Below are 72,089 nucleotides of genomic sequence, written 5' to 3'. Positions count from 1 at the left end.
CAGGATTCCTTATGTCGGCGGAGAATCCGCGGCAAAAACAGGAAATCAAGGAATCGACGTGTGCCTCGAAAAACAGTGGAGGAAGGAAAAACTGTCTCAAAGAAAAAATAATTTCTGTTCAGTGAAAATTCGTAGGAATAAATTTAAAAGTTAGGAATTTCAACAGATTCCCACTACATAGCAAAAATTCACCGTCAGGATAATATTTTGTGCATGAAATCCTACATAAGTGTGCCTGGACATCGCATTCCTTGAAAATTGACTCCTCTGCTGAGGTCAATAGCGATATTAGATCCTAATGAAAGGCGAGAAGTCACTCATTTTCCGAAATTCTAGAAATTCTAAAAATTTTATTCTAGAAATTTCCACAGCTGAAGGAACATAATGGAAGAGGTATCCTGCCAAAAGCTGAGCATTTTCCAGCAATACAAAATCTAGATCAGAAAAAAAGGAAAAAATTCTGTAATCTTCAAGCCAAAACTTTTTTTTTTAGTTCTACAAAAATCCCGTGGTTACATTTGCTTAGATTAGCTTTGTGGTGCCCTGCGGTCCTTCCGAACCAACCCAAAACGACCCCATCACTTTTATAGCATAGTCCCATGAAAAATACGGGGAATGAAATTGGTCCTCAAGAAGAAAACATGAAGGATTTCATCGAATTTCCACTTAAAATTAAAATTTCGAGAGGATTCAAGCACCATTCCGCTATTGAATGCTCCATTTTCCCGAAAATTTATAGAAATTTCTGTTTCAATGAAATATCCATGAAATTTCACTTAGTTTAATTGGTCCCTATAAAATTTGCGGCTGACCTTTCAGAAATCGAGAATAGAATTTCGCGTTCAAGTAAACAACAAACGTTGTTTATCTAGCAGCAAAAGTGCATTTGCGTGGGGAGGTGGGATCTATTAATTTCGGATAAATCCGAGTCCTAAATTCCAGAAATTTCCATGGATGGGTTTCTTTATTTGTTGTTCGAGGGCTCGTCCTCTTCCCTAAACACATTCCGCTTCGTTGACATCTCAAAAATTGTCTTCTCCGATTCAAGCGAGTCCCGGCAGTAGATCCCGGCTCGTCCCTAAATGTTTTCGAGGATTTGTTGCTACTCGCCGCTTCGTCGCGTTCCTTCACCACCACCACCACGGCTGATTAGCGTTTTTCGAATGAAACCTCCACGTCGTAGCGTGAAAACACTTCCGTTACATGAATGGGAGTCCCCGTAACAGAGTTTTTAACGAAGCGAGTTCAGAGCGAGTTGAATGGCGCTGTCTGTCCGTCTGTCCGTCTGTCTGCACGGTTCACTGCAAGGCGGGAATGAGTGTCGAGCGGGCGGGCAGGCGGAAAACAATCGCTGTCATCAGCGCCAGCAGCAGCAGTGCCCCAGCGTGTGTGTGTGTGTTTCTGTGGACGAACAAACTGCTGCTGCTGCTGCTGCTAACCTACAACAACCGGGCAAACCGTTCGAGCACATGCAAATAATCAACAATTCCATCATTACGCGTGTTGTTACGTGACGCGTGCGTAAACTATGACGTATAGGTCGTAGAGCGTTCGAAACAGCGTCGAAGGACATCGCGTAGCTATCGTCGAAGGATTGCGTAGTGCACCAAAATACTTCGAGTACATCCATATAATCAACAATTCCATCACTACCCGTGTTATTGCGTGACGCGTGCGTAAACTATGACGCACACGTTGTGAAGAGCACCCCAGAGCTTTGAAGGACACAACGCAACCGCCAAAGGATTGCGTAATGAACCAAAACACGACGACGTAGAGTAGTTCCAGTTCGAATCCCGGAAGGAGAGAATCCAGGCCGAGCTGGTCTCCGACCGGTCTAATACGCACCCCGCCGTCGTACTTTACGTTCGATATGCGGTACTACGCGGCCGCTATTCGCGACATCCATTGACTATGGAATACATTATGAACACCACGGGACGGCCTCCGGATGAGGATGTGTGAAAATCGAATCTTCGCCACGCTAATAATGTGCTCGATGAACCTTGCAAGAAACATTCCGCTGCACCGCATCAGAAATCTTTTGCAAAGCGACGCGGCGGGGAAAAAAACCCAGCAAGAGATGCATATTTCTCGCGTGTGGGAAAATGTCTGCTGTCAGCAAAACCATGTGCTTCTCGAGAATGTGGAAAAATTCTGTTAATTTTTTCTTGCAAGACAAAAATGAGCGGAAAATCATCAGAATCTTGCAATTCCTATTCACAACGAATTCATTCATTGAAAGAAGGACTGGAAGAATTTTTCGAAAAAGAAATGTGCAGAAAAACAGCGTAGAAATGGAAATCTTCTTTGGTTTATTCTTCAGTGCCCTAGTTTAGCTTCTGGATAAAAACAAATTTAAAAAAGTCTTAAATGAGAAAAAAATTGTTATGTAAATTTGCCTTATTTCTTTCTTAATCGATCGACACTTTATCCTTAAGTTTTTTTTTTAAATTGTATATTATATTTTTTCTTGGACATCCTTTCTTAGACATCTTTCTTAGACATCCAGACGATCCTTTTCTTGGACATATTCCTAGAACCCAGGAAATCACGACCAAATCCATAAGCTGCTCCAGAAGAAATCCAGAATGATTCCGCTCTCGTAGCAATTTCCCGTAGCCATGGGACTAAATCTCATTTGGTTAACCTCCCAGTTCACTTCTTTTATGGGCTTCAAGCAGACATAGATGAATAGATGCACTTTCATTTTAGAAAAAAAGAGATATATACAAGAAATGGGATTCATGGAAATTTTCGGGAAATAAACAACATTTCCAGGATCTCTACTATACACGGGAAAACCTCCGCTCATCTTTAGTTTTGGGGGAAATTTGCATTTAGAATCAAAGCACTTTTGCAGTGAAAATCCTATTTTCCACCGAAAAATTTCATGTAAATGATCCCTTCGGAAACGGAAAAATTGACCACTTTAAAGAGTTTTTTTTTATTTACATCCAAGTTCTATGTATACAATATTTTGAGAAGGAAAAAAAATTGGAGATTTTTTTCCTCACAAGCACAGAAGTCTATCCAAGTACTCTTTTAGGAATACGTCGTCCTTATGTTTGATGCCCCTGTCTTGAACTTGTGGCGCGAAATTTCTGGAAAATTCCACATTTACTCTTTTATGAATACGTTTTCGTACTGGATACGGTCTCTTTACTGTTATTGTGGTGTTTTTCGAAGTAAACAAAATCTCCAGTGCACATCCCTCTAATCGTCCTCGCGGCAAATACGAGTAAATACGGCTTTGACGATTAGAGAGCACGTGAACTGGGGTTTTTGTTTGCTCGGCTGAACAACACCACTACAACAGTACGAGAGCACCTGCCAAGCACATACGTAAGCGTATTCCCGAAAAAAAGCGTCAATTTCCCAGAAATTTCCCTCAGGACACAGACGAGTTCAGGACAATGGCCACAAACATAAAAACACGAGCGCACGAATAGCAGTAGAACGCTCTTCGTTCAAAATTTTTACGTTTTTTTTCTCAAAATACCCAAGCGAAAAAAAATCGAAACGATCGAAGCAAAAAAAAAATCAACCGAAAAAATTTTAGGTTAACAGAATTTTCCCCGTGCATGAGTATAATTATCGCTTGTTTGAGTCTCATAAATGAAAGTAGCTAGATTTATAAGTCATAAAATGCTATTCGACTATAAACGCACTACTAGCGTACGTAATTACGTACCACATCCTATAACGAGCAATTAAAATATCGTATCTAATAGAATATGCAAGTACATACGAGGAATTCTTAACTACAAGAACCGAGATTATAATTATTTTCCCCCGTGTAACAAATTTCTCCCAGTAGCTCCAAGAAAATCCAGGAAATTTTCACATATTCCCCGTTTTTGACACACATTAATTAAGTGCTATGGATAAAATAAGAAATAAGTAAATAAATAAGTAATATAATACTATAATAATAGTAATAACAATAAATAAATAATATAATAATGCAATAGTAATAATAATAATAACAGTAATAATAATAATAATAAAATAAATAAGGAAAACAGTGTTAGATTTATTTCGTTCCATGAGGATACGCTGTCTGGAACATTCTGCTTTTAACTCGAATTCGATTTTAGCGAATGACAATCTTCGTGCGATTTTTCTTCATTTATTTTCATTTTGCTTTTCATTCTCAATCATTTTCATTTTCATTTCCCCGTCTTTTTGTTTTTTCAATCTCATTTTCGTACAGTTCAGTCCAGGATCTATGCTGAAGAACAGAATTTGAGGGAGGAAAAATGCAAATTCTTGGACCAAATGTTTTTTTCCTAGGAAAAAGAGCATTTGTTCCACAAATTTGCGTTCTGTGCTGTTAATATTCCCCTTATACGCATAACAACGCTACGATTTACGCGAAGTGTTCTTCGCGTCGCGTTAACGATGTCGACAACTTATTTTTATATAGTGCACAATCCTAGGAATCCCTAATCCTTATAGTAGCTGGCTGACTCATCCCATTGTAAATCGATAAAATACGCTGACCGGTGAAAAGTGCAAACTTTATGAGGTTTCACGAAGCCGCTGAGGATCCTATGCATAGAAACGACAAAAGATAAAGTATCTCGCGTTAATTAATCCGCTTGGGACCCACCTACGCTTCAATTTCGGAATCGTTTGAGGTTTATGGACGCGTGTGCAACGCATACACACACAATGATTTGCTGGGTCTAGACGATGAGTCAGATGAGTCAGGTGAATGTTTTTATCCTCGCAGACGAGTATAATAGCATCAATTTATTAGTCCCAGATGCATGAATGGCCTGGTTGGCACCGGTGCGGTTCCGAACTATCGGCTGTTAGGTCGCAACCGAACCTCTCACCGACTGCGCCATTCTAGCACCTCTTGGAAATCATGGGAATTTCACTATCTCTAGTGATCGAAATATGAAAAAGAAGCATTTTTGAGTTGATTAGTAATTTTTATGATTAAATTCCCCAATAAGTCCCTGCACAAACGTTGATTGCTGAGGTGACTTCTGAAATCTGGTGCGATTCTCCCATCAATTCACGGATAACAGAACAAAAACCAATAAGGCAAGCGTCGAGTCGCCTTTGTGCCCGATGAGCGACATCCCCCGTCATTGTTCGTGGCATGGCTTGGAGAAAATTCAATGAGATTAAGGCTGGTCTCAAGCGTTGAGCGCTGCTGCATATTGGAGTATCATTGCGAATTCCACGCTTCTCCACACACACACAGAGCACACTCCGCTCACGGAGAAAAAAATGCTGGTGTCAAGGGTCCCATAGAGATTTTATCTTTGTTGATGTGTAGTAGATTCGACTGGAAAAGAGTGCAAGAGGAAAAGAAGGAGAAAATGAAGAGAAAAAGAGAGGAACAAGAAAACAAGGATCTTCACTGGCTCCATAGTAATCGAAAAAGAAAAGCCTCAAAAAAATTCTCCCTTGTGGAGAACCAACACCTCAGAGCAACGGAAGATCACGTTTGAAAGAAAATTTTGCATGAATAATTTTTCGAGAAAAAAAAACTTCTTATAAATTCTGTTGGAATTTTCCATCAATATCTCTGCGGATTTCAAAGGAAAAGATAAATAAAGTAGAAATTTCCCGAACTACATGCATAATGTCAGAGTCAAAACAAATCGAAGGGAAAAAAGAAAAAGAGGACCAAATCTGGTAAAAGAAGTGTTCTTTCCAGAATATAGTGTACTTTAAAAAAAAACCACATTTCCTAATTTCTTCCTCATTTCCTCCTTAGGTTCAAGACTGACCCGAAGACTTTTTTGCCCCGAAAATTCACTCTAACTTTATTTTAGATGGAAGGTCTCTCCTCTCGAAATATCATTGCCTTTCTAGCTATCCAGTGTTTTGAAGCGAGATAGAAATCCTTGGATTCCTTGAAAGGATCATCGATCTCAGTTGTTCCTGGCCACAACAAACAATTCAGGAATACATTTACTGAAAGGGCATACTACTAGGAATATCTAATCCTGCTCTACGTCTCCGGATATACATTAATAGAGCGCTACTTATACATAAGTGCACTGAAATTATGCGCATCAGCAATGTCCACGGATTATCCACAAGCGATTCCTCAGCGATCAACCACAAACATCTACGTATATATTTGCTTATCCTCAAGCCCCTTTCTCAATGTGACGTCATTTGTGAAGAGAAATGTGTAATTACACACACACACACATACACACATTCCAAGCACATAAACATACGTTCAACCGGCCGGGTCCAACCAAGAAATTCATTGAAAAGCAACCACATGATAAACAAACCCGCTATTTTCTCGGTCGACACCCACATATGTGTATGTACACACATGTTTCCCAAAACGAAACCCCAATGATCTCTATTAATTCACGGCGGGACCCAATTATCTCACCATAAAACCACTAGAAATAGCACTTTTTCTGGCCGAAACGTGGGAAAATGTTCCACGAATCTCCCTGCATTTCTCCGATCCGTAACCCAAACCCGACGAAGCTTAACTTACTCGCTCCTTTCTGAGCTGTCTATATCGGGTACGTCAAAAAAATATTGATGATACCCATTGGGATTGTTTATCGCCGACAAGTTCGAAGCATCAAAGTTCAGCCACTTCCCGCAAGCAGAAGTAGGTCAAGAGGCTCTCAGAAAGAAAAAAAAATAAAAATCACAATAAAAGCGTTTTTTTAATATAATCAATTTAAATAAAACATACAATGGTACAAATACACATTATAAATATATAAAAATTTAACAAAATTAGGAGACATATTAGTTCTTTTTTTTCCTCTGCGGGGAGGAAGGAACAGTCGATGACTCAAAACCCGCCTAGGGCAACCAAACCTTTCATAATTCCTGGATCGTTAGATTCGTACGAAACTTTTTTGGAAGGATAAAAACACAACGGCATGAGGTCCTTTATCCACATCGATTAGGTGTTATTTTAGTTCTTGTAAGACTACATAATATTACTAATAAAATAATGTTTATTATATTATGTTACATGTTTATGTTTATTATTTTATATTTATTTGTTTATTATTTTATGTTACATGTTTATAATATTACTAGAATAATGTTAAAATAATGTTTATAAGCCTCAAGCAATTCTGAAAATATTTATCGAATTTTATTATTTATTTATTTTTATCCTTATGAAGATATTTATCCAACTTCATTATTAATTACTACTATTACTTCGGTGTTTATTTAATATTTTACTATTATTTTACATTTATTGATTTATTTACTACATGTTTATATATCTCATAGAAAAAGTGAAATGATACAGAAACAAAAAGTAAATGTTCCCCTGCTTTCATAAATACTAATAATTTTATTACTAACAATTTTGATTGATTTGATGGTTGATTTTTAATTTTCCCCCAATTCTTTGATTTGATTTGATTTTTCTCATTTCTTTTTCCTTCAAAAAATATGTCAGAATGAGACGATGTTTTTTTTTTCTCGGAATTCAAACAACATTCATGGAACTGGTTCGAATATCAATAGGACGTAGGCATGGGCGAAGAATAAATCGGATTATTTTGCATCATAACAAACAGTTCCTTATTTCTTTCTTTCTTCCTTCTTTCCTATGAAGCAAACATATATATGTACATAACCGCAAGGTAAATATTCATGTTTTGAATCTGGCGCTAACGAACGAAGATGAAACGCACACATCAACCCAAAACACACACACACACAACTAACTCTACACCACTTGTCAACAACGATCATCAGCTGGCGGAAATTCGAGGATCGCGTGGATTGCGGAAAAAAAGAATCGCGCGAATTTCCGCTCAATTTGAAATTTGCGCCCCTCCAGGTAGCATACTACAGTAACTACAAGCTTACAAGTAATGCAATAATTTCATTTGGAAGGACGCTACAGTAATCTCGTATAGAAGCAGTGGCACGAACATTAACGTAATGACTGAGTCAGTCAGCCAACTATGTAATTCTATCAAATATAGATTTACTTTGAATAATAAGAATAATAGCGATTGATCTTAGGAGAAGGAAAAGAAGCAGAGAAAAACCTGGCCTACGCTTCTACCGTACCCAGTTCTCACGTACTCAGAAAAAAAAGAATAAAGAAAAACGAATAGAATAAACAGAAATAGGTTTATACGCACTACATACTTTTCCTAACCTATTCATATATTATTGATGTTGATATTGATGGTATTGATGCGTATCGATCGATTTTTTTAGGTATTCAAAACGGTCCATAATTCAGTTCTACTTCGACTTATTCAGCCACAAAGAGAAATCGATAGAGAGGAAAAAATTAGTCGTTTGATGTGGAAAATTCTGGAAGTTCTCTGCTAAGAATTCCGAAAAATTATCAACTGTTCTCTTTTTTTTGCTAATTTTGCAAAAGACAGCTAGCTATAGGGCCGTGTTATCAGATCCCTTATCAGACCTTTGTTCATCCCATTCCGCCGCGCCATCAGAAGAACGGAGACGGAGTTATTTTCGCCTCTCGAATCGCGTCAGTCAACCAATCACGCCGGGAAATTCAAATCAGAATTTTTTTTAAAAATCACATTATCATGCAGAGAAAATAAATCATGCAGAAATGGAAATCTAATGCAATCTTGTTTTTAATTCTGCACATTTAATCCAGCACACGATCGGGATCGCGGGACTCGTTAAAAATTCTCATTTTCCAAAATTTCAAATGCAAATTTATCCGCTAGTTTTGTTTTGGGGGAAAATTTGCATTTAAAATCAAAGCACTTTTGCAATCAAAATCCCCGTTTCTCAACTGGGAATTTTCTGTAAATGATCCCTTTCGAAGCGAAGAAATTGGCAACTTCGAAGAGTTTTGTATTTACATCCAAGTTCTATGTATACTTTTATTTGGAGAGTAAACACAGAAGCAAAAGAGTCATACAACGAAGAACGAAACTGTTTCTGTATTCAAAGAGCACCGTGTTGCAAGAAAACCAGTAGTTCTCCAAAAAAAGAAAAAAGAGGCGAAGTTTGCACGTTTCTCAGTACATATGTACATAAATCGCCGAGGATGAGTCAAATTCTGTGCGAATCGAGGAAGAAACTTGTTGTGGCGGAACTAAGAACACAACACAAGAGAAAACCGCGAGAAATGTGACCAAATCGTTTGAGAAATAAAGTTTTATCACCGGAAGAAAAGAAAAGTAACGATATCCGTGTGGGTCCCATACGAAAATGGCACCAAATTCTACCTTAACATTTCTTTTTTAACTTTCAAAGGTTATTTTTTCATAATTTCCTGATTTCTCTAAAAGTTTCCTGTACTTAACGGGCGATTACACCATTATTATTATTATTAATATTATTAATATTATTGTTACTATCATTATTGTTATTATTATTTGTATTATTTTACTTCCTTATTCACCGGATACGGTGTCAACCGACTTTTACGAGATACATTTGAATAAACAAAAACTTTTTTACGAGATACATTTGAATAAATGAAATTGCAAAAAAAAAGCGCTCTGTTGCTAAGAAATGAAAAGTTAAAAAAAAAGTAAAATAAATAAAATTTCTTGAGAAATAAAATATCTTGAATAATTCTTAAAATATGCGCAAGGAGGTTCAAAGATGGAGTTTTCGCAAAATATTTGAAAAAAATTTTTTTAAGAGACGAAATTAAGGCGAAACATAGAAGAAAATATATGGGAGAAACACATTTTTTTCAAACGCAACAACAGCTGAATAACGCATAGAAAAAAATTGTTGTTATTTTTGCGAAACCCGCCCGGGAAAACAGGAAACACATACAGATGTGATAGAAACAATTCACATCACCATTATATTCGGATCAATCCAACAAAACAACTTGGGGAGTTGTTTGATCGCTGTAAATGTTTTCCGCGGTCGCTCGGGCTCGTTCTTTTTCTGGCACAATTTCTCCGACGGGAGGAAATTTTCCTCGTTATTGAAACCACTGATTGCTTCATTTCTGTGTGTGTTTACCACGTTTTTCTGCAGCATCACGGGAACCTTCACAGAATGTTCGTCATCCGGAAAGGTCGTCCCATGTTTCCGGAAAAATAAGCTCGTCACACGTGCTCAGCACGTTCCCTCAGAGAATTCAATGGGTCGTTTTTTTCCCCGGTTAGTTCAGACCAAAAACGTATACCTACCCGATTCTTCTCGATGAATTTCTGAGTGAGATGGTGAGCGGCGGTAAACACGACATAGGCAAGGATTTATGAGACGATTTTGCCTTGAGGCACGTCGCGCCGTCGATGGCCTGCCACTCAAAACAACCGCATATAGGTGGGATAAATCCAGGCGAATGGGAATCGTTCAGTTAATTAATTGCAATTGGTGAAATGTGAATTGCGAAAAATGGTCCCCCATATCTACCCCTGGAAGCAGTTTTCCTCTATGTATTGATCTACGAAAGAGGAATGATCTATGAACTAGGAGGCGCCCTAGGGCACAGATCACACACTTCTCCACTCCCGCGCTAACGCTCCACTGATCCAGAAAGGGTAACGTAACTAATTGATGTCCGTGCAGGTGAAACGAACGAACTACATTTCCGGATAAGAAACTAATTTTCATGGATAAGAAATGGAAAAAAAAACAGGAAAAAAGAGTACAGAAAAAGAAAATGATCCGCTCAAAAGTCAAAAGAAGATTGTGGGACACTACGAAAAAGTACGTTAACATCAGAGACGCAGACAACGTGAAATCTGATATGACAGCGACACAACCGTGCTAAGTTACGCGGCAAATCATTCGACACATCCATTATAACCGGGTGGAAAAAAATCGATTGCACCCGGATACGTCATCGAATTGCAGGAGGAAAACTATTAAATCCAGAAATCTTTGAACGTAGCCATTATCTATGGAGGAAAACACTGTGGATACGGCAACTACAGCATGAGAAAACATGGACACGTGGGAACAAATTGCGTGTATTTGAAGCTACTCAAAAAAAAAAATTCAAATTGGTGAAAAATTAGACGAATTCTGGAATGTCTTAGAAATAATGCTAGGAATGATTCATTTCAAAAAAAATTTTTTTAATCGGAAATAAAACGCGGGGACGCGGGAAAAGTAGAAATGAAGAAAAATCGCAGGATTTTTGCTCAATGCTGGGATTAAAGTACAAAAAAAGGGAGAGAAAAAAGACAAAAATAATGCAAACTGCAAAGGAACGTAGGAACTTCACCGTATATTCCTACGAGGATAAATCTTACCACTCAGAAAACTACTAAAATCACAATTCAACTAATATTTTCCTTTATATCATATTATATATAATTCTTTACAGTTTAATTATATTTATAACTAATGAGAACTTCCTCCTGGAAGAAAAAAGATTTCCTGTGCACGTTCTCTGTATGCACCCATCCCATAATCTTTTTAGTCATACTGTAGAATTTGCATTTAAACGTTGTTTTTCATTTTTTTCTTTCTTTTGTTTCACATTCACATTAAATGATGGAATAGAAATTGGAGAGATTCTCTTTAGGATTTTTTCTTATGTGCTCTGTCCGCCCACATAAATTTTTTAGGATTTTCCTCCCGCCACGGTCGTATTACTTCCTAGAACAATCACATTAATTTCCTACCTTTCCATAATTGATCCGTTTCGTTCTTTTTTTTTCGGTGCTTTGCACGATAATTAACTGTAAAGCAGAATAAAATATTAAAGTGTTATGTAATACGCAAGAATATCTGTAGATTCATTAAATTTTCCAATAAACTACTTCATCATTCTATTTTTTTTATTACAGATATATTCTAGAATACGGTATTCGTTACGAAAAAAAAAGAAATCCATCAGGCGTAAAAATTTCATTATGTGACACTAAGAATAAAGCTGCGAACAATGTGATTATTACCACTAATGCAAGCGTTTTTTTTTTATTTTCCTCGACTTGCAAAGGAAGCGAGGAAGGAAGCTTGGATCGTAGAAAAAAAAAGAATTCACATGCATAATAAAATCGAAAACAAACATTAGATTCGAAATAACCTTTTAAGAATAAACTCAGCTTTTGATCGACTTTTTTCCTCTTAATTACCCCCTTTTAGTACAGATTATTATCCTCTAGAATACGGTATTTGTAAAAAGTAACCCATTAGCTGGAAAAATTTTATAGATTAATTTTTAGAGTGAGAGAAAAAAAGACGGGACAGGAGGAATATGATCACTACAACTGATAGAAGTTTTTTCTTTTCTTTTTTTCCTTTTTTTTGCATTTTTTGAAGAAAAAGTCGATTTGCTGGCCTTAGTAGAAGCTAGCAGGTGGCAAAATAGAACTAGTAAATAATTATGAATTAATAATAGAAATAGAATCAATCATTCAATAAATAAATATGAATACAAAGCTACGATAAAAGTTCCTTTCTTTTCTTTTTTTTCTTAGAAAAAAGTCGATTTCTAAGCTGTGGTAGAAACTAGTGGGTGGCAAAAAAAAGCGTGCATGCATAATTAAGAGACATCAACAGATTTAAAATAAGCTTTTAATAAGTTCGTGTGGATTTTTATCGATTTTTTTTTCTGGCCAAGAGCGCTACTAACTCAGGAAACAGTTTCTCAATTAATTCGCCGTAGTATCCACGGGGACTTGGCCGCCATCGTCATCATTACTTAATATGCTCGACGCCTGGAATAAGATCTGTGGACAAGTAGCCGCCATAGCCTTCGCCAGTCGTACCCGCACACCCGCACACACCACAAACCCATTGGCAACGCCAATTAACTGGCCTCATTTGCATTTGGTTATGTCTCCTCATCACATCCTGCTTTTCCCCTGGATCCGTCCATCCATCCACACATACACAAACATACATACATACACACATCTTACGGTGTCAACATTAATAATATCGGGATAACAGTCTCCAAGTCCTCTCTTCTTAAAAGGCTTCTTTTTTTCCTTTCCTTCCTTCTTTTTACTCAGGCCTTTGAAAAAGACGAGTTTGTCGAAACGTCAGGCCAATAAAAAAGTTTCACCTAAACCTCGTTGGCATAACAAGAAAACGTGGATATCGAGGCAGTTTTTCCTCGCTGAATCTCTCTCTCAAATTTCCCTAATAGGTAATAGCGATTTTTTTCTTCTTCTTCATTCTCGAACACATAGGCATTCGCTCGTTTGGTTTGCACTAAAGTCAGAATACATGACATAGCACGCCGTTTCGTTCGTTATTACAACAGTTTCAGTCAATCGGCGGCGATCGGAGTGCAAAAATGAGAAAAAACGACGACAACGACAACGACGCAGCAGAAAAATGCCGTTAACGATATCGTTAGATGACATTTAACAAATCTATTCGAAAAATCGATATAACGATGGTGTCCTTTGAACTGAATGTGTTCCGTAAAACGTTCGTCTCGTCTACATATATGACGACGTCCACGCTACGATGTCCGTCAAAAAGGAAGAAAGATATTTCCCCCGAGAAAAAAAAGGAAAACAGATATTTCCACAGAGAAAAGAAAAGGAAGAAGAAAGAAGAAAAGGAAATAGTTATCGTATTTTCACAGAAAAATACTGGGAACTGGGGATTAATTGAAAATTCAATTACGTGACTTTAGCGGAAAACGATGAAGTGGATATCGGGCGGGGAGGAGGGAAAATAATCAGGAAATGAATCATGGTCAATGCTGAACAGCAGCAGAAAAACATTCTCTATACGTTCGTGGTGCTGAACACCACACCACCATTTGTAAACACGTAAACATAAGAAACCAATATAAAACAACAACACGGAATGTGAATGTGAATTGGAAAGAATTCAGAAGAAATGTACTCGGAAATAATTAGTTTTGTAGTAAGAGCTAGAGGAAAAAAAATCGATAAACACAAAGATCTCTCACTCACCATTCGTTTCCATAGACACTTTATGCAACCATTGTTTCGTTGTAGCACGACTACGCGGCAATTCCTCATCGAACGGAAATGATGGCGTTGTTAGCGCCCATTCACGTTTGAATATTTTACTCTTCTTAGTGAAATAATTTTTAATAGCATAGAGTGAGAAATAACAATGTGATGAGCCAACATCCGATTCTTGGCTATCCTGTTCCTTATGCGGCTTATTCACCGCTCTTTTCTTATCATGATAGAAGAACATCATTTTCAAATAGTTCAGGCTATGCGAAGACGAATTTTTCGAGTCACCGATCTCTGTCGGATCTTGATATGCGATCAGTTGATACATGGATACGGCCATTTGTAGATAGGAACCTTGCATTCGAGTCAAGAACGGATAGGATTTCTTCAGATTCAATGCGGACGGCATGCCGGCGGTTGTTAGCACGGGAATTCCACCGTTCAGTCCGGCTGACACTTTTGTGACCGTCGCCAAGCCGTAACTGTCAGCAAATCCAAGAATGGCGTCCAGACGATGCTCACAATACGCCTGCACCATTCCAACCGTCGCATATCGTTCGGCTAACGTCGAATCTTCCCAGTATCGATCATCCCAATAGGTTAAATTCACCCATCCGGCCGGCATTCGACCCGATTGCACCACATCCTGCACGGCGATGTCGATCACCGGTCGAGCACGTTCTATCGTCAGTCCAAATTCGTCATTACTTGACTCTTTAGCGGGTAAGATCACCAGGATGTTATACGGTAGCTTATGTCCTCTACTATCGACGACTGCCGGGTTGCTGGTACTGGTAGGGTTCTTCTGAGCCGATACCGTCAACGGTACCAATAGAAGGATTACATTTAGCAGACGTAGAAATACAGTAATCCATTTGGAATGAAATATAGGTGATGCCACGCTAGGCATAGCCTCATATAGACATTAGGGATGGACGATGACGGAGAGATTCGATCAGCACAGTCACGTCGACGCAGCGAATGAGCAGCAGCAAGAAGAGGTCGTCGGTGGTCGCAATAAAGCACCAAACACACGCACACACACACAGCAACAGCAGCCGGCGACACACACACACACACGTGTGCCTGCGTCGCTCGCCAGGGGCGGTCGCTCGGATCCGACGCGCAGTTCGCGTCGTGTCGCCGCCACCACCGCCGCTCGCTCTGACATCTCTGCGCTCCGGCACGATTCATTAGTGTCCACACAGGTGTGTACATACGCGCCTATCAGACTGATATCAGTGCGTGATACATTTCTGACACGGCGGTCACATTTGTTCGAAAAGAGATTCCGATTCCAATTCGTCCGGGAGGACAACTGCGACCACACCACCACGTCCGACTCTTTTCCGACGAATACGGTAGATCGAAGAAGATCGTTTGTAGTCGATTTGATTCGAGCGAATGAAGAAAAAAACAAAGAGCAGGAAAAAAACGATTACAATGCTTCAATAAACATTGAGCAGCGCGGGAATGTAAACAAAATCATTGCCAAGAAATCCGGGGAACATTCCTTCCGACCGATTCACGTCATCTCGTTCACTCGAAAGATCTCGGGTAAAATGAAGACGTTGGTTGTTTGCGGGAAAAATTCCAAATCCTACTTTTTTTATCGTTCACCATTCTCCTTACGAATTTATTACTTATTTATTTCCCTCATCAAAAAAACGTCTTTTTTTTAAATTTCTAAACCAACCGAAACGTCAACAAAATTAAGGATTTCGAACAGAAAAGCGCTGATTTGAGCGAAATTCAATTTCTGAAGAGAAAAAAATCTTAGCCGCATGGAGAAATTTCAATTTTTTCCCGAGATTCACACCACGCTTTCTCAATTATTTATTCATTGATTCGTAAGAGGAGGGTGAAAAAGGGTGAAAAAATGATTTGAAAATTTCCCGCAAATGATCGACGATCGAATCTCTGGATAGAAAAAAAACTCTTAACACTCGAAAAAAATTCACTTTTTTTCCCGAGATTCACGTAACGCTTTCTCACTTATTTATTCAGGAATGATTGAATGGAGGAGTTGAATCTTTCCGTTATTGTGTAAATATACATAGCAATAGGACTGAATCTGAATAAACTAAGCAAACATCGCGCCAAACGTCGAATCCCAGTGATATCACCTCATCCGTAGTTGATCCTTACGATCCTGGTCCTGGTCAGCGTCGCGTCAGAAGGAAAATCACCAAAAAAAGAGCCCAACTCTGCCGATATTTTATAAATTCTATTCTTTTTTATAGAATATTTCTTCGAAATGATTTTTTTATAAAAAAAACAAACAATAATTTTTAATAAGTGATAATTTCCGTTTGAATGATTTGAATTGAATTCGAATGAATGATTTATAAAGGAAAGTGTAGCAAACACTGTCTCAAAGTTTCTCAAAGTTCTCCAAAATTTTGTCGATTTTTCAGGGAAAGTTAGCATTAGTTTTCCCGGGGTTTTTCTTTGTTTCTCAATTGAAACTCTTCAATAATTTTGCAGACGATCCACGAATATTCACTAACTTTCTTCATTAAGTAGCTACGTTTCCATGGAATTGAAAATTGACCACAAATAGTTGATTGAAAAAAAAAATTTGACCACCCAATCTTTTTCTGCCTTTCTTTCTGGGTTAATCAAATTTTTTTTTCTGGACTAATCCATATTTTAAAAATTACCGTGTCAGTTCCATGGAAACAGAAAGGAAGTGCTCAGCATAGGTACAAGTCATGCGATTTAAGAAGAAAAAACTGGGAAACTATAGAAATTCATGAAATTCCGGTTTCTTTGCTCGGAAACAAACAATTCTGGAAGCACCTTTTTTTCTCTTTCCCAGCAATCCATAGCACGTCAATGAATAGATGATGAAAATTCGGTTAAAAATAGAAATTGGGACCTCCCAATTAACATCTGTACTCCATTGGAGTAAATTCAGAAAAAAAAATCACCAAAATAGCTCTAAATGGTTTTAGAAAAATCCTAGTTTTCCCCATAAAGACCACCAGAATAGCTCAAAATATTCGAGAATTCTTACTTTTTCAACCCTGTCCTCACCATGCATCCATAATTGTGCATTCCTAGCTTCGACTCCCAAATAAGGATAGTTTTCTGATTCCTATGTCCTATCCGGAATGCGTAACTTCCAATAACAACATAATTACAGCATGTTTTCATGCTAACAAGATGTTTTTTATGTATGCTTAGTTCCTTCCACTGAAAACATTTCGATGCCAATGTTTTCAGTTAATTGCATGGTCATTAGTCTCGTCATTTTATGTATTTTTTGATCTATTTTCTTTTTGTAGTGAATTTTTTGTTCCGCGCTACAATTTCCCCCCGCTGCTTCAACAATTCGAACAAAAACATTTCTGCAACGTTCTTCGTTTTTTTTTTCTGTTGAATGGTGCTACATTCGTCGTTTCATAACTGATTGTTTTCGGGGCGGCGGCCAACAACTCGCTCCCGAGAACACCGCATAAACATTTTTTGTGGTTGGGGAACAATAGCCGACTTAAGACTTTTTGATCTCTGATGTTAAGTATGCATGGCGTCGACGATGCTGAGAATTCCCGAAAAATTTCCCCCCAAGAACAAAAAAAAAAAACAGAGAAACGCCTCTTCCACGGCGCTTATCACTGTGTGCTGAATTGATGACACATAAAATTGTTTGCGAACGTTTTGCAGACTCGATCAGAGACTAATAAATTGCGCTCGGGAATCATAATTGGATGTGGGGCGAGCGGCTGAGAAGAGCCTCTTCGCGACGAGGTTAAAGACTAATGGCAGAGACGACGACGACGAGCCGAGCAGGCTCCGACGACGACGACGACGGCGGCGACGACGACGACGATGAGATCGCGGAAGTCTTCTCGTATGGCAAGAAATGAGATTGCTGCACTGCATCGAGCAATCAGGGCGGGAGCAACCTCAAGTAGATCAAAGTTGATCGAATCAACAGCAACAACTGTGATGGTTAACATTTTGCTTTTTGTCGTTGGAGTTTCAGTGATCTTCCTTCTTTCTCTGCAGAAAATTTGCAATTGGAACAAAAAAGAGCCAGCACCACCATCGACGGAGAACGAATCCTCGCTATTTCCCGAATACTTCCGTTCCCGCTAATCGATAATCGATCATCCAACTTCTGAATGGTGAAGAGCGCGGAAATAACGAAGGAACTCTCCTTTCAAAGTGATTTCTCGGGAAGATTCTAAAATTTTGCCACTGCATCCAGTCGATTCCTGACCTAGTTCGACCGCAAATGTCTCATGAGGGTCAAAAGCTTGCGAAATTGACGATTGATGTCGATTTTTATTGATTTTCGATCCACCACTGGGCATCGGAAATAAATAAAGTAGAACGGGCAAACTTCTGAAAGGGGAGAAAAAATCATCACTACCATTTTTTCTGACATTTCCATCAAGGTCTACAGTCTACACCTTACGTCTTTTCCATTTTTTTTTACATTTTTTCCCATTTCAAAAATTTTTGGAATTTCCCATTTCTCAGACCTCATCGCTAATCATCAACATCGTCGATAATGCTATTTACTCGTCATTTTATGGATATTTATTTTATTATTATTTAATGTTAATGTGTCGTATTTAATTTTATGGATATCGTTAGGATCGTTATTGATTTCATTTAAACGTCATTCCTACGCTTGCTACCTCCACAAAAACAAGTTTTCAAGTCCGAAACCGGAGAAAAATCGTAGAGATCCTTTGTCGATGAAAAATTTTCCGTCCAGCAATAAATTTAAAGTTCAATATCGTCTAGTTTAGCTATGGTGACAGCCAATTTATATGATGCGATTCGTTTTCGAAGTGGGAGCGCATTTTTCTCCCCCGTTTCAAACAACTATGAAATTTAAACTACACGCCATCCCGGGAACTACACGTCATCCAGGAGTTGAGATTCGATTTCTCGACGTTATTCGACGAGAAGAATTCGAATAGAATATTCCAGAAGTTAGCCGTTATCCAGGGAACGTGTGTGACAGGATCTCATAAAAATCTATGTGCCAAAATTCAGAAATAAACCCTTCCACCAGTTTTTGCCGTTCAGAAAAAAATCCAGAAAATTTTTGCCATCCAGAAAACCGATCAGAAACCGATCCTATCACAATTTTCAACACACAAATAAACACACACACACAGACATGGGCATTTCAGCTGCGCCCATCAAACCAAAGGAAAACTGCACCGTCTGCTATTTCAACGCAACTACATATTACCGTAATCCAAGACTATTTTTTTGCACTTCTTCCGCAATGAAACAAAACAAACAATAAAATCTCAATATATGTTTGTGCGCTTTCAGCGAACAGCTCTCTATTATACGAAGCGATGAAAAACATGTTTATCTTTAAGATTTATTATATTACCGTACCAAAATTATGATTATGGATTCAATTTGTTACCTAGAGCGAAAAAAAAAAAGATTTTTTTCCTAACACATCTTCTAAACTTCCGAAAAATGACTGAAGAGTGTTTTTTTTTCTTGGGAGCACTAATGTCATTAATTCCCGACGGCACCTGGTTCCAGATTAAATATTCTTTTAAAAATTTCGGGAAAAAATGTCGTTACACTTAAACACGTAAATTGTTCTAGGAATAACGTGGGATCCACCCACGACAATGGAGGTGAAAAGAAAAACGCGATATAAACGTTGGAGAGCGGAATTGAATGGGAAAATCCCCATTGCGGCTGAAAGGGAATTTGCATAGATATAGGGAGATCCAGAACAGCAAAAAATCTGGAGCTAAAAGCGCTTCAACGCGTTATGGGTCAGAATCAATGGATGAATCGGAATCGGTCCAGTAATGGATATGGATCTATATCCATGAGCTACATATGTAGCATACATACGTCTTAACCGTTGAAGCGCTAATTTTCAAAAATTTTCAACAGATCCAAGAATGAAAGTCTGGAAATTAGACCGTTTAGAAACTTCCAGAATAAGAAAGATGGATTTAGCCATTCCCTCGGGTGGAATACTAAATCTACAGTACAGTACACTACAGTTCCCCTTAGAAAACCTTAACGTCACTTTCAGCAAATTTCAAAAAAAAAAAAGAATGATGCCTGGAATAGGAAAAAATTCAAACAAGAGTGTTTCAGCTGGAAAAATTGCAAAGAGATGTCATAATTTATTTATGTTATTGTTTTGTTATGTTATTTATTTATTCATTTATTACGTTTAATGGGAAGCCGGAAGCGATGTGCTATGAATAAACGCAGAACAAGTACAGTAACTACATACATTTTGAAGAGAAAAGAAAAAAAGAAGAGAAGAAGAAGAGAAAAAAGAATACAAAAATGAGCAGCATGGATCAGTTCCGTGTTCCGATTCCGGTCTACACGATTTAACAGCACTTAAACACATCCATACCTAGGGAAGCGAGTTCGATATTCTAAGAGCTGAGAAGTTATCGAAATTTTTAAGAAAAAAAATTTAGATGAAAAGTTTTCGATAAAAATCCCAAAAAAGAAGTAGCAGTGGAATTCCATTTCTTTTTTTTTAAATTTTTTTTTGCAAAAAAAAATTTCAAGCGTAAGGCTTTACGCGCGGCTTTAGCGTACATTTCTACTATCCCTGATAATAAAGTAGAAAGTAAATAGTTTGATTCAAATGTATTACTCTATTTGTGCTACAACTTCCTCAAACATTTCCAGAGGACAACATTTTTTATTTATTTGTTTATTTATTCATTTATTTATTGGAAAAAAGCACCCACAGGTGTGCCACAAAACAGGAAACAGAAACAAAAAATAGCAGAGCTGACTAGAATTTTGCAAAAGTTTAAGTTTTCTACAGAAACTTAATTTACATTTTTAGGATGTAATGTTGTTATTTTCAAAAAATTTTTTTCAAAAAAATTGAGAATGTTGTTTTTTTTTTACCAGCTCACTTCCAAAAGTGAGTCTTTTTTTCCGCTTCACAGCTCAGGATTCTTTTCAAGATTTTTGCTAATGTGTGATCTTCTAAGGAATAGATTTTCAGAATTTTCTCCGTCCTTTATCCAAACAAAGCAATACACAGCAAAGTCAATTTCTCGTCTGTCCCTACTTCCTTGAGGACGCGGAGACGTCCGAATGAGAGAATATATCATTCATTTGATTACATGTACTCGAAATGTCCTCATTCCTTCCCGGAATGCACGGGATGTGATAGGATGCATGGCAGCAGTATGGGAGAGAGGCGAATAAACAGCTACGATATGGATGCGGGACATTTCTCAAAAGCGGTAGCGGTTTTGGGGATTTTCGGATTGCACCACCATACCAGCGCCCCAAAGGGGAATTAGCTTTCGCTGAGTAGGCGCATTTTTTCGAGCAGGGAACCATCGGGTAAAATCCGCAAAAATACCGACCACATTTACTTCACCGTGTATATTAATCGATATTCAATAACTTAATATTAATCGATATTTTGATCAGAACCGAAATGAGTCCTCATCCATACTTTCCGTCATTTCACGGCAGTAATAAATCACTGAACGAACACGATGCAAAAAAAACCAATAGATCTTCTTTATCTTTTTGCCTACGTGTAGTGATGAATAGAAAATGGGGAATTTTCAGCTACGATGGGGATTTTTTCGAGAGGCTACCATAGGGATTTTTGGTAGATCTATGGAAACAATTCTTCTTTTCTTTTCCACCACATCCACGATACAGTATCGATCCCAAAAATATCGTCTCAGCCACAAATCGCTGATTTTTACTGCGTAAAAAAACCATACATTGGTGGTTTTGGCGTGCTAAACTAGTAGTTTCTCAGACTCCATCGTTTTTTTTTGGTTTGGTTGGAATAAATCAAAAAAAATCTACATGGCCCTATGTTTGATCATCTAGTCGCATGCACCTCAATACAAGAAACGTTACGAAAAAAAAAGTGAAATTACAAAAAAATAATAAATAAATAAATAAATAAATAAATAAATAAATAATAAATAAATAAATAAGTTGTACATATGTATATCTTATGATAGCATTTGATGCCTCCATCCATAATTTTACCTCAGCTGAGCCGCAAACATACATCAATCACTAATGTAAAATCATTTATTTCACACGCACACACACACACACACACACACACACATCAGCTGACCTCCGCTACAACTGTTGCTTTTTTTTTGTCTGCAGCAAAATGAAAATAAAGAAAAATCCAAACAAACAACACTATTTCGTGTACTTTTGCTAGAACTCTTCTGAACTATTCTTGGAAGGAAGTTCTGACACGGGAATTGACTTTTTTTCCCGCAAGTCGACTTCCATAACTTGCACTTGTACGTTATAAAAAGGCAATTCAGTCTCGGTTCCCAGCGTCCCAACCGGAATGAAATCGGAGGGCAAACAGTTTCGATGCGTTTACCTCTTTATATAGTCGTCAGGTCGACAGAAAAAAGCGGCTGCGACGGCGGAGGAAGTGGATCAGAAGGAGAATGAGGAAGAGGGGAAGCCTTTCCAAGCGGGACCCCAGCTAACTTCACTCTAACGGGAGAAATGAGTGAATTTGGTTAGGGTCCCACCTCGACCGTAACCGCTGCATCGCCGTTGTCTCACGCGCAACGGCCTATTTCACCGACTATAGCTTACTGCTTGAGTGGAACTAATAACCCGACTAAAATTTGACGAGCAAACCGGTCCCTTTCTGGATTTTTTCTTCACTTTCCTTTGTTCCCGTTCAAGACAGCATGCCACAAAATTCACGATGTTGAGGTCTTTCCACAAAAAAAAATAAGGTTAGCAGCAGCACCTTTCGGCTGTTCTAAGGAACGGTGTGACTCTATCGATCAAATTTTCATACGAAGCACCTACTTACGTGCGAGGACAGACGTACGCGTTATGTTTCCCAGCTAGCGCGCAAGAGACAGCGTCAGCAAGCAAGCCATTTACTGTCCAAAGAAGCGGCGCGTACGCTCGGGCTCACGCATACGTGGCACGTTCTCAGGTGCTTCGTAGGAAAAATAGACCTAGGTTCCTACGCCGTTTCTTGGGGGGAGAATTAGGGGAAATTTAGCGTGATAGCATTCTTATTCGTGACCCACAATTACGTCGCTGTCTTTTTGTGTGGAGATCCTAACATCGCCAATTTCATGGTATGCTTTCTTTAGTAGTTTTAACATTTTGAAAAAAAAAACGTAATAATATCAGAATTTTCCTTCATCAGGTAGCTATTCACTTCTTTCGAAGATGTTAAGTGAAGCGTTTATCGATAACGAACGTTTTTCCCCGCTCACTTATCTGCCGTGTCGATAACCTCAAAAAAAGTGAAGTTATTGTTGTCAGATGTCGAAGGGGGAAAAAAAGGAAGGAGGAAAATATCACCTTTTATCTAAAGATAATAATATTTCCCCTTGAGATATTTCGTAGAAAAGTGTAACATACACTCAATCACATGCTTCGCTAAGTAAAACACTGGGAAGAGTGAGCCTCTCACGTTTACACCCTTGCTCCTCATCCAGTAAAGAGGGCTCGACAATCTTGTGAAGATCCCTGGTGGAATTATCAGAGAATTTTTTCTTGGAAAAATTTCCTCAATCAAAAAATCAAATCGTAGAATTTAAGTGATGAAAATCGATGGAAAATGTTCTTTCTAGCAAAAAAAAACGTTATAAATGTACAGAAAATCAGTACATCACAGTGTTCGAATAATTTGTTTCAATTGAATTTCCATAGTGTTCGTTACTTACTTACTTCACTTCGGGATTTTACTTTTCAATTTTTTTCATTGTCCAGGTTTTTTCACTTTCTTCCCACTACTTGGCATGTACTTACTTTTTCAACCCTGTAGAACGACTTTGTCGAATGATCAAACGACAATACACTGGGATTTTCGAGAAAAAAAAAACTAAGGCGAAAAAAAATCCACAATTGAAACTAAATACATATGTAGATAAGAGATGCTTTGGGCCTAACAAGTGAGCAACCGACACAACTCTGAGAAATTTAGAAAAAAAAAAGAAAATCGAGGTCCATTCCCTTCGCTTGCATTCGTTAAAAAATGGAAAAAAAATACTAATACATAAATAATAGAAAATACTAGAGGAACTCAAACAATTCTTTTTTACAATTTCTCAGATACAGCTAATCAATCATAGGATACGGTAGACCGCGACCCAGCGGTCAATGTCGGGGAGACTGTAACCAGGAAGTATTTAGTGCATTTGTCATATGACTTTAAAATAATTAACAACTTAGACACAGACGTTGTTATATGGGAAAAATGGGAAAAAATTGATTTTTCGTGTTTTATTACCTTTACAGTACAAACCCGTTTATCACGCATACATACCTCGGCCATGCGAACATCACATGAAACTTCACGCGCACGCAGAAGTTGATAAATGTATTATTTGGATTCGTTCAATCAGCAAATTTTCACATTTTTTACTAGTACAGGTAAAAAGAATAATTCTTAAGGTGAAATTCTATTTTCTCACAACAAATAAAAACTCTATACTGATTTGAGAGGCGTTTTCATAGAATTTTCAATCATTTGTCCCTTCTAGGTTTATTCTAGCTGTTTCTTTTTTTTTTCTTCTCCATTCTCCGAAACTGAACTCATTCTCGCTTATTACAGCGTCGTCATCGTAGCACGTACACGACTGCATTTAGTTCCGTGAAGGAGAAGGAAGAAAAGAAGAAGTGCGCTCGTTTGTATAGCTATCTCATATGTAGAGAGTGTTCCTCGAATAATCGGACGTCACCCCTACGTATATGAGTTCTTGAGGGAATTTTTAGTTCCCACACGAACTCATACATACGTAGGGGGTGACGTCGGATACGTAATCGCGCCCTTGGAAACGTGAAGGGACAAAGAGTGTACGGCGTACGGCACTTTGCACCGAGGAAGCGCTACTCAATTAACTACGTCAGTCAGTTTCCAATTATAGAGCTGATCCCAACAATAGATAGATGTCTGGAGAGCATCATCGAGCGCACTGCACCTAAATCCATAATGCGTAGTGTCGTTCACGGAAGTACGGATAAAGCTCAGTTTCTAGAAGATTCTCGCCGCGCATCTCATTTCTCTAATGACTCTGTCTGTGCCTTGCCATGCTACATTATCATTACAACTTCGCCGCATGCACTTTCACGAAGGATCGGATGGGTAGGGTGGTGGTGCACGACTGAGGATAACCAATTTCGTGTGTGTATTTGTGTTATTAGCCGTAAATGAGGTACGGTCCCCCCCCAATCTGTGAAGTCCTATTTTTCATCGACTCGTAGGAGCACTCGATTCCTCTGGATTCCATTTCGCATCACTCTGAATGGAAGTTACTATGGATATGGTGGTGCTTACGCCAACCATCCAAGCACTTTCTCCATGAAAGTGAACGCATCAAGGAGCGCTCCATCTAAGACAAGGGCCCGTGAGCAAAAACATCGACATCCCCGACAATTATCTGCACTTTCCAGAGTAATTCATCAAGAACTTCACTTCCGAGCGTAGATGAGTAGTCAACAAGTGAGTGCAGTCGAGCATTGCAGGAAAATTCAGAACCACAGAAAGGAGGTGGGAAAATTACTCCTCCGACGGGGAAATTAATAAGCAAGCTAGCCAGGCAGCTCCGAAAGTCTTGCACCAAATCCCCACTTTTTTCAAACAACTATAACTTCATTGTCCGTAGATACCAAACAACAAAATAATGACCATCATGATCCACTACTTATGTCCAACGCTCCACGAGACTATCAATTCCGGAAGGCAAGAACTCTGGCGGCTGCGAGTCGAAAAAACGCGAAATCTCACGTTCCAGCTCCTTGTGATCATCGAGTTTTTTCTCTCGTAGATGTAGCTTCAGTGCCCGAAACAACTGATGGTTAGACGGGACCCTGTCAGGATAATAAGCAGGGTGTGCTAGAACTCCACCGAACCAACTTCGGGAATTTTCTTTCGCGTAAGTTCGGTCACGCGAGGTCGGACATTATCATGAGCCAGGGCAGTATGTCCAATTTTCTTCAGGCGCTTCAGGTGAAGTGCATCCGCCAGTTTCTGTAGTTGAGACGTGTAGAGTTAAGCGGTCACTGTGTGCCAGAAAGTCCTAACTCGAAAGCTATAAAATTCTGGATCGAAAAGTAAATTTTTTGTGTAACACTTTCGGACCAACCCAATACTTTCACCCTCCATGTGTTCGAAAGCGAACGCTTCGGAGTTCGAATGATCTCCGTTGCCGATCACCACGTGAGCTCCAGGGGTGAGTCAACAAATAGATAGGTTTCATCGGGTGAATCTTCGACAAGAATAGCAATTTGTATTTCCATACGCTGTCTAATCGCCCTTATACTAATTATAACGGATAAAGTGTACGTCGTTGATTAATCCCCATGGAGATGCGCTTACGCGTGTTCGACTTCAAAACTCAGAATCGTTCGGGATTTATGGGTTTAAGAACAGCTACAGAATGAGCTCAGCTGTATACGTCCCAAGGACCTCGTCAATGTCACTCACAAAATTTGAGAACATCTTGGATGACAATGGCGAGGGAACGAAACGAGCGGAAGAGATGTTGGGGCACGCACGTCCAGTGAAGACGGGCCATCCAAGCATCTAAGGAAGTAAACAATGATTTGTGGGCCGACCAGCTGATCTGTCAAAGTCAGTTTTTATTCTCTCAGTCGAGTTTGGTACCAATTTTGGGAACCCGGCGTAATGGAACGCTGCCCAAAGGAGGTATCGAACCATCGACCTTGCAACCGTGCACAAGTCGAACCTCTTACTAACTACGCCACACCCGTAGGTCGCACGAGATGAAATCACAACAAATTACCTCATTACGAACAGAATTTCGCGAAGTTTCAAAAAATTCAAAGTCAAAGCATCTATTCTTTTTTTAGTGCACAAGCAAATATCACTATTAAACGAACCGAATATCATAATTTACCCACGTAAACATGTGTTTATACTAAGATACACGTAAACAAGGAGAAGTTTCGTGTCGGGAAATTTCACTAGATTTGAGTACCGTGCATGAATGGATGCTGCCCAAGGCAGAAAATTCAGAAATAAGGTCAAAAAATGTAAAAAAAAAAACTACTTCACGTTTTACATATCCAATTTCTACATCTTCTCGATTTCATATATTTCAAAGTTTTTTTTTGAGAGAGAGAAAAAATCATTGAAGTCAGTCAGGAAACTAACTCTTAAAAGGGGCGAATTTTGGAGGACAAAACGACGTAAAAAAAGGGATGAATTTTGGAGGATTTCTCTAATATTTTTGACCCTCTTGACAATAGCGCGGCTCAACGCGGTTTTCAACGGTTATTTTTCATGATTCCCTGGATTTCCCGATTTTTTGACAGTATTTAATGAGTTTGTTATAGTACTCACTATTTCCTTGTTCAAATATAGCTCGTTAACATCGATTCCAATCGGTCAAAATACGCAAAAAAACAACAATGTCGTCAGTCATGGGTTAAGGATGTGTGTCCTTCTCTTCGGCCTTTCTTCGTCCGTTGCCATAGACAACACAGACGTGCTGTAAACTTTTCCTAATCACCCAAAAACAAAAAAAGTGCCCTTATTTTGATAATAGTTCTAATTGATTCACTTTCAATTATTCTAGAATATCCGCTACCGCTGCTAATCCCCTGCCATAGCCATGGAAACGGAAGCGATTCGGAAAAACCGGATAACGTTATTCGTGCGAACACTGTCTTCGATGGATTACGATAAATCCATCGGAAAAAAAACAACAAAATGAAACAAAAACAACAAAATCATCAAACCATTAGTGCACCATGTGCCATCATTAATTATCCTTATTGCTTCAAAAAAGGTAGTTTAAAGAATTTTTTCAAGTTAGAAAGTTTAAAAATCGAAAAAAAAGACTACAGGCTTTTTTACATCTATGTTAAGGGTTCCTTTTCTGCGATTTTATAGCATGTGATCAAATAAAAATTCACTTCTAACCGATATCAAAAGAATAAAAATAATATAAAATAAATAGTAAAAAAATAAATACTAAAGTAGTGATCAAACGGGAAAGAAGATCACAAACAACTGTCTCCATAAACTAATGAAAACAGGGAGACATCAGGAAATGGAAATAAGAAGATTTCTGGAACCGATTATTCCTACCTATCTTTGTGTATATTATTTATTTGCATTATTATAACTTTTATTTCCTACAGTAATTTGTTAAAAATTGCAATAAAAAATTGAAATTAAATAGTGCAGTACTAGGGATTGCTGAATATCATCAACTAATAATTAACTTACATTTTTTAAATTAATACCTAGATTAAAAAAAATACGGTTAGTTAATTCTCGAGTTTCGCTATATTTATTATATTATTTATATTTATTGTCGAAAAAAAAAACACTAAAAAGGTAATTCATACCATTCATAAAACAATTTCACAAGGAAACAGATAATCGATAGTCCGAAAAATTGAACAAATTCAAATTTTATTTATTTTATTCTTTATTATTATACTATATATGGGGTGGGTGTGGCGCAGTCGGTTACAGGTCCGTTGTAGCCGCCACACGGTCGAGGGTTCGAATCCGCCCTAGTGCAAACCAAGTGCCTTTCTGCCCTTGCGGGGTCGATAAATCGGTACCAGACTTGTCTGGGAGGATAAAAACACTGACTTGACCCCATCGGCTGGCCCCCCTCAAGTCATTGTATAGGCCCAGTACGCGTTCCAAAACCTCAACGATTATGAATTCCAGTGAAACGCGTTGGTGCATCCCGAGTGGATTGATTGACTTTATCCTTTTATCTTTTTATACTATATATTATTTATGACTTTATTTTTTGAATTCGCGAAATTAATGGATGTTTGGAGCTTTTCTACCGTACGTTTTAGGTTCAAAACAAATATGTTTTTAATATATATATATATATATATATATATATATATATATATATATAAGAATATATGTAAACTTTTTAGAATCTTTTATTCCTATTATTATTTATTATTCTATTATTATTATTATTATTATTATTATTATTATTATTATTATTATTATTATTATTATTACTTATTATTATTACTATTATTCCTATTATTTCCTATTATTTTATTATTTTATTTTTATAGATTCCTTTTTCTTTTAGATTCAAAAGAAATTTGTTCCTAATATGTATAGGCATGTATGTATAAACGTAGCGCATTGATTACGTTGCCGCAGGGAATATTTTTCTCCTCCGCAACATGTGAAGTTCATTCATCGTTCTAAACTCAAATACACTCCTTTTCGGTGCACTTTAAAGCGTATCCGATTTGAGGATTAGGTGAGGTGCCCGGTGTTAATCGGATCCCATGAGGATTTGCGTACGCGTTCACGATTTCAATTTAGAATTGTTTGAAGATTTTATGAACGCATGTGTCTGGGCCTGTGTAATGATTTTCAGGGACGAGACAGGGGCGAGGAGAGGTCGATGTAAGTCAAGTCACTGTTTTTCCCTCCCTCAGATGACTGCGGTACCAATTTACTGAGGATGAACGCAGTGGCGAAAGGCTTCGTTTGCCTGAGGGCGATTTCGAACCATTGACGGTGCCGTCGCAGCGCCGAACTTCTAACCAATTACACTACACCTGCTCGGTTGCTTTGAATAAATCTATTATTATTATTATTAACTATTATTGATTATTTAATTTATTTATTAACTATTATTGATTATTTAATAAATGTACACAACCAGACCACTCCATTTCACGTTTTCAAGCTTCTATTATCCACGACAAATAAATAAATAAACTCTAGTAACCGGTACTCAGCTAACCTCACGGTTTTATGGCTATCAAGGTGGAATGGTCTGCTTCTCCGACGTTCTATTTGAATAATGATTTTCTCTCTGATTTTTCACGCTTTTTTTCAGGATTTTTCGGGATTCTTCAGATTTTTCTCTGAAAAAGGCTACGACATCGCGAATTTTGAGTTAAAATCATTTATTTAAACTAGTTTAAATAATCTACATTTATTTATTTATTTAAACCTAGGCCAAAATTATGATCGATAACATTGTTGGTTATGCTGAATGAAGTAGTAAAATAAAAATATTCTTCTAATTTTTTTCATTTAAAATGTGATAGGATGAAATAAATTCGCCTTCATATCGCAACATATTATCATTATACGCATTATAATTATATTATTTATTATATTGTTTATTTATTACTATTTATTATTATTATCATTATTATATATTATATTATATTATCATTATGCGCATTATAATTATATTATTTATTAATTATTAATTATTACTATTATTATATATTATATTATCATTATGCGCTCAATTCGTACGATGACAAATTTTGGTCGGGAAGTCCGCTGGTTCGCTTTGATGGTCCCGTACGAATCCCATACGCCGTCCCAAAGTTAAGCGCAAACCCGTTGCAGCGCCACGATGACACAACCATCGCGCATTCATCTTTCCGCCCGTTCCCACAAAAACCCGACATTTAACACACTTTAATAATGAGGTTTTCAAGTTTTTGCGCTCTTTCATGCACTTTCGTGCATACCATTATGAACGGACTGACCATTTCGAATTTTTTTGTTCCCCGGGAAAAATCTCTAATTGCATTTTACTGGAATGGAGATGTCGTGTTGCTATCGTTTTGCTGCAGCAGCCCGAGGCGGCGGAAATCCAGTAACAGATGTTTCCAATTATTCGGTAACGTTAACTTCTCTGCAGAAGTAGAGAAAAAACTCGCAGGAATAAAAATAAAACACTAATTGACATAAACCGATTAGCGAGCGGGTAGTTTTCCGAGAACGAGTGGGGAAAAACTCAAAAAAAACCTGAAATGACAGCTATTTCTCCGACGTTATCGGCTAAGATAATTTTTTCTGCCAACCCCCCTGAAGAACTGAATCCACCTCTTTTTTCTCCTTCCTTCCGTCTTTTGTTTTCCTCAGACTTTTCCTATCAATTACCTTAGCGTCACTTAGATATGTACAGATTTTTCCTACAATTTTATTATTGCACTGCATATCCACGAAAAACCCTTGCTTGGTCAGAGACGCAGAGAATCCCTTCATACTTCAATTATTAGCTATTAATGAGCTATTCAAGGCTACTTCTGTGAGGATAAGAATTTCATTCTTTGGATAAACACACGTCTGAATAGTAGGGACCCTCTCATTGTCAGTTATCCAGGAAAATCCTCTTTTTCTGGAGCATTTTCCTGGAAATAACTCTCTTCTAGCAGGGTTTAATCTCGAAAAATTAGTTATCCGAAAATACCAACCAAAAAAAAAATGTGTCAGGAGGAAAAATAGACTACCAGACTCACTTCAATTTTTTTTTGTTGAAAAAATACCTACGGGAAAAGGGAACGTCCTTAAATTCGATGGCAGCGGGCAGCGTAAGGGGAAAAGCGAGTGCGCGTCAAATAGAAAAAGGACGTGCGTTGCGGAAGACGCGACGCGGTCATCCGTTTGAACATAAGTCCGAAAGTATTGGTAGAAATAAGGGTTGTTTACCGCTTCGCATACAAAACAGCTACTAACTTCTGTCCCAAAATCCCCTGCAAGCCGTCGAAATTCTTCAAAGTGGGGTTAATTAGATTCTGGAAGTACCATTCGAAAGCAGCTCATTTGCTTTCGAACGGTGCTTTCAAAATCTAATTTACCCCACTTTCAAGAACATCGACGGTTTGCGACGAATTAATCCGTTCGGGATGGATTTCGGGACAGAGGTTAGTAGCGGTGTTGTAGGTGCAATGGGTCGGTTCTTCCCTAGGTGAAGGGAGTCCACCCGATCTCGGACAGTCCAAAATGAAGAGGTCTACGAATAGGAGGGGTGAAGGAGGGTTGAGGAGTGGGGAGGGAGAGATACATATACTTATAAGATTTTCCGTTTGTATTATATTCAGTTTCCTTGTTCCTTAAGTTTTCCTTGTTTACATCATTATTTTGACATTATTATTTCTCTTTTATTTATTTAATTTTTTTTTAGTCTTTTCTTGTGTCCTTTTCCTTTAACCATAAATTTCCTTTAACCATAGATCTATTTCAATTGTATGTATTTTTATGTAATAATGAGCCTCTAAAAGATTCGGTGTTTTCCTTAATTACTGTCGAGTTTCAAGGAAGGAACTTATAAAAGTTGTTTCCTTTTTCTTTTTTGATTCCATCTCAAGGCAGAAAGGAAACGGTACTTTTTATTCTCGTTTCTTTACGGTCTTTTTTTTTTTTGAGAAGACGCATCCTTGCTCCCATATGATTGCGGCGTTCAAGGTCGAGGGAAAATTTTCGATAGGACGAAAAAAAAGATTGAGAATAACTCTATCCTGAAACTATACAATTATTTACAATTACATAAATCAATTTATCGTGTGTGAGACGAAAAACGTTGTGACGTTATTCGTTGGAAGTTTCTCCAGAAAAACAAAAGCGCTGGAAACCGAATATGTACAAAATAAATCAGAACAGCCGGAAATCGACAAAAAAAATTTATTTAATTTTCATGCAATAATCATTTAAAATAAAACCGAATATAAATAAAATAAATAAAAGCAGCTGGAAATCGACATGAAAAAATAAAGCGTAGAACACGATAGATTTTCACGTTCTCATCGTAGCCTATCGATTCATCGTGCGTAATGTCAAATGCTTTTTTTTTCGATCGTGGCATGCGATGATAACATTTATGTGTGCACTTTCTATAGTACACTTCAGCAATTCCCTCTCACTCACATTTGTTGCACAGATGGGGAGAGAGAGAGGTTTTTTTTTTGAAAGGGGGCAGCAAGGCACTGACTGGTTCGCTGCGGAAAAAAAAATTCCAATTTGCAATTGCATACATCCAAGGGACCTCTGAAGAACCCGAGGGATCCTTGACACATTTTATGGTATCCACTTTTTTATCAGTTTTATATTTTTTATCCATTATTTATTTAACCGCTTAACATCGAAAATTTTTATGTTCTTTTTTTTCATTTTTTTTACATTTTTACCCATTTTTTTTAATCTAACTACTTGATATCGAAAAATTTTCTGTTCGAATGACGATGCTTTTCGACGAAGAAAAAAAAATGGTTGCATCTGTGGACGAAAGTAGACTCAACTCAGGAAGATTGTATCGTAGCTGGTGACTCATTAGCGCTTATCAAAAAAAAAATCTGGGAATAAAAAAAGAACTAATTCAATCAATAATTTCTTCTCTTCAGAGAAGAGCTCACATTTTACGATGGGATTAAGGAGGGAATAGGTCGTTGATAGTTAAGAGTTGTGAAAATATAAGATTAATTTTTTTTTAACGAAGGTCCAGTCACGTATTCGATAAGGAACAACTACACGTAAATGTCACAAGAGACTAAAGTGTGCAAAATTTTACCTCGTTTTCTTCAAGGATACTTTGAATATGCACTTTCATAACACACACTCTAATTTCAATAGTATAAAACTATTATACGTTGGAAAAATTTCTTTTAAAAAAAAGAGCTTAAAAAAGGCTAAGATTGCTTAGTTGCAAAAAAAACCGACATGCGCAGAAAAATTTTCTGCTCTGAAAAAGACGCGTAAGAAGCATTTGTAGATTGAGATTTTTTTTCTATTTTTTTCATCCTCTTCCTTCATTCTTTTTTTTTCTTTTTCCTTCCATTTTTTTTCATTTTCGGAGATTCACTTTTTTTTCAACCGCAACCTTTTTTCTCTACTGTACTCTGTACTACCCGTACGCAAAGGTTCCAGGTTTTTCTAGAACTCTTGCGAGGCTTGTGTTCCCAACATATCACTATAAATAAGTAAAAATAAATAAATAACAATAATAAATAAATAGTACGAATATTTTGTGAGAAAACAAAAAAAAAGAAGAAAAGGCGCTCATGTGTGAGCGGGCCGTTTCCAGGATCTACGTAGGTAGGATCCTAATCATTGCAGCAGCGGTGGACGAGTTTTTCATGGACTTTCGTGCTGACATAAAGCACGTTCAACCAACAATTCGCACGCTTTCACTACGCAAATGTTTGAACATCTGTTAGCGCTACGCAAAGTTTCACATAAAATAGAGCTATGTATCTAAAACCATCACGTTTTAAATCGTGACAAGCCGTACTCGCACAGAACGATCAAAACCACCTAAAACATCGCTTAAGAACTATTTTTTCAAAGAAAAAAAGAACTGGGATATGTCCGGCAACCAGGAAAAAAAGTTGGGAGCTCTTCCAACCAATCATCATGACCTCGGATTTCTTAAAAATTAATCATATACATACGTAGCTGTAAATTAGTGCACGAAATTATGCGCCAATTAATACCAAACTAACTGTTCGCTGAAAAATGAACAGTTATACGGAGGAAAAACAGGAAAAAAATCATAGAACCAAAACAAAAATAGGGATCGGATGAACAAAAGACACATAACAGAACAGCAAAAAAAAAATAGCAAAAAAAAATGGGAGAAAGAGTAGAAAAATGAAGGAAAGATTTTTGTTTTCATGAGAAAAAAAATCTCTGCTCTCCGACAAAGTCATTTTTTGTTTGCAAGAAAAATAAAAGAAATGAATAGGTCTGAGTACGGTATGCAGGGACGTACGTGAATAAAAAAGGAAAAAAAACGACCAAAACTGTGAATTTCAAAAAAAAAAATCGATAAATGATCCCTGATCGAGTAGCAAAGCTTTCAACAAAACCAATATGGCCGTCAACAAACGAGAACTGCTATCCGTACTATATCCTTAACCTCATTAACCGCTTATTCTTTAAAGAAAGAAAAAAAAAGACTCACCTTTACCAAGGAAGCTAGACTGCATAAGATAACTCTTGAATTGACTACGATTTACCTTCTCATTTTGATTAAAGGTGAAAAAATTATGCTCCATTTTAATAATCTGAAAAAAAGTGAAAATCATGGGCGGTTGCCAGCAGCACTTACTTCACCTACTCTGCACTTTTTCCAGGAAATCCTTACCTCTTTGACCTTAAATTGGATACTCGCCATCAACAAAAAACATTCACCCACAGCCATTGCTGCATCTTTTACGTGATGAAATAAGAACACGTGTCGGGTCCATTTATGATATTCGAACAATGCCACAACACTCTGAGCCACCACCTGGAAAATATTCCTGAATTTTACTCTCCTGAACGCATAAAATAAAATAAAAATATTAATAAAGTGTGTGTGTGTGTGTAAAGTTTCTGGCGGTTGGGATGTGGCACCACCTCCGTTCACTTCAATTCAGAATCAAAACAGATGGTCTGCTGTTCGACGAAAAATAATTTCTACGCTCGAGAACCGATTTTTTCCTGTTTATCCTTCTCTTCTTTTCTTTTGTCTTTCCTTTCTGCTAATAATCTCTTCTCTCTCTTTTTCTGCTGAAAATTGGATCCATTTCCTTCAGAAAACCCTTAAACCCCTCCTCCACATCCATCTGGATGGACTACCAGCCATCTTAGGCTTGCTTAGGCTTGCTTAGGCTTATTTTGCCTTAGGCAAGCCCGCGTCTCTACAGATTGCTTGTTTTCTGCCCGGTTTGGGTAAAATTGTGAAAATTGGGCTCATTTCCTTCAAAAAACCTTTAAACCTTATGCATTGTTTTGTTCACTTCCTTCAGCCTTCACTTCCTTCGTTGTTCCCTTTTTCCCTGGTTTGGATGACTCCCTCGATTCTTGTCTTTCTCTCGTGTGACTTTCTCCTCCTTCGATACAGTGATCTTCTGTGCACTTTTCTTTAACTTCCTTACTGTTGCCTTCCTGTTGCCCTTTCTTTATTTTCAAACCATTTTTAAAACCAGAGGGCACTACTTCTCCCCACTTCCGCTTACGAGAAAAGAGCGGCCGTCGCGGGATCAAATGGGAGTGAAAACTCCTTCACTTCTAAGCCTTTAAGAGAGCGCGTATCACAAAACTGACGATGTCGGAATATCTCCACGAATCGATGGTTCCAAAGGTGCAGACCGCAAATATTTATCACTCTCAATTCCACCTGATAATTCAGAAAAAAACCGTGTGAAACAGTCTTGTGTGCTCCCATTTCCGCAACGATACAACTTATTACGGGCAATTAAGTGTTCCGCAATGTGGATGATGGAGCTTCTGCAACCAATTCCTACCACATAGTTAGACTGCAGATGTTGGATGACGACAGAGTTGTGCGCACTTGATCGCGTAAAAAGTTGTAACGTTGGTGGGACGGGATCACACAAGCGTGATTCACACCTCGTAAAACTTTTCTCTGCATAAGTAGAAGGAAATCAGCGTGATGATGCTCATAATCTTTAACAACGCTCCTAAGCCTATTTATTCGGGAAAAGACAACTCCGTAATAGGGGAAAACTTTATTATTTTATTTCTTACTTTATTTTTCTTTACCCAATCAAATGTAAAATCTTTGCAACATATGTACATAGATGTAACTGATCCAAATATGAGCACTGAAGCGGAGAAGCATTGGACGTAATATCAACTGATTCAAAACCACCTCTGTATGAAGATGTATTGGACGTAAACATTTGTTAAATATGACACAAATTACATTTAAACGCAACACATCACGAAACCGACGTATTTTTGGAAACTACGGGAAAATGTAGGGATCGAAGTGTAGATCACAAATATGCGGATGTCCATTCTCAATTCCCCCTGCTCGTCCTGTAAAATGGCGTGGGAAACGGGGCTTGCTCCTACGAGAAACGTGAAAACACGCCACATTTGCGCACGTGCCACGTCAACGAGCGAGCGGTCGAAAATCGATGAGAGCTCATCGGCAGATTTTTATTGGATGAAACCAATGAATAGGCTGCTGGGAAGACCGGAATCTGTCCAAGCGGGCGCGTTCTAACGTATGTCGTAGGAAGAAACGCCGTTCCCATACCGTTTTTCGGGAAATTAGGGGAAATTGAGTAGCGCCACGTCCGTGCTCATGATCTACACCTAGAACTCTGTACTTTCCCACAAGTTTCCCAACTACGTCAGTTTCGTGATACGCTGTCTGTAATCGTCTTGATCACCTTGATTACCTTGATTCAGGTTGTTCTTCGAACTGATCGATCGAGTGCCAGAAATTCCTTCGTTTACATTTAATATTTTCAATATACTTTTCTTTTGTTCATTCACAGCGAATCATTCCGGTCATCCAGTAATGAGCGCATTATTTTCAGCTTCACCCATTCATGAAGCGCTTCTCTGATGTTGATTCGCTTTAAAAAAAACTCCCGGATCGTCTCCTCCTGCTCTCTGATTCTCAAGCAAGGATTACGGATCAGATCAGCAACCTTTTCATTAACGGCAGGTCCTACAAGGATAGGATTTGTGTTTGCTGAGAGAAACGCGACGCGTCCATTGCTATTCACACATTTTCTCTGTGTGACGCGTACCGCCTTCTCCCTCTCTTCCCTTCCTTTCTCTCTCTCTCTCTCTCTCTCTCTCTCTCTCTCGCTGGGAAGGAATTGTGTACCAAACACAGAAGCTCATCCAGCACTGCTCTCCGCATTTCTGGAATCTAACCAGATTACGGTAGCATATGAAAAACATCCATGGAGGTTCAATTATGCGACTCCATCCCCGATCGATTGTTTTGTCGACGTAGGAACTTTAAAGCTTAGTGCAAAGTAGGGGAAAAAGTTCTCTCAATCTCATCATAAATCAAGATCAGGTGAATCCTAGGTGGCTTCGCTTTCTTGCTTTGAAAATTTATGACCATTCTTACAGCATAAATCCATATTTCTAGGACCAACAAACAAAAAAAAACCAAGAAAATGTAGTTCTACATATTCCAAGAACATCAATGCTGTACTTTTAGTTCCTACTCTACTCAAACACAAGGAAAAAATTCTTCCTAGTACGTTAATAAATGCACCAGTAAATTATTCCTGCAGAATTTCGAGCAAAACAAGAATTTCACGCGGGATAAAAAAGCCTCTTTTAAAATGTTCTTCCATGTTATATTCATAAGATTCATTGCTTTTTTCCTGATATTTATTCTGCCTATGTGAGAAATGAACCTAATCAATGGCAAAGAACTGACATTTAAATACGGGCTAGCGCAGAAATTAATGGGACCCACCCACTTCAATTTACATTTTTGTGGATTTCTCGGCGAAAAAACGATAGCGACTCAAACGAATAGTCAATGGTGCAGAATATAAAGTGGATTTGGATGGTGGTGAAAAAAAACATCCATAAACAGAGCGGGAAAAAAAACGAGAAAGAATTCCCTCCCACTGAATTTCTGACTACTCATTTTTCAAAAAAAAGATGTGGTAGCGAAAAAAGACCAGTATTACGTTATTTACTGAACCTATGTTCAAGTGACCACAAAAAAAATAAAAGAAAAATATTAAATATAAAGAAAAATATAAATCCCCCGTATTCTCTTGCTGTGTCAAACTTCCAGTCAGGACCTTCAATACCTTTTGTGAATGCAATAGGGACACAAAGAAGCGACTGTACATACCTTATACGGTCCACTAATCCTAGTCAATGTTTGGTACTCCATTTTATTGTCGAGGTTCATTGTCAACCCGATTGGGGTAATCACAGGAATGCCCTGAAAAGTACTGTAGCTCTTCCAGAACTCCGCCGGCCAACAGCTTGATTACTGTAATCGAACGTGTGCTCACATTACTATCGTCGTCCTGCCAATAGGGGCACATACGTGCCACTGGAGCTAAAGCATATACGAACGCGTATCCAATTATACAATCCAAACGATTCTAGAAAAGTAGATCAACGTTGAACAGCAAATCAAATCAGGAAATCACTGTTTTTAGGTGAGGAAACGAGGAAATCGTGTCGTAGGAATATTATTTGCATTATTTCAATATTTAGAATTCTTCAAGTATTTTTGAATAGAAAAAAATTAAAACACAAGCTCTGCTAAGTGAATTTGTTGAAAACAAAGCAACTTCATGTATAGAACTGACGAGAAAATAAAATGAAAAAAATAGATCGATAAAAAGATAAGAGAGAGAGAGAAAATTTCTCAGGGAACATAAAATAATGAGAAGAAATTAAAACGAATCATCACTTTGATGATGTGATGAAATAAACGTGAGGAAATCGTGTTAAATATGGAAAAATATTTACGATAAAGGGAAAAGATAAAAACATAAAATAATTCTGAAAAAAAAGATTTTTAAAGGAATCTCATCACTTTGATGTGAAAATCGTGCTAAACGTGGGTAAAAAATCATATTTAAAAAATGTTTCAGAATTAAAAAACTAAATATTTTTTAAGAAGCAATATAAAAAATATTTAAAATTAAATTTAAAAAATAAAAATAAAAATCGATAAATTGAAAGAAATGGGAAATTTCCACCAAATCCATTACCTTAACTAATTGTTGTATGGCAACATTCGGTCCATGTGCATCCGATAACCGACTGTCACGATAGGTAACCGCCATGGAATCCGGTGGCACATATCTGGGGGAAAAAATTTAGCAGATTCCAATAAAATCCAAATCTTCCAGAGAACAGAGACTAGGAAAAAGAGTAAGGCGAACTCACTGAAATTTTCTATAGGCATCGTTTAGCGCGAGATCAATCACTGGTCTAACCTGGAATTTGCATTATTTCAATATTTAGAGTTGTTCAAGTATTTTTTAATAGAAAAAAAATTAAAACACAAGCCTTGCTAAGTGAATTTGTTGAAAACAAAGCAACTTCATGTATAGAACTGATGAGAAAATAAGGAGAAAAAATCCATGAAAATTATTGGGAGGTGGAGGGGGGAAGTCACCCACTCGCCGAAAAAACGACAAAAAATGATCAAAAGGAATGATAGAGAGAAAGATAAATATGAATAGTGATAAAAAGTTGAAATGTTAAAGCAATAAAAGAAACAAAAAAGAAAAAAGAAAATGTGAACCCAATTCTCAAACGATTTCTAAGAGATATTTCATCAGTGAATTGTGACAATGCGAGAAAGAAAGGAAGAGGGTGAGCAGTTCCGGAGGAAAAAGAGGCGTTCTAACAAAAAATCCCAAAAAAAAATCTCCCCTCATGTTTGCGCTAAAAATTCAATTCGGATTTAGGACAAAAAAATACAATAAAACAAAAAACGAAAAAAAAAACATGAGCATAAACTTCGAATCCATTGAAAATCACAAAAATGTAAGGAACCCTTTCGAGAAGTCGCTGCACCACAAAGACAAAAGATAAAGAAGTCGTAGGGTGTATTTAGGATACCGTACCTTAAGAATGGTCAAACCAAACGGATTCTTAAGTTCTTCCGTATCGTCTTGGAGCGGTAACGGGACTATGATATGAACTGGATGGATCACCGACACCTGAACATTTTTTTTTCTCGAAAATGTATCGATTAACTCAATTGAAATCAATTAAAATTGCAGAAAAAAAAGAGAATTTGACGGAAGAAAAGGGCATCCGGAAAAAAAAAACTTGGACAAACAAAACTACTTACAGGTTTGTAGGATGACGCATTTTCGATGGCCAGCAGTAGCAACAAATAGCGTTGCATTTCATTTCCGTCTCATAGCAGGACGTCTGAAAACGCTAATCAATAAATTCATTTTCGAACTCAGATTCGAATTTTCGAATGACGACGAATACATGTAGCAGATGATTCTGAGCGACAAAAAAAAGCGAAGAATTTTCGATTTTCCCAAGGGTGAGGACGTATGGCTGAATGATACATGTACATAGTGAGTGATTGGCACATAGATAGAATAACTAAAAGGATTTCATCCGTCATTGACAATTTTGTTTAAAATTTGGTCTGGTAAGGAAAAAAACTAGGTAAAATCCCAACGGTAATCATGCGATTTCCACCAAGCGAAACATTCCCGCATGAAAACGAAGAAAAGTCATGGAAGATAATTTTTTTTTTTGAAAACTGAAAATGAAAAAAATGAAAACTGTTAATCCTCATAAATTTTGTCTCAATCATTACCAAGCGAAAAAAAACTATTGCAGAGAGTTTTTACTGTATTTTTACTTTTGGAAAAAGAGACAAACATAAATGTATTTATTACAGAGAAATAGAGAGCATATCACGACCTTATGTGATCCCGCCCCTCCAACGATGCAACTTTTTACAGCGCTTGCATTTTAGCACTATGGCACTTGCATGTTACGGTAGAGAAGGAGGTAAGAATCCGCAGCGTTTCCATGACTATGTAGGAGCGAGAGGCAGCTTCTGCTGCTTATTTATGTTATATTAGTTGGATTGCGGATACGTGACGTTAGACGACAAGAAGGTTGTTTGCGTTCTACGGCGTAATAAGTTATATCGTTGGATGAAGGCGGGAGGATCAAGGACCAGCTTGCTATTTCACGCAGTTTTCTTTTTTCGTGGATTACTGTGGAGAATTCAGTGTAATCACGGACTAGTTATTCGTGGAATGATCTCAGCCTCGTGACAATTGTGATACGCTGCCGTTATGAGGTATATACCTCGTGAGAAACAAACATAATTAAAACTTTAAACCTTCTTTTCCTTTTAAAAGAAAACCAGCCGGAAAAAAACCCTTGTACTGATACCAAAAACTATTAACTCTACTACAAAAAAAAACAAAAACTATATTACTTGAGTCGTAAAAATAAAAATTTGTAGCTATAAAAGTAAGAAATTATAGACTTTCTAATGGAAATTGCTTAGTTTCCTTGATTGTAGTTTTATTCGTAAATAAAAATAATCTTTTAAATGTTTTTTCTCCAAACTCTTCAGTTCAGTGAGATGAAGCGAATATTGTAAATAATGAAAAAATATAAAAAATTAAATAAAATAAAAGTTAATAGTCAATAAAATAAAATAAAGGTTATCCCAAAGAATTGTGCACAACTCAAAAATGTGCATTTTCATGTGAAAATATTCAATAGGACAATACAAATATAATTCACTTAAAAATTATTTTAATTGGTTATTAAATCCTCCTCTAATTAGACACTAATTAGAGGAAGAATAGCCAGCGTAAAATGTAATTCAAAGGATGAGAAATAAAAACGATTGATAAAAACAGCAAAGAAGAAAAAATGATGAAAGCAGGGACTATAATTAAGTTATTAGAAAAAATTCAATCAAATATTAGCGGACAAACGAAAGGATTACGGTAACAACAAACTTGGTCACAAAAATAAAGGACGAACGAAAGAATCCAAACTCCCTCCAGACCCAGCAAGCAGCTGCAAAGGAGATGACGACGACGAAGAAAGCAGAAATTTCTCGAAAAGCTGCATTATCCAGAAAGCAGCCACTGACGAGCAGCCGACAAATGACAAATTCAGAATATTCACAAGTAGTTCATACAAAAACGATTTTTAAAAAAACCGTGTTTCCGCCCGCGGATTCCGCCAACGGGGAAAAAAACAAGCAAAACCGAAAGGAGCTAGAAAAAAAAGAAAACAGAAGAGAAAAGAAGAAAAAAACTGAATATCCATTCTTTTCCAAAAAAAAAAAAAATCCAACTTTTTTTTCTCACGAAGAGAATTTCGCCAAACGAGCGAAATGTCGAGCAGTTTTTTTTTTGGAAAACTGTTGAGAGAAGGTGAACTCGTACGCGATTCTACGTGACATTTTTCTGCCACCGCTAATTTTTTGCTGAACTCTTCGGAGAATTTCGTAGGGACGAGGTGACGAACTCATACATCAATTACTTAAGGTCAATTTACTATTTTTACGTGCGTAACCTAACGCACATTCAAAAATAAAAAATCTACTTTAACCTTAAATTATTTGAATTATTTCAATTAAATTTTCAGATTGTTCTAAATCTAAATTGTTGAAGAAAACACTGTTGGACCATTGAACACTGTTGAGAAACGTCGACTACATACCTTATTTTTCCCGAAAATCCATCAACGCGAAAACAAATTCGCGTAGAAGAAAGTGCTTCGTCGTGCATAACGAAAGTGTAAGAAAAGTGCTTTTCGTTTCGTCATAGCGACGATATATAGCCGCCGAGCGAAAACTTCACCAAGATGCTGATCCAGAAACGAACAAAAAAAACATTCAGTCGGTCGCTAGTATGTATAACACATATAAACAATAGCATCCGTGGTGTCCCAGGAATTAAATGGTGGAGAAAAAACAACTTGCTAGCTAGAACAGCGAAAAGTAAGTTGTTTTTCTTAGCTCCTGTCCAGTTGCAGCCGCTGCAATTATCCACAGAGCAATATGTCCAAATACGCAACCATCGAGACATCCACAGCACGTGCCGAAATGTAATTTCAGGAGGAAGCCAGCGAGAAAAAAAAAACAAACAAACAAGACAAACATAAAACGAGACGGATTTCTGGTCGAAATACGACATGCAAAAATATGAAAAATTCGAAACGAAGTATGAAAAAAGTTGAACAAAATGATTGTTTGAACTCTACGAGAGTAACATAACACCAATACGAGCCAAAGACCAAGAAAAAGAGGTAACAGAGAGATAGAGATGGAATGAAATCCAGGAAAAAAATCCAAAAACAATTCCTCCATAGCTGAACTGTTGTGGTGAAGTTCGCGCTTAATTGAATTTATTGCCGTAGTAATACCAAAAAACACTAAAAGTATTTCAATAAAAGTGTGCACTTGCAGAAAGCAGATAAGCAGTGCGCACGTGTAGAAGGCAGATGTTTTTCAAGATAAAAAAGAAAATAAAGTAAAAAATTACATGAAAAAAACAGCCAGGCGTTACAAAAATTCATTAAAATGAGTTAATAAACATTTTGTGGAGTCAATTATTTATTTATTTATTCATTTGTTTATTTACTTAATTAATTTATTTGACCGGGTGTAAGGCAATCGGTAATAGAGTTTCCGCTTCCTGCACGGAGGTTCAAATCCGCCTTGGTGCTCACCAAGCCTTTCATCCCTCCGGGGTCGATAAATTGGTTCCAGACTTGTCTGGGAGGATAAAACACACCGGCTAGCCCCCAGAAGTCATTGTATAGGCCAGTTAAACGTTCGTGAACCTCAAACGATTCTGAATTGAAGTGAACGTGGTGCCGGGTCCCAAGCGGATTGATTAACGCCAGACACTTTATCCTTTTTATCCTCCTTTAATCTATTAATGTAAATGAATTTACATTCAGCGAAGCCAAAAGTTGCCCGGGAAAATTTCGGATCAATAGAAGATTCAGAGGAGCGGATAAAGTTTTCCGTGGAACTTACGGATCACAAATATCCACGAGAGAAATGCGTTATTTCAAAGCGAAAAATAATGGCGAGCACTACGTAATCGCCGCCGTAACGATCGCCGATCAATCGTCATTGTCGGAGAAACTCAGCGGATCAAGGGGATCGTGGCTTACTAGGCGAAATTCCCCTTTTTTTACGGTCCTAATACAACAGTAGGAAGATTGGAGGGAACTGGTTTCTGGATTTTGGCTTAGAACCTTCTTAGGAATAGCATCCAGCGTTGTCTCCTTTACAGAATCGTCTCGAAATTCGAGAAAAAAAACGTGCCTCAAGGGTGTCCTTAGCGCTGCTAGTGTCCACCCATTACAATCTTGACCCCCACAGAATCAATAACCTTAGATCATACGACATCTCACCACATCATGCCTCTCACATACTTTAATCGATTCTGTGGGATTGGATTCGTGGTAGAATCACGTGGATATAATCCAACGACAATAGTTCTATTGAAAAGAAACTTCATTTGAAGTTTTATTATTATTATTCAAAATTTCATTTGAAAATTTTTGCTGTAGTAAAATTAGATCACATCTATTTCCATTTCATTGCAAGGTCCCAAGAAAATAATCTGTTCACATGTTACGACCTCAATAACGACTGGATGTTTTCAATTTAAAAAAAAAACTGATCACTATTGTGAGAATCGAACAAAATAATAAAAATATGTAATAGTAAAAATAAACAAAAAATAACAAGTAAATCGAGATAGATTACGGTATTCTTGCTCATAACTTGCTTAGAACATAAATTTCTTGACGTAACTGAAAGAAGAACAGCACTGCATTTCAGACAAGCATCCATTGACGTCTTTTCAACTCAAGGATAAAAAAAAATTATGGCAGTGCTTTGACTTCGAAAGTTTCTCTTTTTGTAGATTCTCTTCCGGAGGCGAATTCCTATGATTTGAGAAAGGAGAGGAATTTTTTTTTTACTTTTGTTTCTCACGGCTTTACACGCTAGCCAGCGATTAACAATCTGATTCCACAAAATGTAGGTGTAACATGGGTGATGTAAGTCGGAATTGGATCAACATCAAGGCATCTTTTAGGTAGTTCCTGAAGAGGAGTTCGAAAAAAAAAACTAACCAAAGCAGTAGAAAAGTCGAATCAAATTTTAAAGAAAATTTAATTTATTCGGACCTAAAAAAGGGCGTGGCGACAACTATCCAAAAAAAGGTGCGATTGGATATAAAAACATAAACGGACGGACATAAAAATGTAGGGAAATCCGGAGGAAAAGAGGATATCAACGGAAAGAATCTAAATCTAAAGACTCCAAAAACATTTAAGATTACTTTTTCCGTTTCCGTGGTATGCCTTCCAGAAGCTCGTATTCATATCTGCCACCTGGTTTCAGCGGAAATTCTTCTGGGAAAAGGTGCAAAATCCAGAAGAATGGATATCACCGATAAGGAAAGGATGGGCACACCCTTTAGAAAACCAGAGGGGAGAAATGAAAAATCACAACAAAAAAAAAACTGAGATAGAAAAGAAACATACGGGAGGAAAACGATAGAGGTAAAGAAGTGAAAGCAAGTACACCCCCGACTGACAGAAGAGAAACGCAGCGGACAGAAAATCTTTCCAGATCGAAACCAGTGCCGATATATTGACGAGGGAGGTCAGCCGATCAACTTCTTCGATCTATTGAGTGCCACCGTAGATCAAATCATGTAGCTCTTGTTCTTTCGTTAATGGGACCCTGACGTAACCGTGCCATTTCTGAATGGCAGTTTCATCCGCTTCCTCCCACCATTTCAATTATACAGCCTTCCGTTCATTTGGTTTAAAATAATTTTGAAATTTTATTATTATTAAAAAACTGATTAATTATTAAATTAAATTACAAGTTGAATTTTTAAATGTTTATTTAAGCTATTTATTATTTTTAAAAAAAAATTAAAGGTAAGATTTTCAAAGATTTCTTCGAAATAAACAGGGCACCAAATAAACATTTTTAGAACGTTACTAATCGAACCATACAGAATATTAGTTAAGAAAATAGTAATAAAAATAAAAATACTAACGTGAAATAAAAATATGGAAAATGAAAAACAAAAATATTTGAAGGAATTCAGATTTTATAGAAATTTAGAAATTTTGCGTTCAAAAATTGTTGCACAATCTTTCATTGGAAGCATTGTGTTAACACCTTACAAAGGATCGTCTCCGTTTCTGTGGATCAGTCAAAAATAGAGAAAAAGTTCCCGAAACGTTCCCCTATTCATGCTCGGATTTGTTTTTTTCTCCTATTCCGATTGCTGCGCACTAAATCACGGAAGTAATCTCGTTCGGTGATGTTTTCTCGTCGAATAGAGGGATATTATATGCCGGAAAGGTAATTGCATCGGAATACGTTTTTTTATTCTGCTTGGGACCACTAAACTAAGACAAAAAAGAACTCGACAAAAACAGGGGAATAGCATAAATAAATAAATATGTTGGCCTAAATAAGAGGAGCACGTATCGTATAGAGGTCTAACTACAATAAACAACAAAATTAATATCAATTAAAATTGCACAAATGTGGAAGTAGCCAATTACGCTTTAAAGAATTGGTTATATTACACTATTTCGTATACAACCCACCTAGATAGGTGATAATGCTGCGGTCGGACCGATAAGTAGGTAAGATGAATAATTTTCCGGATATTGTAACTGGGCGCAGACTTTGAAAATAAAATGGTTCGAGGTTGTGACAAAAAGATAAATCAAAATTGCAAAAAATAACCAAATTAAAATTAAAATTAATGAAAAACTACTATTAGTTCAACTAAATTAGCTTAATGGCAAATTATTTTCGAAAGATTAGAAACGTGAAGGAATAGTTGTCCCTCCTGAGTTTAAGACTAAGGCTAGTGGCCGTAATCACTCTGAATCCAGAATCGTTAACGTTTTGAGTTAGTAAGGTGTACATTTAGGAGTACATGCAGCAAAACATTGAAAGAATTGAGAAAACGGAGGAAATTGAAGTCACTGAGGCGCAACGCAACGGAGTAGACTCGGCAAAACTATTCCTGATATCGATTGATCCACTATTCGCGCTTAGATCACCATTCTACTAGAAAAGAAACAAACATTCAACCACCATACTTTAACCTGAAAGTAAAATCAGTACACAAGAAGAAATTCTACTGAGAGAAAATAGGTTTGGTGCCAATTTTTTCCCAGAAATTTTTCCCTGATTTTTTTTTTGGTTCTGACTCAGCCAAATTGTTTTTCCTTTTTATACATACATATTTACGTGTGCCATTGGTGCATGTGAATAAATAAATAAATAAATAAATAAATGTTGAGAGAACACTACGGAGTTGAGGAGAATTGCGCAATCCTCAATCTGAGCGACAGATATGAAGGAAACTGAAGTAAACAAGCTCGCTTATCGATGAGAAGATCAAATGTGACCTGTGTGAAACATACACAACGCTTCGCACAAGACTTTTCACGCTTTTTCTGCTCTGGATTTTGTCTCTGAAGTGTCTCGAATATTTCGTAGAATACGAAAGAGAGGTGTCAGGCATAAAAGTGCATAGTTCTAGTATGACATCCCACTTTACATCTCTCTAACGCTCCCTGGAGAAAAAAAAAAGGAATTTTCTCGGAAAATTATCGAGTCTAGCGGGCAACAACACATAGAGTACGAGTTTTAGGAGTAACTACGAGAAATTTGAGCATCCTTGCAGTTATTTGATGCCAAAGATCGTGAAAAATATCCACAAGAGCAATCTGCATTATTGATTGAACCCTTCGATTAACGGCAGCGTATCACCAAAATTGACGACGTTTGGATCCTCCCACGAATACATGCGAGTACGGGTGGGGATCACAAGTATGGGCACGACCATGCTTAATTTCTCCCAGTGATCCAGACAAAGGACTGTAAAACACAACACAGCTAACGTAAAACACAGTTAAAACTTTAAAAAAAACTTTTGCTGTGTAATTTTTGTGTTAATTCCAACGAAGCAACTTATTACGGCACGATAAAACGAAAGCAACCTGCAACCCGACCACCACGTTGCGAGTGGCGCATTATTATTTGGGTAATATTAATTAAATTCCTGACATTGGTCTACTATGAGCCGAGCTCGCAACCCATTCACGTAATAAGTGGCATCGTTGGGGGAACAGAGTCACACAAGGCTACCATACACTTCTTCCCGTTTACTATGGTGAATCCAGCGTGATCACGAGAAATCTCAACATAATCAATTTTGTGATGCGTTGCCTTCAATTTACGGTATCTTACAAATAAGTATTTACAGTTTGAGATATGTGTGTACGTAGAAACATGTGTTCCAGAATCTATAAACATATTTCGCGATGATTCAAAGTTACGCATGGAATGCTGCAAAAAAATGCCTCTCTCTCATCGGATCGTAAGACTCATCTGAGAGCTTCGTTCGAGGAATGCTTTAAATTATTTAAAAATAACCTCTCGATATTTTTTTACAACGCCCCGTGTGTGCCGTTGTGCTCAAGTCCTCTTAAAATTCACTTTGCTTGGAAATCTTCGAAGAAAAGATGTTAGAATGAATTTAAAAAACAATTCTAAGGCAAAAAAGTGATATCGTGGTTGTTTGATGCTCTTTCCGAAGGATTATTATAACCCACAGGAGAAAAATCGCTCAAAAAAAACCCGTCTTATGATTTTGGACAACGGAACAGACACTGCCCTAAGTAAAATTTAACGAATTTTTTTTAAAAAATTTTTGTATAACGATTAAAAACGAACTTTTCGATCAACCATTAAGAATTGTTCCCTAAATTTATTCCCAGCTTAAAAGTGATGACATGGGAAGATATCCTAAGATGTTTATTCATTACCTGACAAATTTTTAGAGCTCCTTTACGCGTTTTTTTTACGAAACTATTTTTATTCCTCATCAAAAATTAACAGTTGATTGTTTTTTTTCTTCTCATGACTATCCTCCAGACCGGTAATATCCTCAAACACGCCATTCACGATTTCGTTAAAAATGAAGAATGAGGAATACGAATTCTTTCCCTTGTTGAAAGAAAATTTACTCCGAAGAACTGATAGCGGAACCGTCAGTACTTTGATAAACAAAACAAATCAGCCTTCTAAACTCTATATACATATCCTTTTTTTCAAGGAAATTCTCAAAAATCGCTATCATAGACAATCAATTCGAACTTATTAAGAAACGACGCACCCATTTAGATAAAAGTAAGAGAAGAGAAAATCTGTTTGAACCGAAGTGAGAAAAAAAGAGAACGAAATAAAATATTTCGCTAAAGAGAGAATTTTTAAATAAAAGTTTTAAGAAAGAGTTGAGCGGCGTGAATTTTTGCTTATCTTGGTTACGGATATGCAAGCACTTGCACTCCATTATATTATCCTACAAGGATTTCGTCCAGTAAAGTGATACAATTAGTTGTAACTTTTTCTGTGTTTATTTTTTATAGTTTTACTAATACTATAAAGTAGTCAGTTATAAGACTGGATTTATGTTCGAAAATTAAAGAAGTGGACAGTTCTTATAACTGGTAACGCTACAAAACTATCCGTGTTTTAATTAAGCATTATCACTTACTAAAAATTTTTTTCTTTCCGAATTTATATCCAGTCTTATAATTCGTCACAATGCCTGAAATATGTACTGTGGATGTAGAAATAAATAATTCAAACAGCGTTCACGTCAACCATAAAAACTCCACCTACCCTCCTCCTCCTCAAATTTTTTTGGGCACAATCGTTGCCGAGAATACGTTCAGCGTTACGTTTAGTAAGGATTAGTTTAATTAAGCTAATCAGAGCTATTCTGAAGCGCAAGCAACAATGAGATTTTCATCCGTAAACGAATGTCATTAAAAAACCATTGAAAACATTAAAACGGGTCTAATGTTTTCATTTTTTTTTACGAATTATTATTTCACCGTAAAACCATAAAGTTAGTTCCCTTCCAAAAATTCCTTTTAAGAACTTGCCATTTCCCCCGAAAATGCAGGTCTCATCGATGGAGTGGAACAAAATTTTCTCAATTCTTTCTAAATATATCTATTTTAAATAAAATTAGACGTCTATTACTGGTTTCCTATTCAAATTATCGCTTTTTAAGTACAAGGGCAAAGAATGACGTGAGGTAATTGGGAGTCTGTAAGAGATCGTAGGAAAAAGAATGGGATGACGTGTCTCGTGGCGAGATTTCACAGCACGTGAGCGAAAAAAAAGTCACAGAGGCAAAAAAAGCGGTACGCTGCGTGACAGCTTCGTTCCCAAATTGAACCTTTCCTAATGCATCTCAGAAAAAAAAATAAACAAAAAATAAATGGTAGAAAATGAACGAGTGAGTGAAGAGAGATGAATAAATCATGGACGTGAAACACAGTAACAGTATGTGGTACTTGTATGGTAATTTACAGTATGTAGAAAAGGAAGTACAGGATGTACAAGACGTACAGTATGTAGTAGAGGTAGTAGAGGGCGTACAGTATGTACTTTAGTACGGAAATGTTACTGTAGCACCGATCAATGTATGTAGGATATGATGTAATCGAAAAGTCATCTCCTAACTTTTTATGGCTGAAACAATCGGCTGATATTCATGGTGTGAATTCAAGGAATTCTCGGAATATACGCGAATATTTTTCTCTCAACTTTATATTCATGAAGAAAATGATGAAAACACCGCTAGAAACATAATACACAACACGATGACCAATGTTTCCATGCATTTTTCCATGATAATAGCGCAATTGACGTTCTCTAAGCACCAAAGCGTCATGCGCTTCCCGAAATAAGTTCGTATTTTACGAACGAGAAAGAAATCTTTTCTTTCATGTAGCGATTGTTTTGTTCTTGTAAGCTCCGCGTTGTGCAACGGCAACCGCATTGCGTTATCGCGATTCGAAACGAGGGAAAAAAACACGTAAATCATTGTCTCGCCGTCGCTTGCGGTCGTTTAAAGGCATCACCTTTTCACGAATCTGAGGTGGTACGGATTTTAGGTGGATTATTCGTACACAGGATCGTAGATTATGGAGAGGTGGGTGATTCCGTCCATTTCTTCCTAATTAGTGTAAAAAAAACGGCTCGGAATATACGGCGTGTGCACACAGCTGGCGCGCTCCAATCGAACTCGTTGTAGAAAATAGCGCGCCGGAACGCTCGTAGCCGTATTTTCCGGGCTTTTTTTTTTACGGCAATTAGGAAGAAATGGACGGAATCACCTCCCTCTCCTTAGTCTACGTTCCCGTATACGAATACTCCACCTGAAATCCGTACCACCTTAGATTCGTGGGATGATGCCTTTAAGACTTGGTGAGGCAAGAAACTGAGTGATAAATTTCGTCCGTTACTGATGACCTCATGTGAGAGGAATCATCTACGTCACCTTCTCATCCTTCCACCAAAAAAAAAACCTGGCAGACGCTTGATTTATGTTCTCCTGTTTTGCCAACGAGGTTTTCGTGAAACTTTATTTATGGCCAGACGTTTCGAGAACCTCGTCTTCATCGACGGCCTAAAAAGGGTTCGGGGTTTTCGATGCTATGCATATCTCATCAAACTCCTCCTCTTTCCTTGCGGAGCCTCAATATCATTTTAGATACACCACGCAAGAACTCCAAACAGGAAAACAAATCCACTGCCCGCTTCGACTACCGGGCCTGGTGAACCGCCGCGTTCTTACAATCAGATTATCACCCAAGGCGAATGAGATCTACGCACTGTGCACATCCATAAGCATTGATGTCTGGATAAAGTTAAAGAAGTGCATGTGGGACAATCTTATAGCTCACAGAGTGTTACGAACGGCATAAATTTTTTGGTAATTGATAAGCAATCATTTTTGTTATTCATGGACCGATTTCCGTCACAGAACATTCTGTTCCACGTCTTTTAGCATCTTTGTTATTCATTTCCACGTCTTTTAGCAATCAAATGTTCTTTGACACGCAAGCTCAGCATCCTTCCAATCTCCAAACATGTCATCCGAAAAAACCTCGAACCTTTTCAACGCCTTTGATAAAGGCTGTCGAAACGTCAGGCCATAAATAACGTTCCATCAAAACCCCGTCAACTCCGTCCGGGATGAAAAGAAAACATAAATCCAGTTAACAACATAAATGCCAAGGTTTCAAGAATGGAGGACTTGGACGTTGTTCGCCAGTTGCTTCTTCATCAAGGAAGCAGTACCAGAGGGCACGTGATGCGTCTGACGACAATCGCCGGACCAGAGCTGTGAGCTACCGAACCACAAGATATCGAACGCCATGCAGAAAAACCGCCGATGGTCAGACTTCTTCACAAAGTCCCTCAGAGAAGAGTACATTGCTCTTCGAGTCTCTCGCTAGAATCGAAGCCACTGGCAGTCTCTTCTCGTAATTGGGACAAATGGAAGTGTTACTAGCGCCCGCTCGAGCAAATCGACGAACAAATGGGCACAGGTGATAAAGTCGTGTCGAAACGATATTGGAGCTCGGTGAAGCGACGTCACTTTGAGAGCTTCCTGAATTATATCCTCTATTCCTCGAATCTTTATAGATTTTGCTTCAATTAAACTGCCAGTTATATAGGACCAAGCTGAATGTCCTGAGCATAATTTTTTTGAGTTATTTAATCTTCTCGTCTGCCTTCAAAGCGATATAGCGGAATATACTAATTAAATTGTTTCGCAAATAATTTACCATCCGAAAGACGGGTATTCAATCAATGACGGGCAAGTAAACTCCTTCAACTGGAATCTGTTCCACTCAGAGGAAAGACTCATGCACAAAGTCCCCAGAGTGCAAAGTTCCTAAATTTTAGGAGATGTGCCTAGAAATTAAGGTTCTGTAAAAGTGAAAGAGGCGTATATTGGCTGCTACAGTAATGTAATCTACTTAACATTTTCTGTTTTTTTTTTCATTACTAAAGTAACTTAACATTTTCTTCAGAAGTATGCCTCAAAAAATTACCGCGCTTAAGAAAACACATATATTTTGAGAGCTGCCTGAATTATATCCTCTATTCCTTGAATCTTTAAAGATTTTGCTTCAATTAAACTGCCAGTTATATAGGACCAAGCCGAGTGTCCTGAGCATAATTTTTTGAGTATTTAATCCATTTCTTTCATGTAAGTCAAATAGTCGCGTTCTAGGAGAATATGGCGTTAGAAACATTTGAATTAAATCCTGCAAACCACAAAAACATAGCGCATCTAGCGCAATAACCTTTTATTAATTAATTTTTGCAGAAGACGATGACAACGGTCAAAAAAGATGAGAACGTGCGACTTTTTCCGTGAGCAGTGGATGAAAGAATTTGCGAGGGGGCGGGGTTGCACAAAGGACTTTGAATCCACTATGAGTTGTACTGTAGGTAATTGGATTAGTCTTCGTGACGTATGAATGGACTCTCACCTCTCACTCATTATTCAAACTATCGCATTATTTCCGCATAACCTGACCAACGGAAGCAGACAAAACTTTTTACAACATACTTTAGCCAGGATTTAGGCGAACAAGAGGGATTAATGTGAGGAATGACAACATCTTTCAGGAAAATTCCACCAACAACAAGAAAAATACCCTCTCAAGGGGAAAATTCATAGTTGCAGAAAGGAAGATACAGAGAATGTTGCCAAAAACTGAGTGTTCCTCAGAAAGAATTGAATCCGTCACAATAACTGACACCTTCTCAGTTGGAAAATGATAAATGTGTTGGAAAAGAGGAAGTGCTCAAAAACAATACATCACAATCCATATCCGTGGAAACGGATGAGGCATGCAACATCGGCAGCTCAGACATCATATTACCGTACCCGTGAAATCTGTTTCCTTTTTTTTTGAAAAAAAGGAAGTTTCTCTTCCTTTTCGTTGGCTCCGCGTTTCTGGAAGAGCATTTATTTCCCATTTCTGGGTCCTAGACACGCAATCGCTCTTCTCACAGCGCATACGACGTCATCGTCGGTCGTCAGGATGAGTAACAGTGCTCAGGTCAACATTCGCGGTCCCGTTTATATGATGCAACTGTTTATGGATAATGTGAACCGTCTTCTCTACCAGGAAAATGAAAAATTCGATCCGGGTAGCTTACCCGTTTTTTTGTTTTTGTTTTTCGATTCCACGCCATTTTCAACGCACGCTATTTTCATTCTACGTCACACAGCGTTCGCGTTGTAGACGTTGAATTACGGTGTATTATTTTTTGAACGCTCTTGTGTTATTATTTGTTTGATCTCATCATAGATAACATCAAACAAATAAACATTAACTGTGTCTATGGGAGAAGATGAAATCGAACAAACACTACTGTATGTGTTCTTAATTTGAGCCGGACACGAGGTTGTTACAATCCCTTATTGTTGGCTAAGGTTTCGACGCAAAATCGCCTTCTTCAGAGCCTGAAAGGATCAAATCGAACGTTACTATTCGATCGAACAACTTATCCGTGGCCCAACAAAGAAAATCCTAAGCCCATGATTTGGTCCAATCCAGTCAAGTATTCAAGTGGAAGTGTAAGGCCTACCTTAGTGTTGGAGGATTTCTTGCCTCAGCTAGACACGCGTGGTGATATGGCTAGGGTAGTCAAGGTCTGGGATGGTACGGATTTCAAATGAAAAGTTCCTATACGGGGTCGTAGATTATGGAGAGGGGGTGATTCCGCCCATTTCTTCCTAATTACCGTAAAAAACGGCCCGGAAGATGCGGCGCGTACACAAGGCTGGCGCGCTCCAACTGAACTCGTTGTAGAAAATAGCGCGCCGGAATGCTCAAAGCCGTATCTTGCGGGCCGTTTTGTACGGAAATTAGGAAGAAGTAGACGGAATCACCCTTCTCTCCATAATCTACGACCCCGTATAGGCTTAACCCACCTGAAGCCCACACCACCACAGATTCGTGGGGTGATACCTTTAAATAGGGAGCGAGTTCCCGCGTAATACAGAGGCACTCCTCTTCACGATTCATATTCGAGCTCCTGGAATGGATCCAAAACGCTTCCGGAGTCTTTCGCATGGCCACGCTAGGTTCGTGCGCCAATATCGTGATCTTAACTTCAAAATCTTCTCCGTTATCACGCCGTGTACCCCATGAACCATCTAATCCCGTGGTGTCACGCAATTTCCTTTCGCCTTCCGGAAGTTCTTTAACTCGATTAAACATAGCAGTCTAGCAATTTCACCAATGTATTCATCACCGCACTTCATAGAAGAAATTAGATAAACAACTCCTGAATCATCATCCTGTGGAGGTTTATTGCACGTCGCACATGGAAACGCCACTGTTTTTTATGATCATATTTATTTTTTTTTAATTGGTTCTTAAGATTTTATGATATGAGCTTTTCCTAGCGTTTACAGCTCAGTTCTTTGTTAGAACCTGAAGAGTATACTGTGAGAAAATATTTGTTGGGAAATTGCGAAAATGTTCAGGAAAAACACATACAAATTCTGGATATATGAGAAATATAAGTGTCAAAATAAAAAAAAATACGATATAAATATACTGTAATACACTATAGGTGTCAGAAGTAAGATAAGTAAGATCCATGAAGTTCTTTGAGGTGATAATCATGATCACTTCAATTGAGATTTTCCTCCACATTACAGTACTCCCTGTTTCTGAGAATTAAGAACTTTCCAGAAGGATTATGGTTAACGTTGCTTTGCACTAAACGGAACTCTTACGCATTACCAACGCACATTAAAGATTCTGTTTACGAATCTATCGCTGTACAAATAAATCCCCATGAAAACTGATTGGTTGAAAGCATTGCACTTTCCGTTTTTTCCGTTACACTAAATGCCTAAGCCTCTTTTCATATAGTAATTCGAACACTTGAATACACGCACACAATGAAGTTGTATCGGAGGAAATCCGCACGAAAGTAAGTAAGGATACGCCCTGCACTATGTAGTGTAGAAGAAATTCTACGAATCCCAGCAATTTACTATTCAACGGCAACGGCTTAACTCTATTTACGCTCCTATGACGCAATAACTGCCATGTCCTGAAAACACTAAGGCGATGTGGGGACGGGAGTTAAAGGCATCACCCCACGAATCTGAGGTGGTACGGATTTCAGGTGGAGTATTCGTATATAATACGGGATAGTAGATTATGGAGAGAAGGGTGATTCCGTCCATTTTTTCCTAATTGCCGTAAAAACGGTTGGGAAAATGCGGCACGTGCACAAGGCTGGCGCGCTCCAGTCGAACTCCTTGTAGAAAATAGTGCGTCGGAACGCTCGAAGCCGTATCATCCGGGCAGTTTTTTGCCGCAAATTAGGAACAAATGGACGGAATCACTCCCCTCTCCCCTGAAATCCGTACCACCTCAGATTCGTGGAGTGATGCCTTTAAGGGTATAGTATTACAAATTTACGTGGGGGTACGGAAACCGCAGCGCAAACCCGTAGAGTTCGGGTTGCGGAAGATTGTGAGAGTCAACGTGCCCACCCTTCCCTCCATTTCCCCTCCCCCACGTCGTCCTAAAAAATGGCGTAGGAACGGCGTTTCTTCCTACGAGGTCTCTTGGAACACTTCACTTGTGCGCACTCCGGTCCCTTAGCACCCTATTCACTGGTTTTGTTTGAATAGGCTGGCGAGGAGACGTATCATCTTGATCTTCGATCGATCGCTCGTAGACGCGTCGCGTACGGCGGGTGCGGTGCGTTCCAACTTGCCTCGTAGGAAGTGGAGCCGTTCTCACGTCATTTTCTGGGGCGATTAGGGGCGAATCGAGCGGAGCAACACTGAGTTCCACAATCTACATCCCGAACTCTACCGTTGCCGTGGAGTCCCCGTACTGCGTTAATTTCGTGAATCACTGCTTTTAACAACTTCATGCGCAGCTAATAAAAAATCAATAAAACATCTTATTATGCCGAGATTCATTAAAATTCGAAAATTTTGACTGCTTCACAATATGAATTCACGAATCTAAAACTTTTTACATTTCCTAAGAGGAAACACATCTAGTATATTTAATGAGAAATTTATGTATTTTTCCTATTTTTATCTTTATTTTTTGTTCTTTTCTTATACCTACTTTTTTCTGCTCTGCTCAGAATTCCCCGTCCATTGAAAAAAATGAAGTGGTACAAATCCCGTGTAGTAAATGAAAATTTTCCGATAATTACGAAGTATTTTTTTGGGGGGGATTAAAAGTGCATTGCTGAACAAACAACAGCAAAGTGAACTTCGGAAATTCTTTTTCTGGAATAGAAATGAGAAAAAAATTACGTATTCTGAGACGAGTAATTTACTTAACATTAACTTCAAATGCACTGTAGGTGTACTCGGCTATACACTCTCAATGCAAAAATAGCTAAGTTTCTAAATACTAAAAATCCCTCAATTTATAACAACACCAGAAAAAAAATCCAAGTGAAGACGGGATTGAAGTCATATGGGTAGGAATATGAATTCTCATCACATTTGAAAACTATACCAAAAACCTTGGAAAAATTTTTCGGCCCAATAAAAACTAGTTATTATTACACGCAACACTGATTACATCGACATTGAAGAAGAGCAGAGAAAAAACAGAAAACCGGCGAGATTGGGGAACAAAATATGGAGGAAGGAGGGTAGTAACTCGTTCTCGTTCCATCCTAAATGTCTTCTACAGCAAAACAATGGAACCTGGAAAAGTGCAATGGGTCTAATCATCCTAAGACTGAAGAGTGCTGCAATCGATTACGTGGTGGACGTCCGGAATGGAAATTATGTGGACGGGGGAGAAACATGGTTGAGAATATTTCAGCTAGCTTTTCATGCTTATGCTTATTGTACTACTAGGATCAACTAAACGTGCCAGCGATTTCCAGAAATCCAGACTTTTTTCCCTGGGAACGAGCGGATAAACGAACAAACTAACATTTAGCTAATGGACGACCACAAAGTGACGCTTTCAAAGCTGTTTGAACAATTCACTGACGAAGACGAGTGAGAACGGCGAATGCTTCAAAATCGGTTACTCCTCCCCGTCCCTCATTTTATAAATAGATTTTCACAGCAATCTTAAAAATCACTTATAAAAAATAGTACATAAATAATAAATTTTTTAGTACAAGTACAAGTAAGTACGTAATTCTAAAAAATGAAATGACTTAAAAATTATCTATAACTAGTTAGTTTTAATCCAGTTAAAAAATCACATTTTTTTTTACAAATAAACAACTCTCTCGACAATAAATTAAAAATTATTACTTTTCCCACGTGATCATTTTCAGGAGATTCGAAGCTGGTACTTTTCCCAGTGGGAGTAAAGTTAGGAGAAAGACTAGCTTCAAATCCCCTGATCAGAAAATGGACATCAAAGTGGGATCAGGTGTTATTTTGAAAGTCGCGGACGAGTTCCAGAGTTCGTGGACGAGTCGTCACTTCTCACTAAAAGCACATGTTTTTTTGTGGCTTCATAAGGTATATCCATGTACCTTATCAAAAGGTTCTTGGTAAGTGGTAGCTCGTAAATTGAGTTAATCTAACTAAAGTATATTTCCCAACAGAATACCAAAGAAAATAAAGTATTTCTGGGATTTTGTAGAAGTTAAATTAGTTCAGGATACCTACAAATCCTATACATATGTAACTCGTCCAAATTAATAGAAGCCGAAATGAGCGATTTTATATTTTTATATTAAATATTATAATAAAATAAATAACTAAAAATAAAAAAAAACAAATGAAAATAAAATAAATGTATAATCATAAGTATAATCATATATTTCATCTAGTACTTATACTATATTATTATTTATATTAATATTTCATTATTTATGTTTGGCATTTACATTATATTACTTGTATAATATAAAAATTATTTTATTATAACCAATCATTTAGTAATTAAAAGGACTTATCACTAATTTTTATGCACTCTCTTCAAAGGTATTTTCCAAGCTAATATCAGAAAATAGAAAACATAATAGAAATAAATGAGAAAAAATGGAATGCCACAGAAAAAAAAGGAGAAGAGATTGTATTCAAGGAATGGAAGCGCTAAGAAGAACATCGGATATTGATCGATCCTGAACCCAGTTAAATGTGTCTTAGACGGTCAAAGGTCAACATTTTAGGTCATTGTAGCTGTTTTAATACAGTAATATGCGCATAGTAGTAGTAAAAAAAGTTGTTACAGTAACTCTGACGTAATCAATTGAGCATAACGTGATTGATGAGGAATTCTCTCTCTCTCTATGTGTGTGTGTGTGGGTGTGTGCCACGTAGAAGCTAATAAAATCTAATGAAATCGATTGCGAGCAGCGATTATCGAAACGAAACTCACCATCAACGGATGGAGCAACGTTCGGAGCAATGAAAGCGATATTTTCTCACACTCTCTCTTTTGCACTGTTTCTCTCTGACTCTTTTTTGAACATTTTCCCATCCAGACGACGCCCATCCTCCAGGGACCACACGCTCCCTTCGAACGATCATTTCTCAGGAATAAAACCCGGCTTTTCGTGATTTAAGTACTTCAAGTAAGAGATTCATTTTAAAAAAAAAGAAGAGGAAGTTCGTCCATGTCCATTTTTCTTTTTCGGATTTTAGTCACGTAAATTCAGTTCCAGATAGGAAGTATTTATGTATTCTAGCAGTGGCTAAAATTTCTGCAGACCATTAGCATTCGGCCGTGTGCACTTTCGCGATGAAATGACTACACTCTTTCGATGATGTGACCGTGTTCATTTTCCCCCGAGGAGAACGAGGAGAAGAGAAAGCGAATTGTTGGGTTCGAGGTAAATTTCGCGGCTTTTCCTCTTCACTTTTCTTTTTTGCGAAGCTCTCTCTCTCCCACGTTCAAGACTTTCACCGTGACAGATTAGAAGTCGTTTTCCAATCCACGAAGAGAGCGGCGGACTAAGGAGAGAGCAATGGCTCTTCGAGAGAAAAAAAAACACTCCTTCACATTCTTTCAAGGGAACTTCGAGAAAGCAGTAAATAACGGGATTGAAATCGCTTCTTTTTTTTAAGGGATGGAAGCTATACGGATGCTCAGAGGTGAGACTACATATACTTTTTTTTTTCTCTAAAGGTGTAGCGGGAGTTTCTAGGAACTGTTAGCTACTTTGTTGTCTGGAAGCAGTAGTCTCTCCAGTCATTCCATCCTTTTTTTTCTAAGATAAAATGTAAAGTAGGAAAAATAAGCCTAAGCTAAGCCTAAACAAGGCTAAGCTGTCTGGCAATCCTTCCAGATCGCTGTGTATGAGGGGTTTTAAGAGTTTTCCAAAGGAAATGGGTTTTAAGAGTTTTCCAAAGAGTTGGTAGCAACCGAGAGAAGTTTCAAAAATTCTCTCGGTTGCTACCAACTCTCTAAACCACTGTTTATTTCTGAGAAAAAAAAAACTAAAAAAAATGAAATGTTGTTTCCAAAAAAAAACTTTTTTTATTATTCTGTAACCACGAACGAGCGAGCAAAATGTTGTAACGTTCCCTTAAAAAATTTTTTTAGCAAATAGAACGAACCGACTCCACCTCTTCCAGACAGAAAAAAATCCTTGAGAAATTAGTATGTAAAAAATTGAAAATTAATTTCAAAGAGCCACTGTGACGTTTCATCTTTCTCTCCTAAGTTCTCCGCATATTCCTCCTTTCTCAATTTTCGACCGCAACGAAAAAAAGCATAAATTGAATGAATTTTTGAATAGAATAGAATTGAATTTTATTTTCAGTGCTCTAAATTTCATTCAACATCAGAAAATCCATAAAACCAGCATATATTAGTTACGGGAAAATTAAAGAAGCAGAAGCAAAAACAGAATTAAACGAAAATTTGCTGACAAATAAATTATAAATGGGTGAGATTCATATGATTCCTGAGGACGATTGGATTCATATGAATTCTTCCCAAATTCCCACTTCTTAGAAGTGGCAAAAATTCGAAAAATCCTCTGATATCCACAAAAAGCCACCTAGTCATGAACGTAGTTTGCGCAGCAAATGAAATTTTTGTGTGCCTGCGCTTCTTAGCATTCTATGCTCTCTCTCTCGCGCGTAAAATCATATTAGCCACTGATAGCGCTAGCGCTAGCGCAACCAGTGTTTCAGCCCAAATTTCTGGATCCCGTTTTTTTCTTGGACACGATTGTTTGGGAGTGGGAATAACTGAAATCTAGTTGGGAATTTAGGCAGAGGAATGCTATATCCACAAGTTTCGAAAATTGCTGACAATTTCGTCGAAACCTATTTGAAACAGGGGAAATTTCATCGAAACCCATTCTGTTCAGCTATTTGAGGCTTTTTCATCTGCGGCTTTTTTTCTGTGAAAGCTTAATTTTTTGGTGACGTATTTCTAACAACCATTTGTTTTCTGGAAATTTCTAGAATCCCAGAATAGCGATCTCCTGTAGCAGCCTCCTCCACTTGTTGAGTAATAAATGCATTTCTCATTCTAATCAACGCTGTGTCAATCAAAAATTGGAAAAAGTGAACTTTACGATTTTTTTTTGAAGACTAATTCATCTACTGACTGATTTCTGAATTAATTTTTGACAAGGGCAGAAAATATCTCATTAGTACCCTTACAGTAGGCGAAAGGACAGAGATGTATCAGAAAAGAAATAGAAGAGTAATTAATAATTAAATTAATCAAATATAATATTAATAATAATTAGTGAATAAAGTAGACTCGGAGGTCTTCAATAATTAATTTAAAGAATGAAAAATCAGTATTAGAAATGTTCAAATAGAACATATAAGCCACAAAATATATAATAATTATAATCATCACAAAATATAATAGTTATAATTATATACAATTTGTAACTAATAACACTAACAATTAATTGAATATTGGGCGTTTTCAGCGAGAAAATAAATAAATAAAAGAAGAAAAGAAAAACAGAGAAGAAGTCCTATGACTGAAGCTGTAATGATGTTGTGCAGAACCATGCAAAAGCAGCGAAACGAAAAAAACAGTCAGTGAAAGAGATAAGTCCATCTCCGGAAAAGCAAACAAGGCGAGCAAAAAAAAAAACGGCGGTCGGAAGAGTTTTCTGTTGCTGCAGTGGTGGCGTGCGAGTTCACAATGGAGGAAAAGTTTCCTTTGATGATGCGACCGACCGAGTGAAGACGAATACGAATGTGTTCTTAGTAGGGGAATCATCATAGAGTTGGGAAGAAAAATTTATACCCGGGGAACTAGAGGAATTAATGGTAAAAACAAAAATAATCCATATGCTGCTTGCTTACTCACTTAGGTGAAGTAAAATGTTCCAAGCGTTACTAAAGTTTGACAGTTTCGATGAAAAAAAAAACAGGAAAAATGAAAAAAAGAAGATCAGCTCATAGCTTGCTTATCTGTGCTTCCATAGTCGAGCGATACAGTCATATTTAAATAATAAGATCCTTTTTTTCGCATCATTTCAACAAATTAAATTAACATAGTTAGGATTGAACGATTCAGATCAAATATGCGCCGTTTCCTTCGATAACTTTTCTACATTTTGATGATGAATTGAAATCATAATTTCGCAAAAAAATTGAAAAAGTTCTCGTGTTCAATAGCAAAAAAAAACTTGACCAACCAACTCAGAACCTTTTACCTCATTTAATAGTTGAAGAAACAAAGCAAAAAGTGAAATAAGAGGGCTAATTTCAAAAAATTTCAAAAGATCGAGGAGAAAAACGGGATATTTCAAGTTTTTCCTAACTAGAACCAACACGTGAATATCTCGATGGAATCATAACACAGTAACTTCTGCTTTATAACATTTCCCTAAATTTTTTTTTTTGAAGAAAAGAGAAAAGAATAGAAAAACAAGTAGAATAGAGAACATCCAAAAAAAAACTGTGGTAAATTGAGGAGGAGCACTGAGAAAAAAAAACGTCCATAAAAATTACGATGACGATCTCCGCTAAAAGTCCTACAGAATGTAGTGTAGAAGATCGTTTTGCTAAATTACCAACGTCGGAAAGCGACGATTTTTGACGATCAATACAAATGGCACATGATCACTTAATAAAGTTATTCAATTACATAGCAGAATTAATTTAAATGCTTTTGCTGAGGGGCAAGGATGAAATAAAATCTCCTGCCGCATCTTCCCTCATTCTGAAGAGTAATTCTCAAGAAAAACTACGGTAACTCGAGAAAGAACACTGGAAACGCCTCGACTAAAAATTCACTCAAAGCATTGAGGTGACCATAAGTAGCAAATTTTAAAGTGAATAAAATTGTATAAAATTAGGCAGCCAATTCGTTTACCACCATCACCAGCATAAATAAGGGATTTCACGAGAAAAATAGACAATAAAGGTGTAAGCAAGTTTGAAAAAAGTTCCTGCCGATCCTCCCGCCATTTTTACCATGTGATTTCTGTCAAACAAGGAATATCCATGCATATTATTGCTAGAATTCCCATGCCTCGTGTATCTGAATCTCAGCGGGCAGCGATCACCACCTCACTGAATCCCTTCCCAACACGAGTTCTCGAGTTTCTTAACCTAACGGATCCGTAATAAATGACGCTCGGATGACCCTATTCTGAGCAATAGGTATAAAAAATCGTTCACCACAGTTATTGAGTGCTTTGGTAGACAATTTCCGCTGTAACAGTCCATTTTTACTCAAAAACTGCCCAACAGCTTCTTCACAACGAACAAATCAACGTCAAAAGTGTCGGCGTTTGAGGAAGAAAAGAAAATTCTGAGAGCAGAGGAGAAAATGCACGGAAGGATAATGTTTGCCGCCCTCAACGACCAGGAACGGTAGCGGGGTTTCGACTTTCTCACAGAAGGATTTGCAAACTGAAAGCAATATTTGAAAATAATATTTAAGTCCAGTAACCACTCATGTTTCCCTCCCCGGACTCAGAAATGAGTGTGTGAACGAAGATGTCACCCCTGATAAGAACAAACGCATTTTTCACTTTTTTTCCAATACCCCTCCCTATGCTACGTGAGTTCTAAGCACCCCATAAGATGCATCCTATTCCGTGAAGTCCTCCATAAAGCATCTTTTTTGTTCTTGAAGAGAAAAGAGGTTCAGAGTCACCTCGACAGCCTCATTACTTCTTGGCAGCCAGCGGAGCCGGGAAAGAGAAATAAATCGAAAAGATTTCAGATTTAGATATGTACAAAAAAATAATGCTATCTAGTAGATCATGGATCTGAGGAATTAAAAGTGGAGCAAAGTGGCTGGCGTTAATCTCAACCTATCGAGATACGCAAATCTCTCACGACTTCATTTCAGAATCGTTCAAGGATTTATATGTAAAAGGAAAAAAGGATAAAGACACTGGCGTATCAATCCACGCGGGATGCACCAACGCGTTTTACTGGAATTCGTTATCGTTGAGATTTTGGAACGCGTGTTGGCCTATACAATGACTTGTGGGGGCCAGCCGATGATCAAGTCAGTGTTTTTATCCTCCCAGACAAGTCTGGCACCAATTTATCGGCCCCGGAGGGATGAAAGGTTTGGTTTGCACTAAGGCGGTTTCGAACCCTCGACCGTGTGGCTACAACGGACCTCTAACCGACTATATCGCCACACCCGCCCCATGGATTTATTTATTTATCTATTTATTTATTACGCTCAATGGCGTACCAAAAAGATGCGGCAAAGATGAATTCAAATAAACACAAATAATAAAACAAAAAGAACAGAATGAGGAGGGATTAATCCAGTGTACGACTCTAAGGATGATTTAGTAATCAAACTCAAGGTGTAAGCCAGACATGCTCTAAATTTATGGAAGCATTCCTGGCCTACACCTTGAGGCGATGGCTAAGCTACTTATCAAATTTTTTAAAAATCTTTTTTATCTTTATCTTCTTTATTTTCTAGGCAAGTCTGGTGCCAATTTATTGACCACGGAGAGATGAAAGGCTTAGTTGGCTCTGGCACGGTTTTGAACTATCGACCGTGAACATCGGCACTCGACCCTTTTACCAGACCTTTGCACTACAACCAACGTTTGAGAAATCATTCACGCGAAGAAAAAAAAATTTACATATTGTCACCGCTACAATTTCTTCCGACTCTTCAGATGTTTATTCTCTGTAAAGTCATGCAAGTTGTATGTATGAACCAAAATTGCAAAATTTGACGATGAAACATTTACAGGGAATTTCCTTGAATATTTCGTTGTCCTCTTATAGGAGCCACCACAAAGTAAAAAAAAAAGAAGGCGAAGGAAGATACGTCTAAAATCATTCATTCATCAAGTTTTTGCAAGTTATGCACTTCATAAAGGAATCGAATGATAAGGAACACAGATCATAAATCATTTAACTAAAGTATGAATGAGAAAATAAGGAAGAGAAGAGAAGAATAATGCTTAAGGAACAGGTGAAACCACTAAGATCAAAGTGGTCGGCGTAGAAGTGGTCGTTAAGAGGTTAGGCTACCATAAAAAGCGTCACTCCACGAATCTGAGGTGATACGGATTTCAGGTTTTCAGGAAGTATTCGTATATAGCGATCGTAGATTATGGAGAGAAGGGTGATTCCGTCCATTTCTTCCTAATTGCCGTAAAAAACGGCACAGACGATACGGTTTCGAGCTATCTGGCGCGCTATTTTCTACAACGAGTTCGATTGGAGCGCGCCAGCCTTGTGCACGCGCCGCATCTTCCCAACCGTTTTTCACGGCAGTTAGGAAGAAATGGACGGAATCACCCTTCTCTCCAAATCTACTATCCCATATACGAATACTCCACCTGAAATCCGTACCACCTCAGATTCGTGAAGAGGTGATGCCTTTAAACGGTTCACGGTTCGAAACCAATCAAGGATGAAAATAGTGGCTTCATACATCGGTTGGTCCACGCAGTCCTTTGCAAGCTCTGCACCCGCGTTCATAAACCTCAAACGACTCTGAATTCCACGCCTGACCCACGTCATGCGCTTTATCGTTATCCTTTATTTTCCCACACAAAAACTTTTCTCCGCGTTTAATCCGACCGAAAGAAAATCCCTAAAGTTAATGGGAAAAAAATCATCGAGGAACATTCTCCATTCTTCACAGAAAATTACGGTAGTTGACGTACAAAGACTGCGGATAATCGCGAGTTTTAATCAGGTACTAAAGAGGACAATAAAATAAACCACCCGTGGACTTTCCCTCATTTTTAGGCCTAGTTATTGCGTTTAATCTTCTTCCGTAGATATACCATGATTTACGTATACACTAAAAAATTTTTTCGCAATAATCAGATTCAGAAAAATTACGGAGGAGAAAAAAAAAGCGGGAGTGGGACGAGGAAGGATGATACAAGGATGACGTCACTTACAGGTCTGGAAATTCACAATTTTCAACTCATATTTTTTGAATTTATAACCTTTAATTTTAATTTTTTTTTTAACAAACAACAAAATTTTAAATCTGCATTTTCTGTATATTCACAAATTTACAAATCAGTCTTAAAAATAGATCCATTAACAAACGTTACGAGTCAATGCTACAGTATATATGAGGATTCTTATTGTTGCTATGTAAAATCCAAGAAATTTCAGCTACTCATCGCTGAGGCAAGGATCAAAAACTAAACACATATCTAGGTTGGTTTTTTTTAGTGAAAACTAAAAAAAGGTCGAATTTTTGCAATGATCCTCGCCTTGGACAGAGTTAATGGAAAAGGAACGAGTCTCAAATTACACTTTTGTGCACCTGGGCTGCATGAAATACAATTTTAGCTTTAATGGAAAAGCAACCTTAACTGAAGAGATGAAACTAAAGCGTTATAGGAAGAAAACACCTGTGATTCCATATGATTTTCGAATTTTGAACCAACCCCACTCAAGAATGAATCCTATGAATTGTTTTCTATGGACGATAAATGACGAAATATGAGCATAGCGTTGACAATGTTTACAGAATCTCACGAAGTCATAACATACAAGCATAACGAAAAGGTTCGCGTGCAGAGACAGCATAAACAACCGGGAGAAAAAACGCTGAATAATTAAAAAAAAATAGTTGAGTTGAATGTCAAAAAAATTTCTGCATAGTAGGAAGCGTTTGAGAAAATCCAATTATTTCTCGAAGAACGGGAGATTATTGTAATAAGCCGTGCAGAATTTTCGTAGAGACGTTTACGCTGTTGACGAACGAGAAAAAAAAACGTCGAGAAAGCGTCAAGGAGTCATTTCACGAAGGTAGAGAGCCACGTAACAATTGGGGAAAAAATAATATCAGGTAGCAAAGTAAACAAAACCTCCTCGATATCAAAAAACGCCAGCATCTCAATCCCTCAGAAAGTTTACCAGTTCTTATGACGAGAAGACGGAATGGAAATGGAAAAGCAGCGCTCTTTTCCGGAAAAACCGTGAAATTATGGGAAGTTAAAAAAATCAATGACGAATGAAAATGTGGAAATGAACCGTAGCGATAACGAAAATGAGAATTCTGCGCTCCGTTCCGTTCGCTTTGAACTCTGTAAACTTGCACTTCTGTAGCGGAAAAAAAAAGAAAAAAAAATGTTTTTCGCCTAGATAATGGACTTACGAGCAGCACGTCCTAGTGTAGCCGAAAAATTGGGACGGAAACTAGGAATGAGCTCTCAGGCGAAACCTCATTGAACGCAAGGCTTCGTCGCATCCTATGTGAGCGCGATTAACTAATTATTAGATAGTTGGGCGGAGTAATGAGAAACGCGATGAACCCACGCGCGCGTGGATTACTGGATCTCATTAATCCAACCCAAAAACATACGAACTAATGACTAACGACGAAACAAGGGAATTCCCAAACCTCCTAGTCCGAGTTTTTGCGCTCGGAAGACAACTAAAACATAAATATCCTGGCTAAAAATGAAATTACTGTATCGATCCGCTTCTTGTATGGAAGGAGACTAATTTGGAGGTATCTTAGACTTTTTATAAGTCGATAGATTGAAATTTTTACGAGTTCACCAATATTGAGGCCAACTACTGATCCGAAGCAGTGCTATACCGTCGATTTGTTCATTCCGACAAAATTCGGTAGCCATTTTGTACGTACCGCTATTATTTTAGCCATCAATGACCAGATTCACTAATAGTAAGCGCATATTTATTTTTTAAATACATAAATACAGTTCCCAATGCCGAGGTTTTAATAAAAACGGACTTGAGTTTGTTAGCAAGCGCAAGTAATCCGTATGCAGGACCTCAGCTGATTCTGTCCTATGGTAACTGCAAATTAAATGCACGTGGACGTCGGCACATGAGTGCACCGAGGGATGTGCTCTAAACTTGCGGTTCGGTCATGGTGCATTCGGATAGGGTGTATTATATGGAAATGCTCCGACCAAATAAACAGAATTGCGTCGGATGCGTCGCGGTCATACGTTGCAACAAGAGCAGGACCAATGGAAAATTGACGAAATTTTACGACGACAGCTTTCGAAGTGAAATTATTCACGTTACTTTTACAAAGATGACCCGGTATATGTGTATACTGTGCTAAACGATCAATACTAAAAAAGTTTAATCAGATCATTTAATTGGCTGGGTGCAGCGCAATCGGTAAGAGCGCCCGCTGTGACCGCACAAACAGTCGATGGTTCGAATTCGCCCTAGTGCCAACCAACCCTTCATCGCTTCGAGGTCGATAAGCCCAGTAAAATCACATTTCTTCCAGCAACTAATGGGTTCACAGAAAATACAAATCCCCTATTGGAATTCATGGCCATTTATCCATCGATTAAAAAAAAGTGTAACTATTTCACAAATCCATCAAACTCTACTTTATTCATGAAAATCTCCAGCCGGGAATATTTCCATTGTTATTCGATTAAATGAATTTTCCAATGGTTTTTATAATGTATGAGGGTATACGGTATGTGATATGTATTTGATTTTTGTTGGTGGAAGAGACCAGAAAGATTCATCGTTCAATATTCGGAACGGTATGGTACGTACAGTAATGAAATAAAAGATTTTTTTTTTCGAAATTTTCCCGGAAAATAACATATGCAAGCGTGGAATTGGAACTCGAATGTAATTTTTTCAAAGTCAAAAAGAATAAAAAAAACAGTAGCTGACAAAAAAGAAACACAGATGAAGTGTATATGTTGCATAAAATCCAGAAAACAAGTAGGTCAACTGTACCCACGTAGGAAACCACGCAAAACTACGGTAACTAACGAACAAAAATAATAGAGGGGTGGATCCGTGAATGAGAAAATCAGGATGGGACAGGAGGGGAGAAAAAAACGCGCTTCTGCGCTTCTGGATTGGTTTAGGGCACAGATAATTAAATAGAGTGAAACTGATTCGCACCAACCTACCCTCCCCGCCAGCACATCACACACAGAAACTGCTCTAATCAGTCAGTCACCATGGTATGTAGCTACGGTTTTGCTCCCATTTTTTTCTTCCTCTTCAAAAAATTAATACATCCATATGACTCATAATATCGGATAGATAGAAAAAAGGATTTCAGCCTAAAGAAGCCACTTTCCGAACAGGAATCCTTCATTATAGCGGGAAGGAACGTCGTCGGCAAAACAACCACAAAATCTCGCTGTTTTTCGCGTCGCTTACGTCTTAGATGATATTTCTACGCATCACATAACCATAAAATACTATGTGATTTTTCTTCTGCTTGTGCGCTCAAAACAAAACAAACTCGAATTGCGAATCGCCATCAATTCGGGATTAGAGCCAGTTTATCCTGATTGACAAATGCGTCCTTAAGGAAACATTTTCCCTTGGATATCTTTCTAAGTATGGGAGTTTTTTTCTTTTCTTTTTTTAGAGAATGGGCATGGAGTGTGGGAAAAGGAATTCGAGCGGGATTAGAAGAAATCCTTAGTTTCCTGTTGGATTTGCGACCTCTACAAAAAAAACGCGAAGGAATCCGCTTGCAGATTCTGCAGATTTCTGAAAGAATTCCAAATAAAATTCAGAATTAAAAAGGGGGATCACGGGAATCTTTGAGAAAAATCCGAGTTTTCGTGCTCGGAGGAGTTGGAAAGCAACAAAAAAAAAACAGGTTCCAATCGGCAATATTTTTTTCAACGTGAAATATGTACAGACATCTCACAGCGGTTTTCAGTTGAATGGCAGCCGAACGCGACAACACTGTCAATCAACACATTCCGCTATCCTCCCACATAAGTCTTCCCAAGAATCATCGCTAAACATACATGGGGAAAAGAATTGCTGAGAAAAAAAAAAGAAAAAAGAACATTCATTACTAGAAACTGACGAAAAAGCTGCTGTTTTAATCACATCTCCAGAAAAGTCCAGAAAATTCCCAAGAAATGTCCGGGAAAATACGGTGGAAATGACTGTGAGGAGAAACGACGATGACGCGTCTCACTTTCGGTTCAACTGACATAAACACACCGAACACATCCGGTTATCTCCCAGACGACCGATCAAGATAAGAATGTCTGGAAAATTCTGCAACGAACCAAATCATACTCCTGAAGTGCGGCCGAAACATCGATCAATGTGTAACTGAGGTGGAAACAGCGCTAAGAGAGCTGAGCCAATTTTTGAGTGGAAGGAAATAATTTTGATTCTTCTATGAATTGCCACAAACGAGTGAATGAATCGAATGCGAATAAACTCGAATAATAATAATAATAATAATAATAATAACAATAATAATAATAATAATAATAATAATAATAAATAATAATTAATAATGTATAATAATAATAATAATAATAATAAAATCGAGTAATCGAAGCGAATAAAATCAGATAGAAACGCGAAGAAAACGTTTCAAGAAAAAAAAAACAAAATTTCAGGAAAACAAAAGAATAAAAGGAGAATTTTTCTCTCCTCTAGAGAAATTTTCCCGCATATGCAAACATACATCAGCATTTCACTCACGTAGAAAAAAAACGATTTTCTCAAATCCCTTACATTGCCGGTTCTTTTTATTGACTTTATTTTCTTCTTTTTTCTTTCCTTTTTTTCCGTTTTTTAATGACTCTGTCTTTAAAAACCAAAAATCAACCGAAACTGAAAAAAAAACTAATTCGATACTACTACCAAAGATGAAAAATTCAATGAGACCGAGCCAAAGTCCACAGGAGAAATAGATGTCTGAACAACAGACAAATAAATAATTCGCATACAATTTTTGGATGCTAGGAGCCATATTCGGATGAATAAGGAGATTAATAGACGTTCTATATTTTCCTCCGGATTTTCCTCAGGCAAACAAAATGGTTTTCGAAAAAAAAATCCCAAACTTTTGATTTTTGGAAAAACGCTCCAATCCGCTACTACTAAGTCTCGAAAAACAAGGAAAAACCGATCATGAAAACCCAGAAGAGAAAAAAAAATCCGATGACGGTCGGGGGATATTTGCAGCGTATTTGCAGCGCATTATAGGCTTATATTATAGCGTATTATAGAACACGTGGATGTTATTACAAGAGAAAAATCGATGAATGAAAAAAAAACTCAAGAAAAAAAAACAACGATTCAATTATCCACGATTTGGACGAATCGAGAGCCCGATGATGGGAAATATTTGGAAATTTGGGACATCAATATCGGATATCGATAGCGAAAGAGTAAAAAGACGTATATAGAACAATTAAATGTTTTATACAAGTGTATTTTAGGGAAAAAAGCGAAACAAAACCAAAAAATAAACAAATAAACAAATAAGTAAAAAAATAAACGAAATAAAACCGAATACATGCATAGATAGATGAACACAACGGAAATTTTAAAGAGTGCATCCCTTCCTCAGCGAAAAAAAAAACAAAAATAAAAAATAAATTAAAATAAAAAAAACTAGAAATATTTCAGGAAAATTTTCACGTCCCTTCCCGATCTTTCTGCGGAGCAGAACTCGAAGTAAATATTCGAGAAAAAGAGCGAATACGAGCAATAGGGTGCATAGAGTCTATTTCTAATCTAAATATTCTATTACAGCATGAATTATTTATATGTACTCGCCGTTATGTGATCAACTCAGGAAGGCTCGACGTGCTGGGATCCAACGCTTCCCGGGATTTTTCGTAGTGGATGTATCCTCACTTATTTGCTATTCCACGAATATCTACCTATTTATTCATTTATTTACATATTTATTTGTTTATTTGTTTGAAAACACCCACATGTGTGCAATAAAACAAAAATAAAAGAAAACTTTTAAATCAATAATAATAAATATTTATTTGTTTATCTGAAAACATCCATAGATGTGCCGTGAAAGAAAAACTAAAAAGAACAGCAGAGCTCACCAGAATTTCGCTCAAATTTTACACGGCAAAGTTGGAGTTTTTTTTGCACATTATTTATTTATTTGTTTACTTTTTTATTTATTCTTTACATGATCAACTA

At 37.6% G+C, this 72,089-nt stretch overlaps 4 protein-coding genes across 5 annotated transcripts; all 4 read right to left on the bottom strand.

The window, feature by feature from the left end:
• Nucleotides 1-13,818: 13,818 nt before the first annotated feature.
• On the bottom strand, nt 13,819-14,748 carry RB195_004427 (uncharacterized protein; the record flags this gene model as incomplete). Its single annotated transcript, XM_013442833.2, has 1 exon — nt 13,819-14,748. One exon carries the CDS (start codon nt 14,746-14,748, stop codon nt 13,819-13,821), a length of 930 nt encoding a protein of 309 aa, XP_013298287.2.
• Nucleotides 14,749-17,599: 2,851 nt separating this feature from the next.
• On the bottom strand, nt 17,600-17,803 carry RB195_004426 (uncharacterized protein; the record flags this gene model as incomplete). Its single annotated transcript, XM_064182271.1, has 1 exon — nt 17,600-17,803. The coding sequence occupies one exon, from the start codon at nt 17,801-17,803 to the stop codon at nt 17,600-17,602; it is 204 nt and encodes a 67-aa protein (XP_064033538.1).
• Nucleotides 17,600-40,228, bottom strand: RB195_004424 (uncharacterized protein; the record flags this gene model as incomplete). Of its 2 annotated transcripts, XM_064182269.1 has the most annotated exons (9): nt 33,839-33,882; nt 34,532-34,634; nt 34,715-34,858; nt 38,201-38,293; nt 38,367-38,459; nt 39,078-39,171; nt 39,256-39,305; nt 39,942-40,037; nt 40,172-40,228. In XM_064182269.1, 9 exons carry the CDS (start codon nt 40,226-40,228, stop codon nt 33,839-33,841), a joined length of 774 nt encoding a protein of 257 aa, XP_064033536.1. The 2 variants fall into 2 exon arrangements, with proteins under 2 accessions (XP_064033535.1, XP_064033536.1); XM_064182268.1 differs by lacking the exons at nt 33,839-33,882; nt 34,532-34,634; nt 34,715-34,858 and adding an exon at nt 17,600-17,846 and having other exon boundaries at nt 38,157-38,293.
• Nucleotides 25,696-26,385, bottom strand: RB195_004425 (uncharacterized protein; the record flags this gene model as incomplete). The annotated part of the gene is made up of 2 exons (XM_064182270.1): nt 25,696-25,830; nt 26,287-26,385. 2 exons carry the CDS (start codon nt 26,383-26,385, stop codon nt 25,696-25,698), a joined length of 234 nt encoding a protein of 77 aa, XP_064033537.1.
• Nucleotides 40,229-72,089: the final 31,861 nt, after the last annotated feature.

Source organism: Necator americanus, chromosome I (assembly GCF_031761385.1).
Source record: "Necator americanus strain Aroian chromosome I, whole genome shotgun sequence".
Taxonomy (NCBI): Eukaryota; Metazoa; Nematoda; class Chromadorea; order Rhabditida; family Ancylostomatidae; genus Necator; species Necator americanus.
The sequence above is the reverse complement of the archived record's forward strand: the minus strand, read 5'-3'. Positions and strand labels throughout refer to the sequence as shown.